This window comes from Syngnathus acus, chromosome 4, assembly GCF_901709675.1.
Source record: "Syngnathus acus chromosome 4, fSynAcu1.2, whole genome shotgun sequence".
Classification (NCBI taxonomy): Eukaryota; Metazoa; Chordata; class Actinopteri; order Syngnathiformes; family Syngnathidae; genus Syngnathus; species Syngnathus acus.
The window spans coordinates 6,757-77,687 of NC_051090.1; the positions used below are offsets into that span (position 1 = coordinate 6,757).

At 43.1% G+C, this 70,931-nt stretch overlaps 6 protein-coding genes across 15 annotated transcripts in view; 1 reads left to right on the forward strand and 5 right to left on the reverse strand.

Moving 5' to 3' along the window:
* Positions 1-18,057: 18,057 nt before the first annotated feature.
* nlgn1 (neuroligin 1) lies at positions 18,058-32,818 on the reverse strand. 4 transcript variants are annotated; one of them, XM_037248623.1, is made up of 12 exons: positions 32,280-32,818; positions 29,955-30,626; positions 26,915-26,974; positions 24,864-24,923; positions 22,266-22,418; positions 21,866-22,078; positions 21,503-21,769; positions 21,055-21,416; positions 20,633-20,793; positions 20,400-20,556; positions 20,244-20,321; positions 18,058-19,595 (listed from the first exon to the last, which is right to left on the reverse strand). In XM_037248623.1, exons 2-12 carry the CDS (start codon positions 30,478-30,480, stop codon positions 18,996-18,998), a joined length of 2,637 nt encoding a protein of 878 aa, XP_037104518.1. In that variant the 5' UTR covers positions 30,481-30,626; positions 32,280-32,818; the 3' UTR covers positions 18,058-18,995. The 4 variants fall into 4 exon arrangements, with proteins under 4 accessions (XP_037104518.1, XP_037104519.1, XP_037104520.1 ...); XM_037248624.1 differs by lacking the exon at positions 26,915-26,974 and having other exon boundaries at positions 32,280-32,816; XM_037248625.1 differs by lacking the exons at positions 24,864-24,923; positions 26,915-26,974 and having other exon boundaries at positions 32,280-32,816.
* An 883-nt stretch (positions 32,819-33,701) lies between these two features.
* Positions 33,702-46,613, reverse strand: ect2 (epithelial cell transforming 2). The gene is given in 25 exon segments (XM_037248622.1): positions 33,702-34,880; positions 34,882-34,916; positions 36,163-36,291; positions 36,672-36,779; positions 37,206-37,360; positions 37,537-37,675; positions 37,785-37,904; positions 38,553-38,631; positions 38,787-38,868; positions 39,098-39,194; positions 39,641-39,751; positions 40,873-40,941; positions 41,023-41,142; positions 41,681-41,790; positions 42,089-42,308; positions 42,497-42,559; positions 42,750-42,865; positions 43,239-43,369; positions 43,633-43,706; positions 44,219-44,326; positions 44,554-44,643; positions 44,784-44,966; positions 45,386-45,478; positions 45,954-46,033; positions 46,460-46,613. Coding segments are annotated over 25 exon segments (2,769 nt in total). The 5' UTR covers positions 46,587-46,613; the 3' UTR covers positions 33,702-34,750.
* A 6,304-nt stretch (positions 46,614-52,917) lies between these two features.
* On the forward strand, positions 52,918-60,210 carry prrx1b (paired related homeobox 1b). Of its 3 annotated transcripts, none has more exons than XM_037248627.1 (5): positions 52,918-53,136; positions 53,304-53,539; positions 57,055-57,230; positions 58,706-58,887; positions 59,456-60,210. In XM_037248627.1, exons 1-5 carry the CDS (start codon positions 53,093-53,095, stop codon positions 59,586-59,588), a joined length of 771 nt encoding a protein of 256 aa, XP_037104522.1. In that variant the 5' UTR covers positions 52,918-53,092; the 3' UTR covers positions 59,589-60,210. The 3 variants fall into 3 exon arrangements, with proteins under 3 accessions (XP_037104522.1, XP_037104523.1, XP_037104524.1); XM_037248628.1 differs by having other exon boundaries at positions 53,325-53,539; XM_037248629.1 differs by having other exon boundaries at positions 52,920-53,539.
* A 1,481-nt stretch (positions 60,211-61,691) lies between these two features.
* The window catches only part of tut4 (terminal uridylyl transferase 4), a 37,626-nt gene continuing 28,386 nt past the window's right edge, over positions 61,692-70,931 (reverse strand). The window contains exon 31 of the transcript XR_005097821.1: positions 61,692-61,735. The gene's annotated coding sequence lies outside the window, so the exon portion shown is untranslated. The remainder of the gene's footprint in view (positions 61,736-70,931) is intronic.
* On the reverse strand, positions 63,541-68,039 carry rfc4 (replication factor C (activator 1) 4). Its single transcript, XM_037250594.1, has 11 exons — positions 67,878-68,039; positions 67,625-67,742; positions 67,469-67,547; positions 67,146-67,225; positions 66,904-67,023; positions 66,675-66,818; positions 66,475-66,595; positions 65,949-66,074; positions 64,257-64,337; positions 64,066-64,182; positions 63,541-63,725 (listed from the first exon to the last, which is right to left on the reverse strand). The coding sequence occupies exons 2-11, from the start codon at positions 67,726-67,728 to the stop codon at positions 63,627-63,629; spliced, it is 1,071 nt and encodes a 356-aa protein (XP_037106489.1). The 5' UTR covers positions 67,729-67,742; positions 67,878-68,039; the 3' UTR covers positions 63,541-63,626.
* The window catches only part of orc1 (origin recognition complex, subunit 1), a 4,580-nt gene continuing 2,295 nt past the window's right edge, over positions 68,647-70,931 (reverse strand). For 3 of the 5 annotated variants that reach the window (XM_037250570.1, XM_037250571.1, XM_037250573.1), the window contains exons 7-12: positions 70,503-70,610; positions 70,016-70,165; positions 69,796-69,915; positions 69,348-69,517; positions 69,131-69,218; positions 68,647-69,068 (exon numbers count right to left, since the gene is read on the reverse strand). In XM_037250570.1, coding sequence (XP_037106465.1) covers positions 68,874-69,068; positions 69,131-69,218; positions 69,348-69,517; positions 69,796-69,915; positions 70,016-70,165; positions 70,503-70,610 — 831 coding nt within the window. In that variant the 3' untranslated portion in view covers positions 68,647-68,873. Of the gene's footprint in view, positions 69,274-69,347; positions 69,518-69,795; positions 69,916-70,015; positions 70,166-70,502; positions 70,611-70,931 lie in introns of all 5 variants that reach the window. The other 2 variants (XR_005097822.1, XM_037250572.1) reach the window with 2 other exon arrangements.

Below are 70,931 nucleotides of genomic sequence, written 5' to 3' on the forward strand. Positions count from 1 at the left end.
ACCCTAACCCCTAACCCCTGACCCTTACCCTAAACCTAACCTTAATCTCTAAGGAAAACAGTTGATTGAATATAAAAACAAAACATTAGGTCAAGAATAATGCAAAGTGAATAGGCATAATGTAATCCAAGGTTGGAAGGGTAGGTGAGTTTCTCTCAATTTTTTCTCTCTCAACTTTTTTTTCCATCTTGCTGGCCGAAGACCTGGGTAGCGCCTCAGCTACTCGGGGGAGGTTCTGGCAGAGGTGCAGTCACACTTCGCCGTCCTTCGTACCCAATCCAGATTTTATGTGACCTGGTACGGCGGGTTTACTGCGGGGACATGCGTAGGCCCGTGCCTTCCGTTGCCTTCTATCTAACCGACAGGGTCGGCGGACCCTTTGGGGAAGGTTTAGCGAGACAAACTCAAAATACCTAACCAGCCAGTGCCCTTCGGACACCCGAGTATTACCTTAAGCCAAATTATCGGGTCGCATACTTTTCTAATTTTCCCGTTTCCCTGATATTTTCACCCTCTCGTCCCTCCTCCCCTCCTCTCAAGGGTAGAAGAGGGACGCCACCACGTGTCGGGTTTTTGGTCGAGATGCAGTCACATTTCCCAGTACCTGTCCGTGGACTCTCCTTTTCTTTATTTTTCTCTAACGCTTACTTTCTTGTTAAATAACTTCTCCCTCCCGTCCCTCCTCCCCTTCTGTCAAGGGTCGGAGAGGGAGAGGACCACGGGTTGGGTTTTGGTAGAGATGGCCTCATTTCCCATTGCCTTTCCGTGGTCTCTCTCTTTTATATTTCTCTAATTCTCACTTTCTCGCTATTGGCTAGAATAAAAAGGGCGCAGAGAGGCAACTTTTCCAACCTGGTTAGGGCCATCTTCAACCTCTACATAAGGCAGTGGAATGCTTGCAATCTACCTGAACATAGACTCTACAGGACCACTAGGAGCGAGGGGAGCAAGCCCTGAGAAGAAGGATAGGTTCCCTCACTTCGGAGGATGAATCAAGAGCACGGATTTGCAGGGCCTTTTCCATTGCGGCCTGAGAGGAGACGGGAGAGACGCCAATGGTGAGTTAAGAAGATGAAGACGAAGGTGAGGTAGAAGAAATAGCTTAGCCACCACTCATTGGAACGGGGAGAGGCCACACGGAGGAACTGAGAGAAACCCACAAAACTTACCAGCAGGTGAAGGAAGGCATTCACCCACTCAGGAAGAAAACTCGACGACGCGGGGAGTGCAAACAGCGGTAGATGTGCTGCTGGAGCTCCTTGAAGAAAGAAGAAGAAGATACCAAGAACCTGGTCCTAATTTTTCTGAAGCACGAAGAGGGAGAGAAGATCCATCACAACGGCAGGTGAAGGAATGCATTCACCTACTTAGGATGAAAGCTCGACGACGTGCGAAGGGCCAATGGTAAATGTGCTGCGGGAACTCCTTGAAGAAAGAAGAAGAAGGTACCGAGAACCTGGTCATAATTCTTCTGAAGCACCAAAAAAAAGGGGGGGAGAAGATCCACCGCAACGGCTACTAGTGGAGACAGCATCGGTCCAAGCACGGGACACTGCAACACAAACTTCAAGTCCTAAATTCAACCAGATTCTAGTCTTGAACCTGAACCAAATTCTGAAATCAATTCCTTACCCTGAGTCAAATCCTAACCCTTAACCAAATTGCAAACTAAATCCTAAACTTGACCAAATCTAGATTCCAGAATGAATTTTAAATCCAACCAAATATCTAAAAATTTACGATTTAATTTAATTAAATTACAAAACGAAAAGGCGAAACTATAATCGAATCACATTTTTTATTTTAAAGCAGGCCCTAAAAGAAAAAAGAAGAATTTTTCTTCAAACGCATAAAAGAAAACATTGGACGTGATGGGACACTGGAGGGCGCCCTTGACACATTAAATCGCGTTGGTACCAACGGACCTCAGTTAGACGTGAATATTATGGACTTAATATTATCCTTTGAATTTAGAAACGAGTAAGTTGGAAAACACTATTAAATAGTATTAAGAGGTTTTTCAATAAGTTTGATTCTAATCGAATTTTGGAACGAATGCTTTGGTTGGCATGATTGCTGGCGGAGGATTGCTCTGACGTACGGCGAAAAAAAAGGTGGGGGCTACTTCCGGTTTGGCTAATGTTTACTAGCTGCCTTGTTTACGAGACTATTGATTCCACATACGGAGTTGGATTAAGGTGAGTGAGTGTTTTTAACGGACAAAAGTGACCGGGTAGTGCAAATAAACAATACCAATCTAAATGTATTCTATTATTTTCACCGGGAGGAGTAATTTTAAGAATATTATGTGTTATCGGGGGCCGCCATGACTTTGGCAAGGGCTTATGGGTATTTCTTAGTTGCTAATGCTCGCTAGCTGCGGTACGCGTAGGACGATATCGCTCCAAATAGGTGACTAGTTCGGTGATATATGTTGAATTTACGGCCGAATGGGACCGGGTGTCAATACAGGAACGGGCTCAGGAGGTTAAAACAAAAATTATTTGTTCGTTATTGATTTACGAAAGGACTTAGGTATGATTAGTGTCTATGGGCGGCGCCATTGTTTTGGGGCTGGGGCTTATGGGTGCTTCCGCATTGCTAATGCTCATAACATTAGCTACGATACGCCTACAGCTATTTCGTTACAAATATACGATCTTATTAATGTTATAAATTAATTTTACGGATGAATGGAATCGGGTAAAATACTTTAATAATACCAGGGGATTTGTGGACATTTTATTCCATTTTGATCGTTGTTTGGGAGAGATGATGTTGTGGAAGATAGGGGGATTACAGAAGCTGCCGGAGTAACTGACAGGAGTTTACGAGTACTTCTGGGGGGTTGGTACCTAGGAGTATCGCGATTTACGTTGATTTGTATTTCTAAATGTACGATATGATTTAATAAAAAATATGAATTGAATTTTTAATAAAAAACTATGAATTGAATTTACATCTGAATGTTTTACGACTAACACAATTAAAGAGTGCCAATGGGTTATAGCCGAATTTTTTAGTGCTTATCAGTTGAATGGGGGGGCGTGATTGGAGGACGAGAGCCGCCACGATGATTCGCCAAGGCTCTTGAGGGGGACGTTCAACGGTGGCGCTGTGACGCAGGAGAGTGGCACTGGGGAAGACCTTCTTTCCAGGTAATATGTAAGGTTACTCCGATTCTTTGAGAGAAACTTCTTTGATGACATAAAATGTATTAAGAGTGGAAATAATACCTTAAAGGTCATTAGCACAGGTAGGCCACATAGAGTCCAATTTGCATTTATAATAATAAAGGTGGTCCCCCAATAAAACTGAAATGAAGCAAAACAACATTAAGAGGAAAACAACATTAAATGGAATACAAAGGTGGTTCATGTACAGTTAATAGTTGAACAAATCGGTACAACAAAAGGACTAGAAGACTGACCAATTGATCTACTCTGTCTGCGTTAAAGCTGGAGAGTTGACTGGACAAGCTACTGGAATTTCAATTGACGAAGTAGACACGCTCCGGGGCTTGATCGACCCCGGCGGGGCCTCCCTTGGGCGAGGGTGTCTGGTGATAATGGCCGAAACACTCTAAGACCCCAAGGTCCACTACTGATGAGGTGTCTACAAAATTTTGACATCCAAATTACCTACAACAATGACCCTTTCTAAACAAAACAGTTTTTTTAACAAAAATAGATTTATGGAAAAAAAATATATTAGTTCAAACACAACTAAGGGTTAATGGACACAATTAATACAAGGGTGGTCGAAAAAAGAAGAGAAAGAGAATGACCTCTAACCCTAACCCCTGACCTCTAACCCTAGCCTTGACCCATAACCCCTAATCCTTAGCCCTAGCCCTACTAACCATACTAACCCTAACCCCTGACCCCTAACCTTAACCCCTAATTCTAACCCCTAACCCTAACCCCTAAATCCTAACCCTTGACCCCTAGCCCTGATCCTACTAACCCTAACCCCTGACCCTAACCCCTAACCCCTGACCCTTACCCTAAACCTAACCTTAATCTCTAAGGAAAACAGTTGATTGAATATAAAAACAAAACATTAGGTCAAGAATAATGCAAAGTGAATAGGCATAATGTAATCCAAGGTTGGAAGGGTAGGTGAGTTTCTCTCAATTTTTTCTCTCTCAACTTTTTTTTCCATCTTGCTGGCCGAAGACCTGGGTAGCGCCTCAGCTACTCGGGGGAGGTTCTGGCAGAGGTGCAGTCACACTTCGCCGTCCTTCGTACCCAATCCAGATTTTATGTGACCTGGTACGGCGGGTTTACTGCGGGGACATGCGTAGGCCCGTGCCTTCCGTTGCCTTCTATCTAACCGACAGGGTCGGCGGACCCTTTGGGGAAGGTTTAGCGAGACAAACTCAAAATACCTAACCAGCCAGTGCCCTTCGGACACCCGAGTATTACCTTAAGCCAAATTATCGGGTCGCATACTTTTCTAATTTTCCCGTTTCCCTGATATTTTCACCCTCTCGTCCCTCCTCCCCTCCTCTCAAGGGTAGAAGAGGGACGCCACCACGTGTCGGGTTTTTGGTCGAGATGCAGTCACATTTCCCAGTACCTGTCCGTGGACTCTCCTTTTCTTTATTTTTCTCTAACGCTTACTTTCTTGTTAAATAACTTCTCCCTCCCGTCCCTCCTCCCCTTCTGTCAAGGGTCGGAGAGGGAGAGGACCACGGGTTGGGTTTTGGTAGAGATGGCCTCATTTCCCATTGCCTTTCCGTGGTCTCTCTCTTTTATATTTCTCTAATTCTCACTTTCTCGCTATTGGCTAGAATAAAAAGGGCGCAGAGAGGCAACTTTTCCAACCTGGTTAGGGCCATCTTCAACCTCTACATAAGGCAGTGGAATGCTTGCAATCTACCTGAACATAGACTCTACAGGACCACTAGGAGCGAGGGGAGCAAGCCCTGAGAAGAAGGATAGGTTCCCTCACTTCGGAGGATGAATCAAGAGCACGGATTTGCAGGGCCTTTTCCATTGCGGCCTGAGAGGAGACGGGAGAGACGCCAATGGTGAGTTAAGAAGATGAAGACGAAGGTGAGGTAGAAGAAATAGCTTAGCCACCACTCATTGGAACGGGGAGAGGCCACACGGAGGAACTGAGAGAAACCCACAAAACTTACCAGCAGGTGAAGGAAGGCATTCACCCACTCAGGAAGAAAACTCGACGACGCGGGGAGTGCAAACAGCGGTAGATGTGCTGCTGGAGCTCCTTGAAGAAAGAAGAAGAAGATACCAAGAACCTGGTCCTAATTTTTCTGAAGCACGAAGAGGGAGAGAAGATCCATCACAACGGCAGGTGAAGGAATGCATTCACCTACTTAGGATGAAAGCTCGACGACGTGCGAAGGGCCAATGGTAAATGTGCTGCGGGAACTCCTTGAAGAAAGAAGAAGAAGGTACCGAGAACCTGGTCATAATTCTTCTGAAGCACCAAAAAAAAGGGGGGGAGAAGATCCACCGCAACGGCTACTAGTGGAGACAGCATCGGTCCAAGCACGGGACACTGCAACACAAACTTCAAGTCCTAAATTCAACCAGATTCTAGTCTTGAACCTGAACCAAATTCTGAAATCAATTCCTTACCCTGAGTCAAATCCTAACCCTTAACCAAATTGCAAACTAAATCCTAAACTTGACCAAATCTAGATTCCAGAATGAATTTTAAATCCAACCAAATATCTAAAAATTTACGATTTAATTTAATTAAATTACAAAACGAAAAGGCGAAACTATAATCGAATCACATTTTTTTATTTTAAAGCAGGCCCTAAAAGAAAAAAGAAGAATTTTTCTTCAAACGCATAAAAGAAAACATTGGACGTGATGGGACACTGGAGGGCGCCCTTGACACATTAAATCGCGTTGGTACCAACGGACCTCAGTTAGACGTGAATATTATGGACTTAATATTATCCTTTGAATTTAGAAACGAGTAAGTTGGAAAACACTATTAAATAGTATTAAGAGGTTTTTCAATAAGTTTGATTCTAATCGAATTTTGGAACGAATGCTTTGGTTGGCATGATTGCTGGCGGAGGATTGCTCTGACGTACGGCGAAAAAAAAGGTGGGGGCTACTTCCGGTTTGGCTAATGTTTACTAGCTGCCTTGTTTACGAGACTATTGATTCCACATACGGAGTTGGATTAAGGTGAGTGAGTGTTTTTAACGGACAAAAGTGACCGGGTAGTGCAAATAAACAATACCAATCTAAATGTATTCTATTATTTTCACCGGGAGGAGTAATTTTAAGAATATTATGTGTTATCGGGGGCCGCCATGACTTTGGCAAGGGCTTATGGGTATTTCTTAGTTGCTAATGCTCGCTAGCTGCGGTACGCGTAGGACGATATCGCTCCAAATAGGTGACTAGTTCGGTGATATATGTTGAATTTACGGCCGAATGGGACCGGGTGTCAATACAGGAACGGGCTCAGGAGGTTAAAACAAAAATTATTTGTTCGTTATTGATTTACGAAAGGACTTAGGTATGATTAGTGTCTATGGGCGGCGCCATTGTTTTGGGGCTGGGGCTTATGGGTGCTTCCGCATTGCTAATGCTCATAACATTAGCTACGATACGCCTACAGCTATTTCGTTACAAATATACGATCTTATTAATGTTATAAATTAATTTTACGGATGAATGGAATCGGGTAAAATACTTTAATAATACCAGGGGATTTGTGGACATTTTATTCCATTTTGATCGTTGTTTGGGAGAGATGATGTTGTGGAAGATAGGGGGATTACAGAAGCTGCCGGAGTAACTGACAGGAGTTTACGAGTACTTCTGGGGGGTTGGTACCTAGGAGTATCGCGATTTACGTTGATTTGTATTTCTAAATGTACGATATGATTTAATAAAAAATATGAATTGAATTTTTAATAAAAAACTATGAATTGAATTTACATCTGAATGTTTTACGACTAACACAATTAAAGAGTGCCAATGGGTTATAGCCGAATTTTTTAGTGCTTATCAGTTGAATGGGGGGGCGTGATTGGAGGACGAGAGCCGCCACGATGATTCGCCAAGGCTCTTGAGGGGGACGTTCAACGGTGGCGCTGTGACGCAGGAGAGTGGCACTGGGGAAGACCTTCTTTCCAGGTAATATGTAAGGTTACTCCGATTCTTTGAGAGAAACTTCTTTGATGACATAAAATGTATTAAGAGTGGAAATAATACCTTAAAGGTCATTAGCACAGGTAGGCCACATAGAGTCCAATTTGCATTTATAATAATAAAGGTGGTCCCCCAATAAAACTGAAATGAAGCAAAACAACATTAAGAGGAAAACAACATTAAATGGAATACAAAGGTGGTTCATGTACAGTTAATAGTTGAACAAATCGGTACAACAAAAGGACTAGAAGACTGACCAATTGATCTACTCTGTCTGCGTTAAAGCTGGAGAGTTGACTGGACAAGCTACTGGAATTTCAATTGACGAAGTAGACACGCTCCGGGGCTTGATCGACCCCGGCGGGGCCTCCCTTGGGCGAGGGTGTCTGGTGATAATGGCCGAAACACTCTAAGACCCCAAGGTCCACTACTGATGAGGTGTCTACAAAATTTTGACATCCAAATTACCTACAACAATGACCCTTTCTAAACAAAACAGTTTTTTTAACAAAAATAGATTTATGGAAAAAAAATATATTAGTTCAAACACAACTAAGGGTTAATGGACACAATTAATACAAGGGTGGTCGAAAAAAGAAGAGAAAGAGAATGACCTCTAACCCTAACCCCTGACCTCTAACCCTAGCCTTGACCCATAACCCCTAATCCTTAGCCCTAGCCCTACTAACCATACTAACCCTAACCCCTGACCCCTAACCTTAACCCCTAATTCTAACCCCTAACCCTAACCCCTAAATCCTAACCCTTGACCCCTAGCCCTGATCCTACTAACCCTAACCCCTGACCCTAACCCCTAACCCCTGACCCTTACCCTAAACCTAACCTTAATCTCTAAGGAAAACAGTTGATTGAATATAAAAACAAAACATTAGGTCAAGAATAATGCAAAGTGAATAGGCATAATGTAATCCAAGGTTGGAAGGGTAGGTGAGTTTCTCTCAATTTTTTCTCTCTCAACTTTTTTTTCCATCTTGCTGGCCGAAGACCTGGGTAGCGCCTCAGCTACTCGGGGGAGGTTCTGGCAGAGGTGCAGTCACACTTCGCCGTCCTTCGTACCCAATCCAGATTTTATGTGACCTGGTACGGCGGGTTTACTGCGGGGACATGCGTAGGCCCGTGCCTTCCGTTGCCTTCTATCTAACCGACAGGGTCGGCGGACCCTTTGGGGAAGGTTTAGCGAGACAAACTCAAAATACCTAACCCTAACCCTAACCCTAACCCTAACCCTAACCCTAACCCTAACCCTAGGAGCACATAGCCCTAAGCGAAACCCTAACCCTAACCCTAGGAGCACATAGCCCTAAGCGAAACCCTAACCCTAACCCTAGGAGCACATAGCCCTAAGCGAAACCCTAACCCTAACCCTAGGAGCACATAGCCCTAAGCGAAACCCTAACCCTAACCCTAGGAGCACATAGCCCTAAGCGAAACCCTAACCCTAACCCTAGGAGCACATAGCCCTAAGCGAAACCCTAACCCTAACCCTAGGAGCACATAGCCCTAAGCGAAACCCTAACCCTAACCCTAGGAGCACATAGCCCTAAGCGAAACCCTAACCCTAACCCTAGGAGCACATAGCCCTAAGCGAAACCCTAACCCTAACCCTAGGAGCACATAGCCCTAAGCGAAACCCTAACCCTAACCCTAGGAGCACATAGCCCTAAGCGAAACCCTAACCCTAACCCTAGGAGCACATAGCCCTAAGCGAAACCCTAACCCTAACCCTAGGAGCACATAGCCCTAAGCGAAACCCTAACCCTAACCCTAGGAGCACATAGCCCTAAGCGAAACCCTAACCCTAACCCTAGGAGCACATAGCCCTAAGCGAAACCCTAACCCTAACCCTAGGAGCACATAGCCCTAAGCGAAACCCTAACCCTAACCCTAGGAGCACATAGCCCTAAGCGAAACCCTAACCCTAACCCTAGGAGCACATAGCCCTAAGCGAAACCCTAACCCTAACCCTAGGAGCACATAGCCCTAAGCGAAACCCTAACCCTAACCCTAGGAGCACATAGCCCTAAGCGAAACCCTAACCCTAACCCTAGGAGCACATAGCCCTAAGCGAAACCCTAACCCTAACCCTAGGAGCACATAGCCCTAAGCGAAACCCTAACCCTAACCCTAGGAGCACACAGCCCTAAGCGAAACCCTAACCCTAACCCTAGGAGCACATAGCCCTAAGCGAAACCCTAACCCTAACCCTAGGAGCACATAGCCCTAAGCGAAACCCTAACCCTAACCCTAGGAGCACATAGCCCTAAGCGAAACCCTAACCCTAACCTAGGAGCACATAGCCCTAAGCGAAACCCTACCCTAACCCTAGGAGCACATAGCCCTAAGCGAAACCCTAACCCTAACCCTAGGAGCACATAGCCCTAAGCGAAACCCTAACCCTAACCCTAGGAGCACATAGCCCTAAGCGAAACCCTAACCCTAACCCTAGGAGCACATAGCCCTAAGCGAAACCCTAACCCTAACCCTAGGAGCACATAGCCCTAAGCGAAACCCTAACCCTAACCCTAGGAGCACATAGCCCTAAGCGAAACCCTAACCCTAACCCTAGGAGCACATAGCCCTAAGCGAAACCCTAACCCTAACCCTAGGAGCACATAGCCCTAAGCGAAACCCTAACCCTAACCCTAGGAGCACATAGCCCTAAGCGAAACCCTAACCCTAACCCTAGGAGCACATAGCCCTAAGCGAAACCCTAACCCTAACCCTAGGAGCACATAGCCCTAAGCGAAACCCTAACCCTAACCCTAGGAGCACATAGCCCTAAGCGAAACCCTAACCCTAACCCTAGGAGCACATAGCCCTAAGCGAAACCCTAACCCTAACCCTAGGAGCACATAGCCCTAAGCGAAACCCTAACCCTAACCCTAGGAGCACATAGCCCTAAGCGAAACCCTAACCCTAACCCTAGGAGCACATAGCCCTAAGCGAAACCCTAACCCTAACCCTAGGAGCACATAGCCCTAAGCGAAACCCTAACCCTAACCCTAGGAGCACATAGCCCTAAGCGAAACCCTAACCCTAACCCTAGGAGCACATAGCCCTAAGCGAAACCCTAACCCTAACCCTAGGAGCACATAGCCCTAAGCGAAACCCTAACCCTAACCCTAGGAGCACATAGCCCTAAGCGAAACCCTAACCCTAACCCTAGGAGCACATAGCCCTAAGCGAAACCCTAACCCTAACCCTAGGAGCACATAGCCCTAAGCGAAACCCTAACCCTAACCCTAGGAGCACATAGCCCTAAGCGAAACCCTAACCCTAACCCTAGGAGCACATAGCCCTAAGCGAAACCCTAACCCTAACCCTAGGAGCACATAGCCCTAAGCGAAACCCTAACCCTAACCCTAGGAGCACATAGCCCTAAGCGAAACCCTAACCCTAACCCTAGGAGCACATAGCCCTAAGCGAAACCCTAACCCTAACCCTAGGAGCACATAGCCCTAAGCGAAACCCTAACCCTAACCCTAGGAGCACATAGCCCTAAGCGAAACCCTAACCCTAACCCTAGGAGCACATAGCCCTAAGCGAAACCCTAACCCTAACCCTAGGAGCACATAGCCCTAAGCGAAACCCTAACCCTAACCCTAGGAGCACATAGCCCTAAGCGAAACCCTAACCCTAACCCTAGGAGCACATAGCCCTAAGCGAAACCCTAACCCTAACCCTAGGAGCACATAGCCCTAAGCGAAACCCTAACCCTAACCCTAGGAGCACATAGCCCTAAGCGAAACCCTAACCCTAACCCTAGGAGCACATAGCCCTAAGCGAAACCCTAACCCTAACCCTAGGAGCACATAGCCCTAAGCGAAACCCTAACCCTAACCCTAGGAGCACATAGCAAATGTCACCTTTAGCACATAGCAAATGTCACCTTTAGCACATAGCAAATGTCACCTTTAGCACATAGCAAATGTCACCTTTAGCACATAGCAAATGTCACCTTTAGCACATAGCAAATGTCACCTTTAGCACATAGCAAATGTCACCTTTAGCACATAGCAAATGTCACCTTTAGCACATAGCAAATGTCACCTTTAGCACATAGCAAATGTCACCTTTAGCACATAGCAAATGTCACCTTTAGCACATAGCAAATGTCACCTTTAGCACATAGCAAATGTCACCTTTAGCACATAGCAAATGTCACCTTTAGCACATAGCAAATGTCACCTTTAGCACATAGCAAATGTCACCTTTAGCACATAGCAAATGTCACCTTTAGCACATAGCAAATGTCACCTTTAGCACATAGCAAATGTCACCTTTAGCACATAGCAAATGTCACCTTTAGCACATAGCAAATGTCACCTTTAGCACATAGCAAATGTCACCTTTAGCACATAGCAAATGTCACCTTTAGCACATAGCAAATGTCACCTTTAGCACATAGCAAATGTCACCTTTAGCACATAGCAAATGTCACCTTTAGCACATTGCAAATGTCACCTTTAGCACCTAACCACATCAGACCTCAGCACCTAGCCTCTTAGCACCTAGCCTCTTAGCACAATTACAGAGTATGACATCACAAAAAACAGAGTATGACATCACAAATGCAAAACATCTCACAAAGGAAATCACATCACCCCACGTGCTCTTAAAATAACTTGGCCAATGCATTTGTCTATTTGATCTGCAGCAAATCCAAATTATACCTAAGGATGGTGACAAATCTTAATATCATACTTAATAGGACATATTAAAGACTTGAGTAAATTAATTAATTTATTTGCTAATTGTCATTTTAATTATGATTTTGTATAAATACTACCGTAATTTTCGGACTATAAGTCGCACCGGAGTATAAGTCGCACCAGCCATAAAATGCCCAAAAAAGTGAAAAAAAACATATATATGTATATAAGTCGCTCCTGAGTATAAGTCGCCCCCCCACCCAAACTATGAAAAAAACCGCGACTTATAGTCCGAAAATTACGGTAGGTATAAACAGAAAATATACTATACAAAATGGGCAGACTTTACTTGTTTGAAAAGGAGTGGGAAGTAAGACTTATTTCATTCATTTAAAGGGAAGAAGTAAGACTTATTTATCGGAAAGAATGGATTTGCTGGAATTCCAAATTTCCAAAATGACTGAATGAAGTCATTTCAATTATGATTTGGGATAAATACTAGGTGTGAACACAAAAACTACTGCACAAAATGGCCAGTTTACTTGTTTGAAAAGGACTGTGAAGAAGAGAGACTTATTTCATTTATTTAATGGGAAGAAGTCAGACTTATTTAGTTTGTTTAATCTATTTTTGTTCCCAGGCAAAATTGGATTTGCTGCAATTGCAAATTTCAACAAAGCACAGTGCCAAATCTTGATTTGAGACCTGATAGGACGTATTAAACGCCTAGTTAAATTGATAGAAGTTGGTCGTATGAGCGAGTGGAGTAACATGAGATCTATTCTCAATTACAAATAGCACACACAACTTTGGATATTTTGAATGAATGAGTGAGTGAATGAATCTTATTTGTTCATTTAAATTATGACTGTATAAATACTAGGTATAAACAGAAAATCTCCTGCACAAAATGGCCAGTTTACTTGTTTGAAAAGGTGTGGGAACAAGTCATCTATCCAATTTAAGACAAATGTAGTTTGTAACCTCTAACAATGTGTTACTTTAGCTATTGTTGTCTGTGACTTTCCCATGAATAAAAAGGAAGGAAGGACTCACCGGAGACGTCTTCGCCAACGTGCAACTGTTGTACTTTGTATTTTTATCCTTCTTACAGTGGAAAACATACAGCCAAAGAACACCGTGGAACCTAAAGGAATGAAAGAAAACTATCATTTGGCCTCAACCAATATTCGCAGATACAACACAATGTGACGTGCGGGGTTAGGGTTAAAGATTGAGGGAGGGGCCCTCGTTTTAAACTACTTTTTTTGAAAAGGAGTGGGAACAAGCAAGACTTATTTAATTTATTTAATGGGAACAAGTAAGACTTATTTAGTTTATTTAATCTATTTTTGTTCCCAGGCAAAATTGGATTTGCTGCAATTGCAAATTTCAACAAAGTACGGTGCCAAAATCTTGACTTGGGACCTGATAGGACGTATTAAACTCATTTAATATGAAGACTTATTTAGTTTATTTAATCTATTTTTGTTCCCTGGCAAAATTGGATGTATGGTGCCAAATCTTGACTTGAGACCTGATAGGATGTATTAAACGCTTAGTTAAATCGACAGAAGTTGGTAATAAGAGCGAGTGGAGTAACGGTGGTTGAATGGATGAATAAATGTTGAAAGTAATTTAAATTATGACTTTGTATAAATACTAGGTATTAACAGAACATCTACTGCGCAAAATGGGCAGAGTTTACTTGTTTGAGAAGGAGTGGCAAGAAGTAAGACTTATTTAATCTGTTTGTTCCCAGGCAAAATTGGATGTGCTGCAATTCCAAATTTCACCACATGATGGTGCCAAATTTTGACTTGAGCCATGATATGAAATATTAAACACTTAGTTGAATTGATAGAAGTTCGTAATAAGACAGAGTGGAATAACATGAATGTTCTGAATTAGACATAGTTTGAATATGCTTTTGAATATTTTTAGGTAAACAGTTTTGCTTCACTTTGAGCATCATTTGAGCAGTCTGATAATCTACCAAATCTTTGAATTGAAGAATTTGTTATTTAAGAAATAGCTTGTTATTATTTTCAAGGTAATCAGATTTGTTTATAATTCTAATGGCCTTCTTTTCAAAACTTTTGTTTGTTCCCAGGTAAAATTGGATGTGCTGCAATTCCAAATTTCACCACATGATGGTGCCAAATTTTGACTTCAGCCCTGATAGGACATATTAAACACTTAGTTGAATTGATAGAAGTTGGTAATAAGACCGAGTGGAATAACATGAATGTTCGGAATTAGACAGTTTGAATATGCTTTTGAATACCTCAAAGGGGGATGAGTCTGCCTACAGGGACGAAGTGGTCCAGCTATCGGAGTGGTGTGGAGAGAACAATCTGCTCCTAAACACAGCTAAAACCCAAGAACTGGTCATTGATCTTAGGAGGAAAAATAAAACGGACATTCCACCACTTATCATCGACGGGGTCTGTGTGAAGAGGGTGTCCTCCTTCCGCTACCTGGGAGTCCACATCGAGGAGGACTTCACCTGGGGCGTGAACACCTCTGAGCTGCTTAAAAAGGCCCAGCAGAGACTCTACTTTTTAAGGGTGCTGAGGAGGCACAGCATTACACAGAGACTGCTGGTGTCCTTCTATCGCTGCTCCATAGAAAGCACTTTAACGTACTGTATACGTGTTTGGTACTCCAGCTGCACTGCTGCTCAGAGGAAAAAGCTCCAAGAGGTCATCAACACAGCACAGAAGATCATTGGCTGCCCTCTCCCTCTTTACGGTGTTGTGCTTGATTTGGTCCCCCCGTGAGATTTTGTTCCCCCTGCCGCTGGAGCGCGCACGCCTTATTTGGAAAGCGAAAAACCGATGTCGTACGGCGTCAGCACTACGTAGTTTTCAATAAAAACATGAAGACCTCACGTTTGCGTCAGTCAATTTTAATTTTCATAAAGGATTATTCTCATTTGATGTCTTTAAATTCATCCGCGTTGTGCCATTGAAGCGGGGTGCATTCAAAGACCAGTCGTACAGTCGGAACACTCATTCCCTTCACCAAAAAGCAACAATATAATTAAGTGATCTCTTTGCATAAACCTCGATGCAAAGAAACTCCTCTTTTTGGGTACAGGCTACAAGGAGTATATATTACAAATAATTGTGATCATCATTCATCCATCCATCCATCCATTTTATTCCTCAGGTATTTTCAAAGCAAATTAATATTGTTGCATTTATTAATTTGCTTTAAAATGACAGCGCAATATAATTAAAAGCTGACACTGTAGCAATGTCAAACGTGTTCATTTAAGAAAAAGCCACACACGTTTTGTGATCAAATCTTTCAGAACGAGAATGATTTGAGTGAATTGATTTGAATGAATAATTGAGAAGAGATTTCAGTTCTGAAGGCTCCTTTTGTCCCAAGCAAAGTGACAGATGGTGGGGAGGGGGGATAAAAATTGTAAGGAACTCTATAAAAATGTCAAGCCGTAAGGATATGTCCCCCCCTTTATTTTGAGAACGGTGAGTGCTGGACTGCAGCTGTTTTTTTTTCTGTCTTCCTGGGGGTCTGTTCAGGTTGTGTGAAAATTTTGAACAGGTTCCCTCATTCCTAGGCCAAATTACAGGGCTGGAACAAATCCTCACAGCTGCCCCGTCAGGATATGTCCCCCCCCCACCCCTTATTTTGAGAACGGTGAGTGACGGTGAGTGAAAAAACGCTGGAGTCCAGCACTCACCGTTCTCAAAATAAGGGGGGGGGGGGGGGGGGCGGACATATCCTCACCGGGCAGCTGTGAGGATGTGTCCCCCCCCTGTAATTTGGCCTAGGAATGAGGGAACCTGTTCAAATTTTTCACGCAACCTGAACAGACCCCCAGGAAGACAGGAAAAAAAACATCTGGAGTCCAGCACTCACCGTTCTCAAAATAAGGGGGGGGGGGGGGGGGGGGCGACATATCCTCACGGCTTGACATTTTTATAGAATTCCTGTTACAATTTTTATCCCCCCTCCCCACCATCTGTCACTTTGCTTGGGACAAAAGGAGCCTTCAGAACTGAAATCTCTTCTCAATTATTCATTCAAATCAATTCACTCAAATCATTCTCGTTATGAAAGATTTGATCACAAAACGTGTGTGGCTTTTTCTTAAATGAACACGTTTGACATTGCTATAGTGTCAGCTTTTAATTATATTGCGCTGTCATTTTAAAGCAAATTAATAAATGCAACAATATTAATTTGCTTTGAAAATACCTGAGGAATAAAATGGATGGATGGATGAATGATGATCACAATTAAGTATAAAGTCTCCTTTGTAATATATACTCCTTGTAGCCTGTACCCAAAAAGAGGAGTTTCTTTGCATCGAGGTTTATGCAAAGAGCTCACTTAATTATATTGTTGCTTTTTGGTGAAGGGAATGAGTGTTCCGACTGTACGACTGGTCTTTGAATGCACCCCGCTTCAATGGCACAACGCGGATGAATTTAAAGACATCAAATGAGAATAATCCTTTATAAAAATTAAAATTGACTGACGCAAACGTGAGTTCTTCATGTTTTTATTGAAAACAACGTAGTGCTGACGCCGTACGACGCCGTACGACATCGGTTTTTCGCTTTCCAAATAAGGCGTTCGCGCTCCCGCGGCAGGGGGAACAAAATCTCACGGGGGAACCAAATCAAGCACAACAACGGTACACAGTAAAAAAAAATGTGGCTCTTAGTCTGACTGGTTGGCCACCCCTGAGCTAGGGTTAGCTACTCAGCTACACATTGCTATTACACAGTGAACGCTAGCTACATCGACAACTTTAGTCAAACTACACAAACGTAAATCTCTAAACGCAATGAGTTGTATTTACCTTGTACGTTCTAGACGGTCCAGTTGCAAGCAGAAAATAAAGATATTTCTGTTGATAATCGTCGTGTTTGTATCCGCTGTCGCCCTTACGGCAATCCGCGCCCACAGATTTGAATCTTGGCGGGATTTCCGCCAATTGACGTCATTCCCGCGGCACATGACTGCGACGTAATACCCGCTTATCTGAAACGGTAAAGTTAAAAGTAGAGTTAAATAAAGTTTTCTTTTTTAATCAACGCAATAATTTACAACCGTTGACCAGAAAGAATCGTCGAAATTCGGTGTCTGTGGCTGGACGCAGACGCCGAGTTCGACGTCCCCCCCCCCCCCCCCCCCAAACGCCACACTCACTCGCTTTTCAGGGCTACAAAAGTACTTCTTTTTTAAAACAATGAGTTGTATTTACCGTGTACGCTCTAGACGGTCCAGTTGCAAGCAGAAAATAAAAATATTTCTCAAGTCAGTCGTCGTGTTACTATCCGCTGTGTCTCGTTCGCCGCCATCGCCAGTTTCCTTCCTGTTGCGAGCCACGTCCACGGATTTGAATTTTGGCGGAAGTTCCGCCCATCGACGTCACGTCCGCGTCACGTGACCACTTCCGACTTTAAAGTCAGAATTCTGAGAATAAAGTGAGAATTCTGTCACCCCTCGTTTTTTTTTTTCTTCACTGGCCGAGGATTAGGGCCAGTGAAGAAAGAAAAACGAGGGGTGACAGGATTCTGACTTTTTTCTCAGAATTCTGATTCTGACTTTCCGTATGTTTGCCATCGGGCACACCATTTCTTGTTTATGTGAATCAAACAAAAACATTATAAAAAAATAAATACATAAATTGTAAATAGATAACTAAATAAAAATGGAAGAGTGGGCGGCGGTGCACTGTGGACGAAAGCAGCCACGACACCGTCAGGGGTTTTAGGACCGTGAGGGCCCCAGGAATGGGAGGTCCGTGCATCCCCCCGCTCCTTCCAGAGTAGGTTTCAATACTCACAAACTAACCGGCCAGTGCCTCCTCCCGGGTTCCCTCACAATCACAGTCCCCGACACGGCTCGTACGTCCACAGAAGCCAACAGGGACAACCTTGTCAGTCCAGTGTCGGAAAGGGCCGAAAACCAAATTGACATAGTGACTCCCAAAATGAAATGTCAGGTTGTAGCAAATAGAGTAGCAAAGAGCCGATGGTCCATCCTGTGCTGCGGAAGGTGTCTCGTCGGGTTCAGCGTGGTTGTACTCCAGGAGTCTTGACAATTAGCAATTAACAATCATTTGCGGCCTATTTCAAATGAACACGGCTCGCAATACACGTCAATACTTTTGACGCTCTGCGTTTAATGATCTGTATTGCTATTCAACGCGTACTAGTGAGGTGCAAAATATTAATTTTATGCCAAAACAGCATTGCAAAAGTGTTTATTTGGAGCCTTGCGCTGGATTTACGGTACAATTAATTTAAGGATGTGTCATCGTTGATTGCAAAGCTTGTTCACATATTTCCAGCTAGATATTAATTTCTACATTTGTACCTACTGAGTGAAGTCCCAGGCAACAGTAACCAGTAGTGTGAAAATGTTTTACCAATAATCGTTCCAGGAAATTCCACCAACTTCATTAATAGACGGTGAAAATGATCCTTTTAATTTTATCAAGAAAATAAACCATCATGCACACATCGTGTTAAAATCTACTTATTCTTCGGGTCGGCCAGATCTCTGTCGACATATCCTTGGTTTCAGTCCTGCTGCAACAGACCCCGCCCGCCACCCTTTCGATTGAATAACTATAAAGCATTGATGCTCAAAGTGCAGCAATACATTTTTTCATTGTTCTGTTAATTTATTTTCACGATTCTTGAAAATACAAGAAGAAAAGCTTCTTTAGAATTCCATTGTGCATATTGCATACGCTTCCTTAAATGTTTTTGTCTTCATCTAAAAAAACAAACAAACAAAAACAATGTATTCATACATGCCAAAATTGCTTTGAATTGGGAATCTGCCCTGTAGTAGTCTACAGTGCATTGAATATCTATTCCAATGTCACTCAGCCTCAAGCAGACTGTAACACGATTAGATTATACAGTTCAATCTTTTGCTGTGAGTAAAAATGCTGAAAAATATATTGGAATGGTACTGTCTAATTCTCCTAATCTAGGTCTCTTGTACTTCTCCATTTGGGGGATTTTTGTCTTCCAAAAACGTATCCCTCAATAATACCGTTACTATGACCAGTGGTTCGGCGTCAGACGCCGACAAGAGTATTTCGAGATTTTCAAACAGGACTGCGGCGTGAGTTAGGAGAGTCCTGCTTGTTTGAGTGGATGGATACCCTGGACTATACTCGGGTAGTGGAATGCGAGTGTGGGTGGGGAAGAGTGTTATTTTGTTGGGTGCTGGGAAAGGTGCTGAAAGATTGGAGGGAGGTAAGACGTCCAATAGTACTCGGGATCATGGTAATGGTGTTTGGTGTCATGAGAGGGATGTCATCTGGTGAGCGCCTCAAGGCCAGAGTATAGTCTGGCGGGCAGGTAGTCCTTAGCAACACGTCGCGAGGATTTAGCGGATCACCCTGCATCCGCCTGCAGTCTTGGTCCAGGTCTGTGTGTTGCTTCATCTGAAGAGACATGATCTCTTCTTCCTGTGTATGAGCAAGGTCGTTGGTTGCACTCTGTTGTGGGCTGCAGCCTTTGTGGATGTCGTGCCGGTGCTTGTCCTTCTTGTAGTAGAGCGCTGCAAAAGCCAGGATGTTGAGGAAGAGCAGAGACGCTCCCACAGCGATAGTGACTGACAACTCGGTGGAATAGTCACGCTGGTCTACTAAATGAGGTTGCTTGTGGATGTTCTGGATCTCAGTTGGGAGGGGAGTTGGGTTGGGGTTCTTTGTCACTAGAACCTTTGGCTTTGGGGTGCGATTGCTTGCGCCCGATGGGGAGATCTAAAGAAACCATACAAGAGAAATGTGTTAGTACATCATTAACAGATGAAACCAGGCTCCGATCTTTAGAAAAGTCGCATCGTTATAGGAGGGACCCCTCTGTTCTGGTATTGATAGGGAAGATGTCGAGGGAAAAAAAAACACAATTCATGAAGCAAAAATATTATAGGGCAGGACCTAAATCTGCAAAACGACTGGCGTGTAGACTCCAAAAGCAACAAAAAGAAAGATCACTTCAATGTATAAAACTTGAGCTGCGAGCAGCTATCAAGGATCCTTGCAGTCCTGCCAATGTTGGGGTCCCCCGTCCCAACAGGGGCTGCTTTGTTCAAAATTTGTGTGTGTGTGTGTGTGTGGGGGGGGGGGGGCAACCAACCTATTTTTTTAAAGGCACAGTAAATTAAAAAGTAATTATTATTTTGCTAAGTGTGATGTGTGTGCCGGGTTACACCTGTTTTCACAAACGTTCAGGCTGACAAAATAGATGTTTTTTCAAGCGGTGTGTTGCCATGGCAACCAACCGGGTTGGACAAAATAAAAAGCTTGGTTTTGATTTTTTTTTTATCATGATCATCTTAGATATATGGATAATGTTTCATTGAAAATGAGCATTAAATGAGTAACACCAAATTTGAAAAACGTTCCCACCTTGGTGGTAGTGGGAATAAGCTGAGTGGCATCATTAAGGCTGTGCAAATGAGGAACCAGCTCCAACCATAAATTAACCTGAGGAGAACAGAGAAGAAAGTTATTACCTATCCAAATCAAAGTGTCTGTGTCTGTCTGTCTGGATAAGTCACATACCTTGTTGGCACGATAGTGCTCTTTGACTCGGGGCTTGAGGCCTATGTGCAGGTACAGCTGGTCTTTCTGGTTGTAGCGTGTCCATGCTACTTCTTCAAAGCGGTTGGGCTTTGTGTGGATGAATTTGGTGTCCTGTGGTACAGGCTGGTTTGGGTCTCTGAAAAACGGTAACCACAAACAAATTGTAACTAAGAGTGAAGTAGCGCGACAATAACGCATTTGTGGGACTGTACCCGGTTTTGGCAAAGTTTGTCCAATAAGTCATCATCACGGCACTGAGCATAACATCATTCTTGGAGAAATTGCAGGGAAACAGCTCGGTCGGGCCGATCATCGGGAGGCCAAACACGTAGGGGATCTCATCTCCGTGAGATGCGTCAGCCCACGGTGGCACCTAATGAGCAACAGAGTCATTGGCTCCGTGTTTCCATCCGTCTTTATCCATTAGGACATAACAAACGCACAAAATCATGCAAAATAAAGAGAGCAACAATGACAATTACTACAATGAAGTTTGGAGGTTGTGTAAAGCGTACAAAATACAATGATTTGCAACTGCTTTTCAACCTGCCTTGCATTTAAGATAAGATATTTCATCATGAAAGGGATGAACTTTATTTGTGCAGATATTGCTCAGGAAATGCCAGAGACTCACCTGTTCTGTTTGACAATGATGATAGAATGCATAGAAGTAAGTCGGAGAGCCAAAGCTAGAGTGCAGGTCAGCTGTGGCCACAGCGGGTGCCACCCACTGGTGATCAGTGAACAGGGCCAGCAAGGTCTTCCTGCGCGTCTCCGGGTTATGCCTATCGGCCCAATCCGTGTACATGAACTTGATGGTCTCTCGGAGTATGTCTTTACCCTCTGGATAGCCATAGAGGTCATCCACAAAGCTTGACACAGCATAGTCAAAGTCATTGGCCTGAACACCATTTTCATTGTCCACCATCAGCTCCACAAATTTAAGACCCTCACCCTGGTTCACTCCCAGCATAATGTCATAGTTAAGGAATTCACCTGCAAATCAAACACAGAGAACCGCTTGCATCGCGTGCTGGCGAGAGATCGAGAGAGTCGAGCCCGCCCGAGATGTTTTCTTGTACCTTGCTCCATGAGTATCTGAGGGTCATCGGGGATTACGTCGCCATCGATAACGGGTCCGAAGGCAATGTGGTACCGTGCTGGCTGGATGTCTTGATCTACCAACTCTTTATAATGTTTTCTCTGAAGGCACGTGACCAGCTCCACCGTGTCCTCCAGATTACAGCCGACTTTCTGGCCCAGCGCTCTGGCATACTTAGCTGGCTGGAAGCTAACGGCCCAGCTTGAGAGCGCCGTGCCGCTCTGGGTGATAGCCCTTTGAAACAGACCTAAATAGGTTCCAACCAGAGAAAGGAAAGAAGGGAAGAAATTAGCATGTGACAGACAGACAGACAGACAGACAGTCTTATATGTATACATTTTACCTTTTGTCGAGTTGCTCCAGCGGTTGCCCTCCGAGTAATGAGAAAGTGTGAGAAGGTTGACGCAAGAGGCTCCAGCCCCTGACCCAAACACAGTTATACGCAATGGATCACCACCAAAGGCTGCGATATTCTCACTGGTCCAGCGAAGAGCTTGGATTTGGTCCAACAGACCATAATTCCCCTTGGCTGCCTGGTCACCAGTACTAAGGAAACCTGCAGGGGAATGAATACCAATGATCATGATCACAATCAATTGAACAATTGTTTCAGGAAGAAGAAAAATAAATACATATGCAGTATAGAAAAGGGCTTGAATGATAATACTATGTGCGTCTGATACGTTCAAGGTCCAGACTGCATTTTATTCGCAACTGACAATTTTTGTATGAGTCGTCCTTACCTAGAACACCCAAGCGGTAATTGACTGTTACGACAATCACATTCCCGTAGCTGGCCAGGACGCTGCCATCAAACAGGTTGCCAGTTCCTTCCATGTATGAGCCACCATGGATGAAAACCATCACTGGCTTGGGACTTCCGCTCTCCCGTATGTCTAAAGATAGGGCAGAAAAAGGAATAGAAACTGGCGATCTTAGATTTCAAACTGATGCTGGGACAGACCCAAAGAATCAACACCACTTCTAGGGTGCCTTATATAGCATTTGGTACAAATGAACTTTCTGTTGACTCGTGCACCATGTACAGCAAGCAAGGTTTTCATGGGCTCCCCCATCTTGTTTCAATAACAGCGTTACCAAAAATAGTTCAAAATTGAAAATGTTACTCCCTCCTAATAACGATGCGCCAAAACCCGAGAGCTATTGGAGACTTATGACTTCACTTTTAGAATTGATTGAGGTTAATTGCACTAACATTCAGGCATTGTTAAACTTTGTTTACAAGTAGATTTTGTTTCAGAAACATGCTGATGGTAGCCACGGCCAACAATTATCCTTGCCAACATCAAGACTATAATCACAACAAAATACACCAAAACACAAGCGCATCTATGCAAGTGTTTGCAGCCATCCGGCACCGTACACAATGACAAATTGGGCATGTCGGAGGTGTTTGGTTTGACATGAATCCTTGCCGGCTTCCCACTCTTCTTGTCAGAGAGCAACAGTTTGCGCCTGTGACGTCTATTTGCATTCATTTGTTTGCTCATGAGTTTGTTTGAAACTTTGGTCGGTGGCACTCTGGTTCCGTAATTGCTCCGCGTTGAAAAATAAGGTTCAAATCCCACAGCATGATCAACTTGAGCACGTGCAGCTATAAAGGGCCCTGGCAATGTTGGAGTACTGCTGCGTCAGGATACTGGCAATTTGGAATTGGGATTTTTCCTGACTTTACAAACGTGATGAATCATCAAGCTTTGTCGAAAAGTCACAACGATTGAGGTGAATCAAAGTCTGGAGGCAATGCTGACAAACGTTCAGGTGGATTGCTTGAACGGACTCGATGCTCTGGTTGCCACCAAATGCTACAATAAAAACAAAAGTTGTCGTGTAAAAGTCTTCAGGCTGTGACTATTTGCATACATTTCAAGTTTGGGATGTTTCGGAGCTTGTATAGGAGTTGCGATTCATTCCCTATTTTGCGGAAAAGGGAACTAACTATGAAACGCAAACAATGGCTCACTCCCATTACATAGTACATTGAAAAGTCGTACTTTTCTGTTCCCTGATGAGTCCCAGATGGTGCGGCCCAAGTCACGAGAGAATCGGATGAACCCGGCCCTTGCAAAAGTATGATGCCTGTGCAAAATTGGACATTGCAAATCCAAGACTGGTCATACGGCTGAAATGGACTTTTTTTGTTGTTTTTGTATATCTCATGTGCCTGCCACGCACGCCACTAAGACTCAGCAAACAGCCACGTAGCAGCCCATCTCCCTCGACTCCAATCATGTCTGATACGTTCTAGGACGTCCAGACTGCATCTTATCCGAAAGCGACAATTTTGGCAACGAAGGAATCTTCCCGTATTGCCGGGATAGTACGAGTGACAGAAAGTCAGCTAAAGAACCCAGAACCAAGTTTAGAGCTACTAACTTTGTTGGCATCCCTTGTCAACCTCTGAACTAGCAAGTGTCTTTTTCCAGAATGGTTCCTACCAGACCGAATTTAACACGCATTCCTTGTCAATCAGTCTGGTCCAAAACATGAGAAAGCGAAGCAAATGTAGTGCCTTCCTTTCAATGCGTGCTCTTTGGCAGGGAAATTATGATTTTCTTACCGAGCACAAGCGAGAATGCACAAGAAAGGAGGCGGGCTCGCTCTTTGGTTTCCTAACAACCTCCGATGCGAGACAACATTCTATGGGACTCGTCGGAATGTGGAACTCTTCGGTCCAAATTCTCCCATCAATATCAGCTTTTCCGCTGGACCCAATACGTTTTCCAAATTTGAGGCGTTATTGTGAATATTGGGTTTCAAAATGGTGAGACTTTATGGAAAACAAAAAAGAAAGAAATAGAAAAAGAAGAAATCTTCTAAAAACAATAAGGACCTCATAGCAGTCGCTGCTCGGGCTCGAGTTAGAATAAAGAATAGGAATAACGTGTGAAAGCCACAGCCTTCACACAATAATAAAGAATAACATGTGAAGGATTACAAAGAGAGCAAGAGAGAGCGAGAGATTGGGTTGATGATGTTTTAACTGAAACAGACTAATGTATGGCATGCAAAATTTGTTTTGAGTTGGGTTTTGTGAGTAATAGTTACTTTTTTTATTTAAAATGTCAGCTGCAACATCAAAAAACAAAATGACAGAAAGAACAAACCCAGACACAGCGTCAAAAGATAAAACAGTAGACATTTAAAAAAGCTGAAAAATGGAGTCAAATATATTTGGTCAAAAAACATTTCTCAAAAAAAAAAGTTGTATCAAAAAATGACAAAAAATTCAAACAAAAAAATATATTAAAACTAAGTCAAGTTTTGTTTGGTTTTCATATTCATGCAAATCAATCATTTTCTCAGTAAATGGAAAATACCTTCATCTGTTGCGTGGTCACTATCACTTAAATCATCAGAGTGTTTCTTTGTAAGGGGACCTATAAGACCAAGAACAAGGAAGGAGGAAAACAGGTTTGTCAAAAACACATACAGCATCAAAAAGACGCTCTTTGGATTAGACTGTGATTTAAATGCTTCTGTAGCCTCTATATAAAGTGTGTGTGTGTGTGTGTGTGTGTGTGTGCGTATATACACACATGTTGGATATATATATATATATATATATATATATATATATATATATATATATATATATACATATACATATACACATATACATATACATACATATATATACATATACATATGTACATATACATATGTATGTATGTATAGTATGGATTAGTCATGCACTACTATTTTGTAATGTGTAATATATACACACATATGTATACATATACACACACACACATTAGTCGTGCATGACTAATCAGTTGAATACAGCAAGAATAGAAGATTTTAAATAAAGTGTGCTTCATAAATGAAAGAAAAAAGTTGAAGCACATCAGCAAAGCAATGTGCATTCTTCAAAAATCCAATAGAAAAAGAGTGAAATAAAAGAAAAAGCTGACTCAAAAATACAGGGATCTCCTGCACGAGTTGCACCTGGTTCCTGGCTGGAGTCGAAGGTAACTGCGCCCGCCCTATTGAAAGCATTGGCCTCAAGGGCAACAGAGCCCACAGAGGCATTTGCCATGAGTTCATTGGCATATTCCAGCCGGACCCAAAAGGAGAAGGTCCCACGTGGCAGAGGTAACGAGCAGAAATCAAATGTTTTTCTAACCAAGATGCCAGCTGTGTCACCAGAAGTCATTTTCCCCATCACCACCAAGCTTTGCTTTGGGATGGACCTACGCCTCTCACAAACTACACAACTTATTGCTATCATACTCTAGTTCCATCTCGAACGTGCCAACGTCTACGTAAATTTTGACATCAACGTGCTGAAAACATGAATTGCCCCCCCCCCGGAGAACTGGGTGTCGATGAATTCGCAAATTCATGCACAGCCTGACCTGTAATAGGCCGCCGGGTAATTGTAAAAGACTACAGACTGAGAAGAGCAGGGAGTATTTTGAAGGTCATTTCTTTCCAACGAGATGAGAGGAATGGGGATTAGCACCACCAAACTCTCCCCACACTTACGGAGTTTCAATCAATTCAGTTTGAACGCAACTCTCCACTGGCTGTGAGCACGAGTCACCTTACAGTGTCGTCATCGCTGCACGTTTGGAACAAGCGTCAAAATGGCTCAAGAAATCAAGGCGCAACTTACTCTCAAGAAGAAGCGTTCAAGCTAACCCGTCCATCCGGACTATTTATGGCTCGCTCACTATTTTGCAACAATATTGTGCAAATCACCCACCCCGATTCTACGCTACCTTCCAAAACTATTTTGTAGTTACGACCAAATGGCAGCAATGTGTCTGCTTCATAGTACGGTTTCAAATCAAGGAGCACAATGATTAGGCAAGTATATATTTTGACCATTTTGCTGCAGATTCTCCAACTCCATAAGGTTGAATGCAATACAAGCATATCAAGGGATGTGTATTGATTGACATGACGAGGGATGCCACAGTGTGCGTCATTATTAGGCAGCTTGTTTTCCTCAGGCAGGCAGGCAGGCAGGCAAAAAAAGACTCTGAAAAGTCTTTCAGCAATGGCTCAGATATCGGGGCGGGGGGGCTTGATCACAGAACCGTCCGACGTTTCATCGCAAATAGTCAACAGGGTCGCAGGAAACGTGTTATGGAAAAAAAATGAACAAGCAAAGATTGGACCACTTAACCCAAAGCACGCTTCCATTTTTTTTCAAACATTGGATTTTCTCCTTGTGATGCCTTTCACTCATCTGAGTGAGCTCCTGCACAGAAGACACGGACGGGATCTGTTGACAGTGCTCTTCACAGGCCTTCTGTTCTGGCTTGACCTCAGGGTTGGCTCACTCTCTCGCCCTGTCTGTCTGTCTGTCTGTCTGTTCAATATTTCTTTATTCTTACATTGTGCATGTGCATATAATACATACCTCCTTTCCTACATATTTTCTTGCCCGGTTTTCTTGCACATTCCTTGGATATTCTTTTGACTGTAAAATGAATAGAGCACTAAAAAATAACATGTGGCCCCTGGACACATTGCAGAAGTGTTGGCATGCACACGCACGCACACGTACGCACACGCACGCACGTGCAAACAGACAGACAGACAGACAGACACAAAGGGATTTAATGAAACTAATATAAAAATAAATGGAGAGAAAAGGAATAACACCACTTATTAAATCCCGGTTCAGTTCTCATGTAACCTTGTTTGAAATACAACCATTGTTACAAGGCTGTAAGTGCCTCTAAACAGTAGAAAGATGGTAAAGAAGGGCAAATATTTTAGAAAGGCGAATGCTGGAAGACCTATTTAAGATCCATATGAGGCTTAACAATTAGACACAGCGATATATCGCTTTTTGGAATGATAGAATTTGATGCCATTCTGTTACGATATTTCAATATACAGTCGTAACAATGACTTTTCTGTCAATTCATCTGTACTAATTAAAGGTAACTCCGAATAAACAATGTCATATTTTTCACTGGATTCCATTTCAAAAGCATTACAGCTTTACTGGTTCCATCCATCCATTTTCTGAACTGCTTTTCCTCAGGAGGGGCGCAGGGCTTTACTGGTTACGAAATGGGGGGGATAAAAAATGAAACGAATGAAATTGGGGAGCGGGCATTGTTACTACACCAAGGTAGTTCTCTTACTATTCTAGCATAAACAAAGCTCAACAGAAATAACTAGCTCCCTAATAATTAGTTCTCTTTTAAAGCTTCCGTATCACGTTTATAAATTCCTCCGTTGTATGTTTTACTCATTCCGGGCCGCAAAATGGACGCCTCTCTTTCTGGTTAACACGTGTAGTTTGTTTGTTTGTTTGTTTGTTTGTTAGCCAAGGTAGAGCTTTCTTGCGCCGCAAATCTTTGGATTGATTAAAAGATGTCAACAGCAGAAGACTTGTCCATCAGCTCATACATAACACCTGACAAAATAAATCCCCTCAATATTTATGAACACGTCTTGTAAACAAGCACTGCAGTCAATTTGAGCAGTAAGCTAATGCGAGAAGCTAACGAACGCATTTAACAAATTACTGGGTTCCCCAAGAATAATACAGCACCTTCGACGCAATTCATCTGATACAACCACTCAAAATACACCCACAAGAAGTGAAAACATAGAACGCACAGCTCCAAAAAGAAAAGAAAGACTGACACTAATGCTATGAACGTCTTGGAAACAAGCACTGCAGTCAAGCTACGAAGTAAGCTAATGCTAGCGCTAGCGAGAAGCTAACGAATGCATTTAACACATTATTGTGTTCCCCAAGAATAAAACAGCACCTTCGATGCAATTCATCTGATACAACTACATCCACAAGAAGTGGAAACAGAGCGCACAGCGCTAAAATCAACAAAAAATTGACGCTAATGCTATGAAAACAAGGGAATCATGGACACGCAATAACACTAAAGAGAAATACTGTTTTTGTCATCTCAAGCTTACCGCTTTACTGTGTCAGTCGTTTCCAGAGATCTAAGGAATTGAAACTCAATGAAACTTTTGGCGAATCCTTCTCTAAATTGACAAGAGATTTCTGCAACACTCGTCCTTGAAGTGCTTCGCACAGACAAGCAGGACAAAAATCGAAACTCAACCAGGCACCTGTTTGAGGTTCTGATGCTGGGGGACGGTTGGTGCAATGATCAGGATTGTTATCCAGGTTCTGCAGACCTTGCTAATTATCTGACCATTTGAATCAGGTGTGTTGCAACAAGGTGACATAGAAAACATGCAGGACACCGGCCCTCGAGGACCGGAATTGCCCACCTCTGGATTAGATGAAATTGTTCTACAATCCCGGAGACTCCAAATGCACAATAAACTGTATTTGAAAGCTAAAAAAGTGATATGTCTTCTTTAAATATGAAACACATCATTAAAAGAGTACATTTAGGATTTACATACCTTGACATTGACCTGGCTAAATCTATGAACGCGGAGGTGGAGAGGAAGTGCGGGAGGTGTCATTGTTTGGAAGGGGAATCCCGGGGAAAAGCGGTGTTGAGGATGGATGAATGGGTGATTTTTTTTATTTATTTTTTTACTTCAAAACTGAGTATCTATTAAAAACTACATTTGACAATTCATTTAAAATTCATACTAGAAACAGGGATGCCCGATCGATCGGTGACCGCTCGCGATCAGTGGATTTTCGTGAAAAGAGCATGATGGGAATTGTTGATCACAGACCTCCATAGCCAATCAACACGGTCGATCATCGCCCTAAGCCTTAGGACCTAAGCCCTAAGGGTTCTCGTTGCACAAATATAAAACATGTCAATCATGCAGAAAGCAGATTTTTTTTTTTTTTAACGTTGAACCAATGTGTACATCGTTAATGACTTTCAGTAAGCAAGATCTAGTGAACTTCAATTCATTTTGAAGAATCAACTTGGTTGTCTCTAACACACAACTTTGAGTCACAGTTTGTTAGAAAGAAAGAAAAACTGTGATATAAATGTTAGTGTTTAAATATGACACACAACTGGCAACACAAATACACGTAGTATACAGCATGGATTAACGTCCTGAAAACTTTCTAAAGAAAATGTATTGCGCCACACACTGCATTGTGGGAATTAAGTGGTGGGGGCATATATGCGGTGTTCTATAGAATGTCAAGTTGGATACCCAAATAGCAAAGTATGCTTCAGCCCTAATTGAGACCGCAGATAGGTGGCTCAGTATTAGTCAAATAAAGCAATCAAATCAAAGATGTTGATGAAGGTGAAATAAATTTCAATGAATGTTTTGTCCACACACACACAGTTACATCCATGCTTATTGAACATGCTCAGGGTCATGCGATATAGTGGGAGACACACAGAAAGAAAACTGCACTCGCACGGTTCCGATAACACACCAAGTGTGAACTCTTAAGCAGATTGCAGACTCATTGGACTGACACCCTAACCAATTATTTTCCCTTTGCCAATCCACTAACTCACCATCTTCTGTGGGCACATAGATGTTAAGGTAGAGGCAGTCCTCACTCTGGTCCTGGACGTACGATGACACCACATCAATACTGTTGGTGAACCACACCGGCAGCATGACATCAGGAAGGCGGCCCTCCACAATGTTCTGGGGGCACACCGGGGCAAAGCGCGTTGCATTGCGGATATCCGGCCACGGCGCTAACGTCTCCGGTGGCTGAAAGCGGCGCTCGCCTGTCGGCGGAGCTGCGAACGGGACGCCCAGAAACTGTACCACCGGGCCCAAGATCTCATTGTTCAAGTCCTTCTTGATTCCACGGAGCTTGCCGTTGGTGGTGGTGACCACTGGGTCGTTTTCATACATTTTCTCAGCATTCACAGCACACATGTGCATTAGCAGGACAGCCAGCCATTGAAAGCACCATTTACGAGTACTCGTGCGACGCTTCGTGCCGACGTATCGCATTTTCTTGCTGCACATAGAAAAAGGCTGAAGTAGGAGATGTCCGGTCCGTAGATGCTCCCTCAATGTAGCCATAGCTCTGTTTCTTTCCTTTTTTTCCTTTTTTTCCCCGTGAATTTCAATATAGTCCAAATAGTAAAATGTTGTCCTTCCTTTGCTATATTTGGGCGAGATGACAGATGACAATCCAGAATACCAAAACAGATTGTTTAATCCAGCCCCTGCAAAAAAAAGGGGGATTTGCAACAATTAGTACCCACATGAAAATAAATGGTGGGGGAGAGGGGGTTCATACAGTTTTGTTTTGTTTTTTGTCAGAACCAGATTTATAATAATGCATAATGCATAATGAAAATAACAAAGGTTGAATTCCATCACAATCGTTACATGACTAATTACAAAGACATACAGATTGTATGATTGGCCACACAACGGTCATATACGTATGTAAATGTGAAGAGAATTTAAAATGATTTCTTGGAAAACAATTCGGAAAGCAACACCTGTGCAGTTTTGATGAAACGCAAACGATTATCAAGGAATAAATGAATTTGGTGAATATCTTATCGTAGAATTTGGTGAAAAGTAAACATGGGCATATCAGCGGAAAGAACATTCATGAGAAGTGGTGAGGCTAGGTGGATGGGAGGAGGGACGGAAGGCTGAAGACAGCATTGAGTAGATGTTTTCCTTGAGGGGTGAGCTATGTAGATCAGAGCCCCAGGGACTGACTGCATGAACCGATATAGCCCAGCCACTATCTCCAGAAAGAACACCAAGGCTAGGCAGTACTATACATATAATGAATAAACAAATTCAATGACAAAAGCAGATAGGGACACCAAACAACTTACTTCATTACTACCTACACAAGGTTATATTTGGATCAGAATAGAATAGTTCAGTGGGCGCTTATATTTTCAGACTTGATATGGGTCAAAAATATGAACATTTGGACTGTTGTTGGAGAACTGCCAGTCTGCTTCCTAACAAAGAATTTTGAAGGACCTTTACCAGCGTAGAGTTTTCATTACTGATTATCTTAACCAATTCAGTTCCTGTTCTAGTGAAAAGTGTCATTCATTAAATCCATTAAAAACATGATGTGCACATTTAATACGTACACACACAACCTCAAATACCCTCTTGCTAGGTCAATAATGTTTTCGAAAAAGATAGCTGCACAACTGAGCCCCCAATGACTGGAACTATCAAAAGCTTGCACACACATGAAAAATTAAAACAATTAAAATTCTTAGTCAAGAGATAGCAATCAGTTTTGGGAACGATCTGGATATCTGGATGGATGGATATATATATATATAGAGAGAGAGAGAGAGAGAGAGAGAGAGAGAGAGAGAGAGAGAGAGAGAGAGAGAGAGAGAGAGAGAGAGAGAGAGAGAACATTGAGTGTTACACAATTAACAGATTATCTATCACGTTTAAGAGAGAAATTGCAGCCACACAGTCAAAAAGGGACAAGCGTCAGAGCGGTGTTGGATGTGTGATTTTTAAAATGTCATAGGGACGAATTGGATCCCGAGCGACTTATTGAAATCAGTCTATTGTTTGCGAAACTGAGACGATGTCGATGTAAATGTGCCAGGTCTGTCAGCCGTCTGGAAGGGATTTGCCGAAGAAGCACGACGATTGTTTCTCCACATTATTCATTTCCACTCAGAAGAACGACATGACGACATGAACCATGTACACACACGTATTTGAATTTGGCCGCCCGGCCCATTCCCCCAGCATCCTATGTCGTGCCATTAACACATTCAAATCACTGCATAGGCTGGCTGTGTCAACTCATAAATCCTGACATGCCATATTACCCAATTCCTGACGAGAATTTGACAAACATGTTCATTTACCATGATGTTAAGAGTCTCCAGTCTGCTGCTTCGTCCACAACAGTCCTCGGTGCACTGCGTATCGCTGGAAAATGGAGTCTTTTTTTTTGTCGACATAGCCCGTACGAAATGCAAGGAAGAAGTACTAGAAATAAGAGACCTCAAAATAATGGATTCAAATCATGACACTAGCGAACAAAAAAGGGGGGACTCCACTTCACCCCCCCCACCCCCACCCCCAAAAAAAACAAAAAAAAACCCAGTGGGTAATCGCAGGTGTTTCCGTGATTCACGTCGATATTAAGAATTGCTTTCTACGACGAGCATGCAGTCACTACGTACTCTCACAGAGAGAGGGCTAGACGCACAAACCGTCTACTTCAGAAATGGCGGCGATGCTGGAAAGATGAACGGGATTCCACCACCGCCCGCTCCTCACGATACAGGCTGCATTTGGATGATATATATATTTTAAAAAAAAACTTCCTCTTTCTCATCTTCATACAGCTTTAATGCGCGCAGCGGTTGGGGGTGGAGGGTGACCTACCTCGCAAAAGCTATACAAAAGCTATTCTGTCCACACACGCGAGCGCGCGCGCGCACATATTAAATATAAATATATCTACGAATCTACATACGGTATATCTTTCCGCAACGACAGTTCAGTGTTCCTGTTTAAAAAAAAAAAGAACAGCATCAATTGCATTCATTATTGCATCCGTTATTATGTCATTACTTTTATTATCGTAGTTGTTAGTCATTATTATTAATTATTATTATTATTACATGCGAAAACCACCACAGTTTGGCTATCGCGCCATTTCATGACCCAGTAAAGGAGCAGGGGTCAAACCTTTATTAAAATATTGGAAACAATATAACTTTACGGCCGTGTCTATTCACACGCTGTTAATGTACACTTCATTTTAGCCTTACTAAAAGTGCTGGGTCAAAAACAACCTCATTTCTTGCGTTGTGTTGAGCAAAACAACGCAGGAAATTGGGTCAAATTGGCCCAAATTCCTGGATCGGTTCAATTTTTAAGCCAGCAATTTTAAGGGCGCAAAATTGTGTTTTGTTTCATGAATTTACTGCACGGCCAATCAGCGATGTCGTTTAGGCAGCGATTTCTGTCTTGACCAATGAGAAGAGCTGTACTATTGGGTCTTGACCATTGAGAAGATCATGAGAATAACCGTACTATCAACGTAGCGCGAGGGGGGGCGCACGCACACACGCTTATTTGTGGCATCCTTTTGTAATACATTCTCTTTTTCAATAAATGTTTTCCCAATACCTTTGCATCCAGGGGATTTTTTTGAATTCAAAATCTAAGCCATTGATTGGCCTTTTTTTGCGTCAAAGTGGGAGTGCAGGTGACTCAACTTACTTCACAACAAGCGGCCATTTGGCAGACGTGAGCAAAAACTCTACAAAAATTAAGCTTCAAGCTGTTTATTGACACTCAGCTGAAAGGTACAGTCAAACAAAACCAGAGAATTACATGTGCGTTTATAGCAAGCACATAGCCTCTGCTTGTTGAATGCTAATACATATAAAAGTGGAAACGACAGTAACAATTAGCATCTCAGTGGCAGTTTTGTTACACTTTAAGCGCAGATAGTTGAATATAAAGGGTGCGACACACATTAAAAGCATCTAACAACAGTCACACAAGTCACGTGCTCCTCAGAAGGCCAAAAGTCAATTGACTCATTTGTTTATTTTTGTGTGTATTCAGTGAGGTGATGTTCTGCAACCCAAGCTTCTTTTTCCTCTCAAACAAAGTTCCAAAATTGATGGAGGGAGACGTACTACAAAGGGAGGTGCCCATGCATCATATGATTCCATCTTTTTTTTTTTTTTCTTTTCACCCCAACATTTCAATTCCCTCTTCAGCATTACAGCGCAAGCTTGACCTCCGAGTAATGACTTTTTGGGAGTTAAACCTCTGACTCTATAGCATTTGATTACTGTATGTATATTATGTCCACAGTCTCCAGCCATTCGCATTGTCATCGAACCCCAGGCAACAAGTGAATATCACCTGCAGGTACCCCAGGGCTCAAATGATGAGTAATAAAGTTCTTCCAAATCAACAACTTCAAATCTACTTCCTTTATTGTATTACCAATACTGAAAATCAAGAGGATAAAGACACATGGTACTTGAATGAATTAAACCTGCATATTTAGGACTAAGACAAGGTTTCAAGGGCACTCAGACATCCCTTTACGCAGAGGTTCCTCTAATGATACGAGCCATAAATGAGGGAGCCTTGGGTTGAACTCTGCAACCTGAGCAGCTATTGAAATCCACAATTGTTACCAATGTGTTTGAGTTGAGGCAAGGGTTAATTTGGGCATCTGAAAAAGAAGCAAACTTGAGATCGTCTGCGTTGGGAACACTAAGGCTTGAAGAAATATGCGGAATAAGAAATGGGGTTCAAGGACGGAAGATTGAAGTATTCTTTGCTTTCCGGGCCATCCGTGTCAAAACTTGGGGAAGTCATATTTTGGACAGGGCACAAAGAAGTGAGCATACAGACAGGAAGGCTGGCTGGCGCTGGGAGGAAGGTGGTCCAAAGAATTAAAACGTTGCACCGTGGTACTGCTTTTGGCAGTCACTCAAACTGTGCGTGGAGACAGAGCGAGACATCTAGAATACCAAACAAAAAGAGACATAGTGCGGTCGGTCATTCATTAAATAGCAGACTCCAACGACAGTCGAGCAAAGGGATCAGGCAAATGGATCAAATATCGACAAGCGGTTGAGCCGATCCTCGAGTCATTTGTCCATTTCGTTACAGTAGTCCAGATCAATATCTTCTCTTCATCTTCATCTTGGATGGTGATTTATTTCCAAGTTGATGTTGTCATAACATGCAACCAAATCCTGATGGGTTCCTGCACTTGACTTACTTGCAAATGTTTGCCACGTCCCCATACAGAAGACGATCTTTCCACCACCACCACCAAACTTAACTGTCAATCTTGGATCCATACAGGCTCTGGTAAATCTCCTGCAGTATTTGCGGTGCAATTCAACTCGAGATTGATATGATGAATCTACCTTCTGCCACTTTTCCAGCGTCCGTTGGTTTAGCGGGCTGCGAGCCCAGTGGAGCTCTGCTGCAGTGGAAAAGGGGCTGGCTTTGGATTTTCTAACCAACAAACGTCTCTCTGATCTCCAGTTTTTTTTTTTTTTTTGTTTTTTTTTTAAATCTTTATACTTGACGCTGAGACACAACATTAAAGGTGCCAGCCACCTCTACAGCTTCTTAATAATCAAGGCTTTGGTCACAGGGTGGCTTCTTGGCATGTTGTTAGAGGTCAAGTTGCACTTCAAGTGAAGGTCTGAGGTGCTTGGGTTCTTTTAATACACACCCATTATTTACGTAACCCATCAATGAGTGAGCACAGGTGAGATTGCAAACTACAATCGGGTGCATTGTAAAACAGATTGACAAAAAGGTTTGTCAGTTTGGTTTTTCTGTGTTCATTAAAAGATTAATATTTCTGCAGTGAAGCTAATTTATTTTCATATATTACACCTCATTCAGCTTAAGCTTAAAGCTTAAGCTTTCATATTAAAGTCAGTATTAAAGTACATACATATATATATATATATATATATATATATATACACACATATATATATACACACATACGTACATATATACATATACATACATACATATATACATACATATATACATATATACATACATATACATATATACACATACATATATATACATACATATACATACACACACACACAGTCGCCATCAGGGACCGCAGAAAATCAACTGCTGTGACTAAATAATAACAATAATGACAATCTACATGACGAGTTTTAAAACTCAATGGATGACCAGTTCATCAAATAAACAAAGACTTACAGACAGTATTGAGCTGCTGCTGTTTTCCGAGTTCAATCGTTGTTTTTTATCATCTGGGGTAGTGTTGGAGATAAATGCCCTCTGGAGCACACGCTTCGGAGTCTTTGTGAAAGAAAATGCCCTCGTCACCTAGAACACATTTAAATGACAGTTATCAAAATGTTCTTGGAATATTCTGACATGTCATGACCATGACTACCTTCCTAACAATCATGCTGCTGATTTGTCTAGCGAATAAGCTCAACAAATTGATTCAAGTTGATAAAAATCAATATTTCAGTGTTAGCAACAAATTTCATTCTGGATTGTTGTGGCATTGTTAGCGCATCACTCCCTTGCTGCTGCGTCACAATTCACAGAGCTTATCATTTTTGAATAGTTTTCGATAATGTCATTAGGCCAGCTCTAATAGGAAATCTGATTTCATTTTCATACAAATGGAATGCATCAAAAGCTAATTTTGTCAAAATAAAAAAAATCCATTTTGAAAATAACTATTTTGCTTCGACCTTTTTGGATGTTTTCTTGATGGCTCTTGAGGCTTTGCCGAGAGTGCTGGCCATATCTTTGGTGTTGAGCTGCAGAGAGTCTGGGTCTGTAGCGTGAATTAGGTCACCCTGTTGATGGGATCCCAAAAAAAAAAAAAAATTGCGCTTCAAGAAATCATTTCTTCTTGTTATTTTCCTATGGCACATTCAAATCAACAGAATCAAATTGTTCCTTCTTGAGTTTTCTTTGGCCTCACGGGTGTCAATCATATTTGTCACCTTGCTACCTGCGAGTATGTACCGTAATTTTCGGACTATAAGTCGTGTTTTTTTTTCATAGTTTGGGTGGGGGGGCGACTTATACTCAGGAGCGACTTATATACATATATATGGGGTTTTTTCACTTTTTTGGGCATTTTATGGCTGGTGCGACTTATACTCCGGTGCGACTTATAGTCCGAAAATTACGGTATGTATGTAGCCCTTTCTGTAATTAAGGGCTGTACGTATAAATACACATACATTTGACTTGACGTGTGCGCTTTGGAGCATTACCGCATCAGTACGGCAGATGGTGTTGGCCACATGGCGACAAAGCGTTCGAAGCCAGTCGCTTTTCACCGTTTCCTCTCCGGCCAACTGGAAGCTGAACAGCATGTTCTCCTGTACGGTGGGCGGGTGGACGACTAAAGCAAATGCGTTGACGCATTCTGAAAGGAAGAGCAAAAGTACATACATCCAGGACAAAAATGTGCAACCCAGATTATTCCAGTATTTGTCATGAGAATCTACCTGTACAGCTAGTTGGATTGCTAAATGACATCTGGACAATTAGATCATGTTTCAATATCGATGAGATGCACATGCGACCGGTCGCTCATCTCACCTTCTGTGTCACGCAAGTCCAAGACTCTTCGAATTTGTGAGAGCGGCATCAAAGTGATGTGCTTCAGCGGAGGTGGCGCTTTTGTTTGCCCCAGTGGACTCTTAAAAGTGTTGGTAACTTTGTGTCGTTTCCTTGCAATCTGAATCCAAAGAAATAAGTGGTTCAAAGGTAGCCATCCATCCCTAATGGACACGACAGTCTTGTCCAACCAGTAAATGAGGCGCTTGAAAAGCCCAGAAAGAAGTTACCTCCAAACAATCAGTGAAGAGGAAGAGTGTGACATGTTCGCCGCGGTCACACGGTTGGTCACCAAGCGCAATGGTTTCCACTTTATAAACCAGACTGCGATGGGAGGACAGCAAGTTGGCCTGCCGAGAGACACAGAGAGACAGAGAGAGACAGAGAGAGACAGAGAGACAGAGGGAAAGAAAGACACAGAGACACACAGAGACACAGAGAGACACAGAGAGACACAGAGAGACACAGAGAGCGAGCGAGCGAGAGAGAGCGAGTGAGAGAGAGCAATACCATCATGACAAGGTCAAATGGAAAGACACATATCCTGATGCATAATCATAAAATCACGTGAAAACAATGGATTCAAGTTAGGCTCGCTACAGCCACAATGACACACATACAAGTACTTCCTGTACCACAAAGAGAGAGGGTTAGGGCTAGGGTAACCCTAACCTAAGTACTTCCTGTACCACAAAGAGAAAGTCACCATTTTAAAAAGCCCACCAAGGGCATATTGGGGTCTTTAAAAACCTGATGTTTGGGTTTAGCAGGGTTACTGGCTGCATGTCATCGTCACTGTGCAGGAGTGGAGTCATGTGCTCTGACTGTGTGTCATTCATAAATGGCCTGCCTTGAAAGATGCCTCGTGTGCTTAGGTCATGTTAACTCAAACAATGACTGGTGAAGGGACCGTCAACTGCTCATTCCCACACAAAAATGATGCAACGTCAAGTTTGGGTGATTTTTGAAGGAGACAAACGAGATCAAGTCAGACTTACGGGACATCCGTCAACTTCATAAACAACGTCAAAGATCTGCTTCTGACCATCCGTCTTCCTCTTGTCCTCGTTAATGTGACTGGTGGAGCACAACATTAGATCAGAATCCTCACGTGGATTCCATACTTACGTTTCTTTCTTTTTTTTTTACCACCACCGATTTGAAAAATGGTTTGGGCAGTTATGTTAGCGTGACAATAAACCCATTGATAATCCCAAATGAGATTCACTCACGTCATAACTTCTTTTAGAGACTCGATTGCTTTCTCCAGTTTCAGCTTGTCAGGGTTCTCATCTGATGTGTGCTTCTTTATGTCTGGAATGGTAAGCGGAAAAAAAAAAAAACGTATTTCAAGGGCGAGCGCGTAGGGCGAGAGGTGGGTTGAAAGTTGGAGCATAGAGAAAACAAAAGTCATCTCGACTTGAACATGCAAACCTTGCAGAAGAATGTCAAGCCAGCGAAGCTGACACGATTGGCACGTGAACCGGCACGCAACGACATCCAACATTTCTCCCAGGCATGTGCACAAACGAGCGCAAGTTACCATTTAGAAGTAGAGCCACACTAGGAAGTCTCTGTACAGGTCTGATGAGGAGCTCGACGAGTGCCTGGCGCCCACATTCTGGCTTGGCCTGGTTGATCTACATAGAAAGATTATTCAAATGGATTGATCCAGCGCTTTTCAAAGAGCCTCATCTTATAATGGGTTGTTGTGATAAAGCAATGAATAGTACTGCAATGACACAATAAGAGGCAGGTCTTTTTCGTATGGATGCCGTCGCCGCACGTTACAAATGGAGGGCGTTTCCACAAATGTACAGTTAACAAACAACGACGGTCAAAAAGTAGGCACATATACATCGCCAATGGCTCGCTTGACATACCAACTCCGCCCGGCCCGGGCATGAATCCAAATGTCTCTTTGCTGTGATACGTATATTTATTCATGACTATCCATTTCAAAAAGATGGTTAAAATAGTGTATAAAATTGTAATTTCAGGGGGGAAACAGCCCCCCCCCCCACAATGAAATCATTATTTACCCTCATCCAACAGTTATTGCATTGCTGCTTGTAGTTTGTCTTACCTTTAGAAATGCATGGAAGCGTGGCTTTTGTTTCTCACATTGAACAACAGTATCCTTACTCATTTCAAAAAAGTTTACAAAGGGAGGGTAGGCCTTCAAAAGCTCCTTTGACTGGGGAGAGAAGATGGGGAAAAAATTAGATCAGGGATGGTCGCAGGGGTGTGGTGCTGGCCATGGGAAGGAAGTACAGACACTTTTGTCACTTGTAGGACAGCACCAGAGCTCTGCACGATTTATGCCTTTTGGCCAAAAAAAAGCTATATATATATATATATATATATATACAAAAAGCTATATATATAGACATACACGCGCATATACACACACACACACACACACACACACACACACACACACACACACACACACACACACACACACACACACACACACACACACACACACACACACACACACACACACACACACACACACACACACACACACACACACACACACACACACACACACACACACACACACACACACACACACACACACACACACACACACACACACACACACACACACACACACACACACACACACACACACACACACACACACACACACACACACACACACACACACACACACACACACACACACACACACACACACACACACACACACACACACACACACACACACACACACACACACACACACACACACACACACACACACACACACACACACACACACACACACACACACACACACACACACACACACACACACACACACACACACACACACACACACACACACACACACACACACACACACACACACACACACACACACACACACACACACACACACACACACACACACACACACACACACACACACACACACACACACACACACACACACACACACACACACACACACACACACACCACACACACACACACACACACACACACACACACACACACACACACACACACACACACACACACACACACACACACACACACACACACACACACACACACACACACACACACACACACACACACACACACACACACACACACACACACACACACACACACACACACACACACACACACACACACACACACACACACACACACACACACACACACACACACACACACACACACACACACACACACACACACACACACACACACACACACACACACACACACACACACACACACACACTATGTACGTATACGTGCGACATTTGCACTTACGTATTTAAGGATAATATCTCCTACGCTCTTTTCTTCTGACCATTCTCTCAGGAGGCCCTCAAGGTCACTCTGGAGAGGAAAAAGCATTTGCTCTTCAACAATTGCATAAAAAGTGCAGCGACAAAAACTGGTAGAGAATATGTAGACAACCTTTATTCTGGTGTGAACCTCATAGATGTCAGGGATGCATCCAAATATTGTTTTAATTTCTTCTGGGGCAAGGATGGGTCCCCCCACCTGACCATCTTTTTCAAGTGGAAGCTTGAAAATCTGCAAATATGACAATATGCTTGTATTAGTTGATGATCAAAGGGATGGCAATTTATTAGCAGATCTACTGAAACGAAACACGCAATCCAATGTGCTTATTGGCCAGGACATATTCTTTGCGAGCGACGTCACTCTTTGGCGGTGGTGGTGGTGGTCCAGCCCGACAACATTCAAAATGACGTGTACGTTTTGAATGAGCAGAAACACAAAAAGTCATAAAAAGCCCAGCACTTTTTTTCCCCTTTGTCAAATACCATGTGTCCTGGCTCAATAAAGGTTGGGAAACACGGTATGCTAGGAGAAGAGTGGAGTCAGAAGAGCGGAGTCATGGAGGCTACAAAAGCGTGATCCCAAACGGCAGCCTTTGTTCAGGGCCCAGCCGCCCCCATAGAAAAGGAAGAGCAAATTTGAAAGCTTTAAATCACTACGCAGTGGCGGCGTGCTGAAAGTGACGTGGTTTGCTCGACAAATGTGGTCTCTTGACACAGCCGTGGTTTGATACCATTCCCATTCATTCAAAGGGCACAACTCAACCTACCTGGAGTACGGTGTTCAAAATGGCGACGTAGTTGCTTTCGGTTTGATAGAGCTCCTTGGTAACTTGCCACCGGGCCGATTGTTTGGGCGGGGCTGCGGTCTTTGAACTCTCTGGGATAACAAAACAAAAACACCTCCAATTTGAAAGACCCTGTGAAAACGTGAAATCCGAAAAGAATTGCTTTATGCTTCCCTCCGCCCATTTTCTACCAATTGTCAGAGGACAGTCGAAACGTCACATTGACATTAAGAATCGAAGCCGATGCCGTGACAGCAATGACCGTCATATCAATTCCAAACTCAGGTCAGGGCAGGGCAGGGCAGGGCAGGGCAGGGCAGGCTCCGTGTCCTCCGGTGTGAGTGGTCAACACATAACCTACTTTTGCTTCTACAAAAGATACCATCTTACCCACAAAAGATCTGTCAGGTGTGATTGTAACGTCGAGCAACGAGCCCAACGACAGCAAACGTTCCGCCGACGGCCTTTTCGGGGGCGGAGGGAAGGGCAAGATCTCCGTCTCCTTTGTGAGGCGAGCAAGCGTGTCCCTTAAATGCTGACGCTTTCGGTTACTGGTGGGGGTAGAGAGTGACAGGAGGGACACTGCTTTCTTCATGGCTGGGCTGACATTCTGAACAACAACAAATAACCATTATTCCATGTCCGTTGGGGAAAACAAGGTTAAAAACATTTCAGAGCTCTGGGATGGACACGGAGCAACCTGTTTGCGCTGTTCATCGATTCATAAGAAAATATTGACAGATTAATCGATGATTGAAAAAATTGTTAGCAGCCTATTAATAAATACAGCAAACTTGCCTTTTCATAGTGGTACATGGACTCTCCGGCTCGAGCATCCATTTGAATGCTTCCCCAAAACCACTATAAAAGAAGGATGTACGTGTTAATAGCGTCTGTCATGAGTGTCATCTAAAAATGATAACAGACACAAAATATGTTAAGTTCAGGCCAACGAGATCACATTTTGGGTCTAATATACTCGGGAACGCGGTGTGTATATATATTGAAATATATATGTATTTGTCATCCAAAATACAAGACGTCTGTCTACCTCTTGTTTGACCACAAAGACTTTCTTTGAAGAACAATACGGCAGCTCCTTTATCGAATCCTCATCCACCACCATGTGTGTACATCTTTCATTTCCAACATTCAGATATTTTCCACCTACATCCAGAGAAAAATGACAATAAACCACATGCACAAAAAGTTGCCTTATTCAAATAATTTCCCTTCCATAATCGACTAAATGGTCATGTAGTTCAATAGCTTGCGTTATACTGCTGCACTTCAGAGATAGCCGGCCGGCCGGCCAGCCAGCCAGCCATCTTTTGAAATTCATTTATTCATATATTAGTGGCGAATGACACTTTTGCATATCTGTTATCCTGTCTTTTATGTGCCCACTCTTGAGTATGGAGACTGCTGGACACTGAATTTCCCCCTGGGATCAATAAAGTTACTAGCTAATGAAAACCAAAATGTGTTTCTTGTTAAAAAATATTGACTACAAAATTAAAAGACACCTCAAATCACTGACCATGTTTCACAGTCCTCTCTTCCATATTTGTTCTCTCGTCATCTGAAAAGCCCCAAAAACTGAGGATGCAGTCTTGGAATGGCGGTACTTTGAATTCTGTTTGAAAATCATCCTCTCCTGCATGGAATGACCTGATATTATTGAAAAGAAAGAGGACAAGGTTAGTGGCAAAAATGCAATTCTTCCTAAAGAAGAGAATACAGTTGTCTGAACTTTACTGAAAGATGTCACTATAAATAAGTGTACGAGGCATTCTTTACTGCACTTGACTCCATGCACCAGATTGGTGTGCCAATCTTGAGGTGTCCAGTCACTAATAATCTGGCTGAGTGAGAATATTCGCTCCTATAAAAATGATAAATGATGGGAAAGCTTTGAAAAACCGCAAACTTACCCGTCATTTCTTTTCTCCCAAGCTTTGCATATCCACGACGGAGTGAGGATGGGTGTCCCCATACACACAGCCAGCTAAAACAAACGGACATACGTAGTATTAAACAGCAGCTCGGCTCACATTTCAACCGAGGGAGTAGCTCAAGGAACCGCTGCAGACGGACGTATTAGAGCGTACGACACACTATTACAGAAAAAAGCTCCACGGCTGTCCGTGTCTTTCTTGCTGCCCGAGAAGATGTCGTCTTCCGGTCCTAACTATTAGCATAGCGACAATTATGATTGCTTTTTTCAATAGGAAAAGGTTTCAATTGGCAACACAGGCCAGCAATGTTATGAATTTGACTTATTGTGTTCATTATTGTCTCATACTTTAGCCCCATCCTGAAGTGACATTATACACAACATTAACAGTAGATAAATCGATACTGAGAGCAGGAAGCGATTATACACTGTGGCTCCACAGATTTTTTTTCCTGTTCTTTAAGTATATCGTTTCAATGTGTTTAGTTTGTTTTAAGCACAGGACGCTTTCACAATTCCAATGCTCAGCTCTAATCCCCACTAGAGTCTTAGCATGTACCAACCCTGTATTTTTCTCCATGAGTTGAATGGGCAACCAGGTGTGTCACCTTGGTGCTGAAGTCCTTCCGAATGATGCCGCCCATGTGATGAACCAAGTTGACCAAGTTTTTCTACGATAAGATAGACAAATAAGGTCACGCCGAGAAGAAGGGCCTACAATATACAAACGATACGTTCAGAGCTGCAAACCGAGTGAAATTCACATTTGGCACTCAGTCATTGACCATCCCTCTCGCGTCTCTCTCTCTCTCGGTCCATTGCTCTATCCCTCTCTCCGTCTCTCTCCCTCCGTAAGAGTACAATTGAAAAAACATGAAGGACTAAATAATCATCTCACCATTTCTTCTTTATTCCTAAATCCGGTGAAACACAATGATAGATTCAGCATTGTGGTGGAGTACAGGGGGCGACATGAAAATGGTATTGGCTGGAAAACAACAAATCAAACACACTGCTATTGAAATCAGCGCTTTTTCAATATTTAAGGATGCTTAACACATTCATTTTGGTGGAGGCAAGGTTGACTTAAGAGACATTCTTCAAATGCATTCGTCAGTATGACCTCACCTCCTTCTTGAAAGCACAGTAGAACACAACAGGAGGACCTACGATCCTGTTGTCACGCTGATAAAGGCCGTGATAATCGGGAGATTTAAAGTCAGTAAGGACAAACACCGTTTCAAAATCAGTGTTCTTTTCATCACTGAACTCTTGGATGTTGTCAGTGATTATGAACGTAGTACAGATTTCCTGTGGATGGAAAAAAAAGTCAGTAATTGGAAAAAAAGTCGACTGAATAACCATGAACACCAAAATAAAATCAAACTAATTTATGAGACAAAATATCTAGTTGAATGCAGCTTTTAAATGTTCCAATAAATGCAAACTAGGACCCACAGCCACTAGATCTGTGTGCAAAAGGCATACATATGCATATATGCAAATATGCATTCAGTCAAGTTGGGATGTTGTGTTCATGTATATAAAAATCATGAAACAATGACTTGCAAATTGATTACAATATCATTATTTATAAATCCAAAATATCATATATTGAAGAAAAAGAGAAATCATAGTCATTAAATATAAATCACTTCTGACAAATGTAGTCAGGTCAATCAGTACTCGTGCAACACCTCTACAAGTTTGATGAAAACATTGGAATGTACCATATTGACAATGGACTTTTTCATCATTTTCTCTTCTGGACACGATTCACTTCCTCTTATGTTTACCACAGGTACCTCCATTACTCTTACATCCTGTGGAGGGGAAAAGCAAATGAAACTCAATGTGGGGGCACAATTATTTTGGATGCAATCAAATTCTTAGCATAGAAAATAGTTTGGTCGTAGTTTTGCTGGCTTCACTTCTAATAGGTTCCGAGTCATACGGACAAACGAGGAGATCGGAAGAGACCCAAACTGGGTCTTGAGGGTGACTCCAGGCGGTATGTATGTATGTATGTATGTATGTATGTATGTATGTATGTATGTAGATGTATGTATGTAGATGGATGGAGAGAGAAAGGGAGAGAGAAAGAGAGAGAAAAAGAGAGAGCGAGAGAGCGAGAGAAAGAGAGAGCGAGAGAAAGAGAGCGAGAGAAAGAAAGAGAAAGAGAAAGTGAAAGAGAAAGAGAGAAAGAGAAAGCGATAGAGAGCGATAGAGAGCGATAGAGAGAAAGAGAGCGATAGAGCGATAGATAGATAGAGCGATAGATAGATAGATAATTTGTACCTGCAGTGCTTTCACCAGTTCAGCGTTTTTGCACGCCTCGCCCACGAGAACAATCCTTGGCTCCACTTTTGGCAGCATATCTGTGTGCGAGAGCAAAAGAGAATGAGAGAAAGAGAAATTGAGAATGAGCGAACGAGAGAAAGAGAAATAGAGATAGAAAAACGGTTATTCATATTCACCGTTTTGGGTCCATTTTAATGACAACTTTTAGAATGTAATTAGACGTGGAGTAAACTTTACTCAATTTATGTAAGCGTATCGTAGCTTCCTATTTCAGGTACCCTTTCCCAAGATAAGGATTCTACCCAAATAAAGTGTCTTCAAATTGCTACCTCATATTTAATGGGTTGAGTACATATATTCTTGACTATATAGTGCAGCATCAAAACTAGATGTATAATGATCAACCGCGATGTGCAAGAGATGTGTACAGTGAATCTAAATCTCAATTGCAAATCACTGCATAGTAAGAATAAAATTAAATTAGGCATCCAATCCAGGCTAACCTTCTCTATCGTCAGATGCCGTGCCGAGGAATAAATAGTCCTTGGTGGGTTCTTCGATCCTTGAATCATATGCGGAGGAATCCACCAGCAGACTCCGACCAAAGGTTAAGATGCTGTTGTCAGCCATCTCAAGAGAATTGGGGAGGGGGGCAAGCTGTCACACACACACACACACACACAAAACAATGATGTAGAAGTAAGATGACAGGTGGCAAAAAGAAAAAAGACATTATCTGGAGTCAAGATTCAAATAAAACGTCGTACTCAGTGCTGAATATAACAGAAAGCCCGTTTGATATTTCCAACACACTTTTCTGGCGCAATCAGTTGCGAGCAATTGAAACACTCCTCACGTTGCATACTTGATAACTGACCACATTTACCGTGGATTTAAGGGACTGGGAATCCGAGCCGAAATGAAGATTCTATCCAAACAACGCAAACAATTCGAGTAAATAAGCACTTGAGCTTCTTTAGCTGTTTAGCCAACAGCTCCATAAAACGACCGAGAGCTTCTTTTGATCCCGGAACATTTCTCCTTAAAAGTTGAACCCCCCGTCCATCCTTTTAAACATTGTTTAATAGTCCTAGTCGCCGTGTAGTCCCTTCGTTTGTTGACCGATTGACTAGGAGTCGTGTATATGGAAGCGAACAAATATGTGCGGTTCCAGTTCAAAAAGCACGGAGAGCAATGGCGCCAGGCAGCGATTGGACAAAAATGGCAAGAAAGTCCAGTTTCCGCCTGGAAAGCCTTTTGATTGGTTCGTTCAAATCATTACGCGCGACATGAGCCGGTGCCATCTTGGATTGCAAACTACAGCAACAACACTAGATCAAAACACCAGTAGAATGGTTGCACAATGGTGCGTTTCGTATGATATTACGAGCTAGGAGACATCTGACATGATAAGCGATATATATCATCGTTTAAGGTTTTGTTTTTTGAATAAGTTTTTGATCATAAAGAAAGTAATAGTGTCACAAATGGCAGTAGTACTATTTCTAAAACAAGGGGAGGATGGCTACACGTAAACTGCGTTGAGCTGGAAAAAAAATGATTGCGCTTCCCTTACTTTATTTTAATTTCTAATTAATTGTGGCATGTTCAAGCAACCAATCAATTCAAGGTTTTTTTTTTTAAAGTACGACTTTTGTTTTTTTCAAGAACAAAACCTTTGACCCCAATCTACCTCCATATCAGGCTCCTTTTTTCTTCTTCTTCTACTTCTTCTTCTTCCGACTGGAAAGGACGGATCACGTCACTAAAAACCTCATTTAGTACGAGTTGAAGTTTTCATTTATTTTTTCTTACGCTTAACATGCCTAAAGGTCCAGCAGAGGGTGCGAGTGAGCCGCTAGAAAATGGAGGGTTGGCCTCAAATGGCCTCCGGGCCTTAGTTTGTACACAGCTGTCTTATCGTCACCACGGTCGCAAGTCAGCTTGTTTTTGTAATGTAGGAGGAACTAGAGAAAACACGGCAAAAACAACTCCAAAGGAACGACGATGCCCCGATCCGAGCCATTTACTGCAGAACTGCGAGGCGAATGTGGCGTCGTGCCTCTAAATACTGAAATATGAATATTCCATACACAAAATGGCTTTCATGCTATGGTTAACATTTGCAGGTTTAATCTGCGTTCATAAATGTCATGATTTTATTGTATTTGAATATCATTAGATCTTTTCTGTTGATGGGGGGGGGGGACAGTATTTAACACACTTGGTGGCTTTAATAAATGAGCGTGAGCTTATGATTGTAGTTTCTTCATCCTGTGATTATTGTCAAACTTTGTCAAATTCAATTCTCTGTCAAATTGGGACAGTACAGTGGCACCTTGGGTCTCAGGCTGGCTTTTTCAAGTCTTTCTCTCAGGCTTTGTTTTTATGAAGCGTTTGTGTAAAACGCTTTGCGAGTCAACTGCACTCAGGTCACATCTGGCCGTCTAATGGAGAAGTTGTAAAAGCAGCTTTTAATGAGTTGGGAGATTGAAGATGTGGACGACGGGTGAGCAAGCAAGCTCTGTTCTATCCCGAGCTGCTCGCACCAACGTCAACAAGCGTGAGTTGACTTGTTTCTTCAAAAATGCGACATACGTGGCACCGTCGTTTGAAATGTCCAAAGTAGCCTATGATGAAAGCAGAAACGCCGGAGAGGACAAACAGCGTAACCTGCAAGCGGCCCAAGTTTGTCTAAATGAAATTGCTGACAAAATATTCAGCATCTTTCTTTCTTTCTTTCTTTCTGCCAAAAAAATGAAAAAAAGGCCTGTGTTATTCTGAAAAATTATAATCATGTTTGACTATAAAAGTAGACGGTAAGTGCATTTGGGGGCTAGTGTGCCGTAAAGATGCTTTGTGATCAAATGAGACTGGTGGCCGATTTCTTCCGAATGGCCAGTGGTTTGATTTGGGTGTAACGAATGACCATTAGTACGGCTATTTTAATTACAAACACATTGCTTTGAATGTAACACAATTGTTGAGGATCAAGCAACAGCAAAACTCCTGTTAACGTTCTTGATTTGCGAATAAGAATTTCAACTGCATCATGAAACTTTATCTGTCGTCAACACTCATCTAAATGTTTTGGATCAGTTGCAAAATGATGGCTAACATGCTCCAAAATAGTTTACAACTGTTATTGTTCTGACTGATTTGCTGGTGTCAAAATTTGCTGGCAAATTTTGTATTAGCCCTCCTGTTTTAGCCAAGGTTAAGTCCAACTTTGAATCTTTTTCAATGATCAAGTGGAAATCTTATCAGTTACTCAACATAGGCTTGTTTTGGTCAGGGGGGGGGACTTAGAACACTGCTGTTAAACAAAAAACAACAACAACAAAAAAGGCGGATATTCTTCGCAGTTAAGTGAAATGTACACAACATATCATATATACGTAGTTGAGCAAGAAAGATGAAATGCTGAATAAAACAAAAGCTGTGACAACTTTCACTTCAGTAGATACGTATGTTTTTCTTGCAGCATGGCCTCGTCATTGGCTTAATCTATGAAAATAAATGAAATAATTATGCCTTCATTGCCATGCTCCAAATAACATGGTGGAAAAAAGACACAAGTGTGGAGATTAAGAGCACAAAGTGATGAATGCAGTGGGAGCATCTAACCTAGTAAGTGGGAGGAAATAGCGAAGTAAATAGTTGTTTTGCTTGCATATTTCCCTCATAACGCTGTATGTAGTGTTACGTGAAAAACAAAATCCAATGACTAAGTATGTGGAAGACGAGAGATTTTAGTAGCCAATGAAAGCGGCGGCGGCGACGACGACAACAACCAGGGCAGCGTTTGGTCGTCAAGAGGAAGAATTCCTGCTAGTCACTGCAATCAAGCACAGATCAGGGGGAGCGTGTCAGAAACATGTGGTTCCCTGCACAGGATGTCAAGAGTCAACAAAAAGGCCATTTACTCCCAATTAGGGAAATAAAAGGAGACAGGGGCCAAAGCCATACTCCAATCAGCACCAGGGGTCTCTGGACAGCGGCGGCAGAGTGGCGGCGGCAGAGAGGCGGCGGCAGAGAGGCGGCGGCGGCACCGCGCTCGTTCGTCATCGCCGTCACGTCACCCTCATCAACATCAATATGAAACAGGAGTGACGCTGAACAAGAAAATAGGAATAATCATTCCACGGTGCCAGCGAGCTAAGCGCCCGCTTGGCGTCTGAGCTTATATCCATGCCATCGTCATTCTATTCCAAACAATCACTTACTGAAGCCTCTTATGAATAAACGTGTGTTGGTGTAAGATGGCCATTGGCCTTTATCAAAGGTAGCTACTAGCATATGCTCTTCTATCTGCTGAAGAATGTCACTTGACCTGTTTGACATGTCTCAATGCCAGCGTTTGCTTTCACCACACGACAACTTCAAGTGAAAGGAATGTCCATTTTGATGAAATAGTTACTTTTGGAATGGATTTCTATTTTGCTTTGATTGGCAAGCTAAAGTTTCCTTGTAGCACACGAAAATGTTCATCATCACATGTAAACCTCCCTCCCGCTGACTTGGTCATTACATCACGCTACCAGAAGTATCAGTCGCAGTTTGTACTTGCTCAGGCTTTAATTCAGCCTTTTTGGAGGGCTCCGTGTTTGAATGAACACACGGCAAAGTATACACGGCGGTTCGGGCCTATTTGCAGGAGAAGCATTAGTTGCACTGTGATTAGTGTTTTCTCGGTGACCTACTCGCATGTCTCAATACGTACAAGACGACTGCACGTTTTCAATAGTTGTCATGTACAAGTACGCAGGCTCCGTCTGTGCGTGTGTGTGTGTTAAATGTTTGGTGTCATTCAAGTTGGAAACATTGGCGTGTAAATGTCCCTTGCTTACATTGTTGTTTCTCATCAAAAGATTTGGATGTGATCTGGGTTGACCGCAGAGCAGGCATAGCAGTCAAGAACACACACTCAATTCTTCAGATCAAGCAAAATAAAGACCAGGGGCCCCGGAGGAGAATATTTGGAGACACGGGGAGGCCCCCCCCCCTATTCTTCTTTCATAGACGTTGGCAGTGAAAGGCACTTGTAGGCAGGAAAATGGGATCTGGGAGGAAAACTAATGATGAAAAAGTCCACTGCAGCTCTGTGCCTTCATTAAAGACGTGGAAAGAGCAAGAGACACACATCTGGATTCAATCTGTTGCCTTTGATGGCATCAAGTGTTCTTTTCCCAGATCAGGCGCAGGCAGGAACCCAGGGGATGGCAGCTCCAGTCCTGGCATCCCAGCGCACCGGCCCGCCTTCTACCGTCCACTTTCCAAGCCTATCCAGGGACTTCACAGTTCAAAAGCTACACTGCCGGTTGCTGCGCTTTTCACACGAGAACGTCCTTGCACTCGCCGGCCCAGGAAGTTGGCTCCAATGGATCCAACTTTGGCTTGTTTTCAACCAAATAAAATGGCTTGTTTTGCCCCAATCAAGCCAGGAACACCCGACCCACCCGGGACTTCTGGAACTTGCTTGCTGGACCGCGGCTGTGTTAGCAGAGGGGGGACCAAAACAAAAACAAACAAAAAAGCCCTAGCCAAACATTTTCCACTAAGTGTGTGTTTCAGTGAGAACAATTGACTTTCGGATTCTTTGTGTTGTGCTGCATTGTAAAATGAATCTCTCACACTGAGCTGTAAATATTTTCATGCTGCCAGACCAACAAGGAACTGCTTGGACTCACGTTCAGTCCGAGAGCGCGTTTGAATACTCTTGAATAGTTTTGGCTTGACAAATTCACTTCTGGGAGTAATGCGTCTCATTCGTGCTCATGATCTCAAAATGGGCAGTCTGACTCGAGCCGTTTTCAGCCCTTTCTGTTTTGAATCGGGAATAATTGGGCAGCTGGGCGGGCCGGCCGTTTGTAGAAGCCAATGGCAATGCCATTGTTTCAGAGAGAGAAACTAAGATATCTCATTTTCAAAACAGACTAATTGCCACGCAGGCAGTGCAGCGCGCGTGTCAAATGTCGGGCTTGGACCCTGGCCAGAAGGCTTGGGAAACTTGAAGGGAAACAAATACTGTGCATAGTCTCGATTAAAAAGCCAAACTCCAAAGACGTCGTACGTCAGAGTCACAACAGATGCCTACATCTTCCCTTACTTTTCATTGACCTCCCTGCCTGCCCCAATCAGCAGATAAATTGTTGTTGATGTGCAACACAAGGAGCAACCTGGAATTGTAACATTCTTATTATTATTATTATTATTATTTGGTCCCATGAAATCTCTTTCTTCATTTGAAAAGCTGAGATGTGTCATAATGTGTTTTCATTTGAGTCGGCTCTATCCTGGCTGACTCGCGTACCGCCGTCACACGTACAGGCAATTGGTACGCATCATTAGCGGGATGCCGTTGTACGGATTAAGCGCCGGAACATGCAAAGCCCGCACATTAGACCTGAGCTGACAGGACTCAGAACCTCTCAGCATTGGAAGCAAGCTAGCTACGTACACACACACACACACACACACACACACACACACACACACACACACACACACACACACACACACACACACACACACACACACACACACACACACACACACACACACACACACACACACACACACACACACACACACACACACACACACACACACACACACACACACACACACACAGACATGCTATTTGAAGTGAAAAGAGGGACATTTACCTCGGCGGCTTTGTTATTGTGCCATGTTGTGACCATTAACATGTTGCCTTCACCCTCATTACGCTGTGAGCTTTGCCAGCCCAAGGAGAGTGTTGATGGCAACGATGCTTTGCTTTTCTCCAATGGGGGGGAAGTGACTTATTGAGGGGCCCCGTCCAAAGTCAGACACATGCAGTGCCACGTAATTATGGGGCTCCACTCAGTGAGCCAGCCTGAAAGAGAGAGACAGACAGAGACAGACAGAGAGAGACAGAGAGAGAAAGAGAGAGAGACAGTTAGAGAGAGGGGGGGGGGGGGGTCTTTCTTTCCTTGGTTTGCTGAAGTTGTGCAAACTTTGAAAGGACACAGCGCGTTTTGAACATCTGGTCGTCATCAGGCAGCAGCGAGCGGCCCTTCCCATGCTCACATGTGATCCAGCCGCCACACAATTCAGACCATCTCTCTTGTGAGAAAACTTCTCGCCGCTGTATGGATACGAGAGAAAGCTTTGATTACGGGCGGGAAAGCGACAGGTAGAAAACTTTGCTTGACGTTTGATTGAGCCCTCTGTGGCTCATTTGGATATGAACAAATGAACTCTCCTCTTCTTTGATTTTGTCAGCTAAGAAGGATCTATTGCTTTGCTTTGCTTTGGCGCTTCGGCCAATTCTACGTTGCCCTGTCGCGTCATGACTTCCAGTTATGCACACGTAATGGACAGGCAGGCCACGGTCGCAAACCGCCTGGAGAGCCCCATCTCGTCCAACCTGGATAACTTGCAAGCCAAAAAGAACTTCTCCGTAAGTCACCTGTTGGATCTGGAAGAAGCTGGGGAAATGGTGGGCAACCAGGCGGACGAGAGCGTCGGGGAAGCCGGGAGAAGTATGCTGGAGTCCCCGGGACTGACGAGTGGAAGCGACACCAACCAACAGGACAGTAAGTCGCTCGGCCTACTCAAATCGCCGTGTGCAAGCAAATCCCCCGGCCGGCACTAACTTTTTAAAATTATTTGATGGCAATATCTGCGCGTGCACAAAATAAACGTGCTAGCGGCGCATTTTCATCATCTCACCTAAATTGGACCGTTAATTCTCCCACCGAGCTTCGATGGCAACGGAGTGTGATGGCAAGTAAGTGAGGCCATGGCTTTGTCTGCAACGAGGATGAAAATAAAACTGCCAGCGTTTCAAGCCATTTGACCACAAAGCACTCAATAGACGACGGGAATTTGTGCAGCGCTGGCCGGGGAACGAAGAAAACATGGAGCTTTACTTTCCCCCTCTTTTATTTCATGCACGCATCCGTCTTCCAGACCGCTTATTCTCACGAGCGTCGCCGGCCTGCTGGAGCTAAGACCGAGTGAATTTTTTAATAAGCGCTGCCAGCCGAGCCAATCGAAAACAAAGATTCTAACCTCTCCGTCGGGGAAGTGAATGCTAGCTCCGCTCTTCTCTTCTCTTCTCCTCTTCTCTTCTCTTCTCTCCTCTCCTCTCCAAACCTTTTGGGCCTTAATGACTGTTATTGTTATCTTTGAAAATGAGAGGAGTGACAGAGAAAAATGCGAGTGGAAGTGGCTAGGTCATATCGTTAATTTACGATTATTTTGGGGCTGTCAAACACTCTCAGACTATTGGACGCTAATGGTTTGTCATGAGTAACGCGCCTGTCTTTACTCTCACAATTAAGAAATGAACTAACTTGTCACTCGATCACATTGGAACTTAAAACAGCAGGTGGAATTAATCACTTTCCCGACAAACCCGAGGCATGAAAAGCATATGCGTTCCGACTACATTGTTAACGTTCATCTGCTGTTCATTAAATGAACCATTTTAACGCTAGGAATTGCAAATAGCCAACAAAAATATTATGGAACAGCTTTAACTCATAAATTCTTTAGCATTGTAGTATAGCAAAAAAGACGATGCCTTTTTGAAATGATTATTGGTAATATTATTGTTATTGTAATATTATTATTACTATTGTTGTTATTATTATTTGGCAAGATTGTACGTCACGTTTGGACACGCTTTCGATCAAAAGCTGCTAATAAATGGCAAACTAATAGCAAGCATTTGTTTATTCGCTTTTATGAATAGAAAAAAAGACAAAATGTTTCTAAACATGTATAACAGTATCCTGTAACACCTTGTTGTGAGACATGCAGTTATCATTAAATTAGACTCACTTGGCATTTTGTTCAGACCCGCACGCATTAACAGCAACACACACGGTATTTGATTTATATCGAACAAAATCTTGAATATGATTCATTTTGCCATTATTATTATTATTATGATAATGATGATGATTATTATTATTCTACAATTCCATCTACCAAATTGAATACGTTTTTTCAGTCGAGTCAAGTACATGGAAAGTCTTAAATAGTATTAAATATAGTCTTAAATATGCTGCTTCTCAAGAATACAATACACAACTTATTTTTACAGGAAGCAGCGCAGCAGAAAATACCAAACGAGATGTATAATTATACAATTAGAACGAATCATCATATCATTTAAAGAAAGAAAATGAGCAACAGAAATGGAGAAAACTTACAAGAACATTACGTGACAACGCTCAGAAAATACAAAATGAGATATCTACTAAAAATACCATTATAGTGAATAATCATATCATTTAAAGGAAAAAAAAGGGCAACAGAAATGGAGAAGAGTTACGAGAACATGGCGTGACAACGCTGAGAAAATCATTTGAGTAATTGACCTGCTCTCATCAATTACTGTGTGACGGGCGACTGTTTGTTTTTAATGAAGGGTTAGAGGTCAACAAGTTTTTCAACTTCTCAACCAGTAATTGAATCTAATACGAGTATGTCACTGACAGCCGGTCAAAATGAACCTTATTTCTGAAATCACGGATGCCGTGCAAATAGTGGCTGGCTGGATGAATGCTTCTTCAGTCTTTTAAAACGACACGCTCCTGGAGTCTGAAGCATTCTATAGTTTCCGTCCAGTTGACTGTATTTACTATTGGAACTTGTAATAGCGCAAGAGGAAAAAATCCCAGTTTGATTTGATGCTTTATAGGACTCGGCTTGGGTCGCCGATAGTGAACACTCGGCTGACTTGTGGCGTGCGATCTATTCCCGCTCGGTGACAACGTGCATGTGGGTGCGGCTGTTCGTTTGTCCCTAACCCTACGACTGGCTGGTGACCAGCGCGCGCTGGAGTCTGCCTTTCGCCGCCGCCTAATGTCAGCTGGGATGGGCTCCAGCACCCCCCGTGACCCTGAACACTTGTCGATGGATGGATGGATGGATGGATGGATGGATGGATGGATGGATGGATGGATGGATGGAGCTTATAGGGAGGGCATTTTAGAATAACAAATGAAGAAAACAACGAGCTGTTCCCCTTTCAGTCCTCTGTATATTCCCGTTTCATTTGATTTGTTGAAAAATATTTGCATATGAGAGACAAGCCTGCCTCAGACGGTAAAACCAAAAGCAAATGATGGCAACAGTAGGTATAACGTCCCGATTCATATATACGTCTGCAATATAAAATACTGCCAAGTCATAGAATAACAGTTAATCATTAGTACAAGAACATTTCTAATTTATTGGACTGTTTTGGGTGATTATAATTCATTCTTCTAATATTCTTCTGGGAAGCTTAAAGTTGTACAGAAGCAATACGAATCCTGGAGTAATATAATACGTCGTAGTTGTACTAGGTTCATCTTGTTTTTTCTTTTTCAATTACTTCACTGGTTCTTCTATATCAAACAATTTTCTTAGGTTCATTTACCTGACATGTTTCGGCGGGTTCTTTCGCCTTCATGATGAAGGCGAAAGAACCCGCCGAAACATGTCAGGTAAATGAACCTAAGAAAATTGTTTGATATAGAAGAACCAGTGAAGTAATATAATACGTCATTTAATTGTAATATTTACGTATGTACTGGCTTATCTTGTAGCGTCATGATAATAAACCCGCATCTAGAGGAAGAGCGTTTAATTGTTCTTTGTGCCACTACACAGACACATTTGTCATGAATAAAAAAAACATATGGATTTGAAGAAAAGGGAAGTGAAATTGGCTCATTTGCATGGGCACCCCTGATCATCTTTTAGTGGTTGAGAATCAGTTCACCCTTCTTCCTATTTCAAAGTCCAAAATGGACATTTCTTCATATTCAACAATCTATGTTCATCCCCACCTGTAATGACGCAAGCAACCCTATTCACACCATATTACTCCTGGCTTGCGCTTTCAAGAAATGGCAAATGTAAAGCAAATAATGAAAAGCAGTTTCTGATTGGTAGCTAGCTACAGTATATATGGCATTACAATGGCTCTTTGATTTGCAGTGCTTTTGATAGGCAACTCTACCTGAAGCAAAATCCCTTTTCAGATCATTTTGCTTTCTTTGCACTCAAACGACAAGACACCTAACTGCGCCTTGATTTTCTTTGGGCAAAGATGAGCAGATGAACACGGAGGAAAAGAAGAAGCGGAAGCAGCGCAGGAACAGAACCACCTTTAACAGCAGCCAGCTCCAGGCTCTTGAGAGAGTCTTTGAAAGAACGCACTACCCCGACGCGTTTGTTCGAGAAGACCTGGCCCGCCGGGTCAACCTTACTGAGGCCAGAGTGCAGGTAACAACAGGGGCATGGCATGGCATGGCATGGCATGGCATGACACATCTAATCGAATCCATCCATCTTTGCATATTCACTTTTTTTATTTTTTTTATTTTATGGGTTGCAGTCTGGGACTTATTGGAACAAATATCACTTGCAATATTTCGATGAAATATCGTGAAATTACAAATAACAGAGTTGCTCTAACTTGCTCTGAAATAAGTTTCTTTTCTTTTTTTCCATCGGGATTTCTTGCAGGAGTGCCTCTGAAACAAAACATTTGATCAAAAATAGAGCCATAAAATGTCAAAGTCACGGGGAAGCCTAAATTGCAGTCAGTAATGCTTTGACTGAACACAGAACGCTATGACAAATTTGCTTGTTGAGGAATCTCCACGGCTCCTGAAATCTCAAGACAAAATGCACTCGATGTTTATCGCACTTCTCAAGCGTGACATTCGAAATGTTTGCCAGTCGGGATTCTTCTCGCAGTGGGGCACCTGGTATCGTCTGTTAGTTCTTGGTTTATACTAAGAGGCTAATTGCCTTTGAGGATGTTTGCACTTTGCCTTAGTAGCTCCACAGACAAGTGAGAAGACGTTTTATGCACCAGGCAATCACAATTTGCTGACAGTAGTTTGACTGTACTCCCTCCCTGCAGATACGTTTGGATGACACATGATTACAGTATTCAATAACAGCAACAATTCAGACGTTTCTCACCTGTCTGGCTTCTTAAAAGTCGTAAAACATTTGGAGAGGGCTTCTTTTAAAAGCTACGCCCAAAGCCACAGCGAGCGAGCGAGAGAGACAAAGAAAGAAAGAAAGAAAGAAAGAAAGAAAGAAAGAAAGAAAGAAAGAAAGAAAGAAAGAAAGAAAGAAAGAAAGAAAGAAAGAAAGAAAGAAAGAAAGAAAGAAAGAAAGAAAGAAAGAAAGAAAGAAAGATATATCGACGTACAGATATGCGCACACGCACACATTATGTGCGAGCGAGTTCCCTGTGCTTCAACACCAGCAAAAATGGTCTTGCAGAAAAAAAATGGGGAAAAGGAAATTGTGAGCTTGGAGCAAGAAGGAGCACATCTGTGATTAATGTGTAGCAGGCAGAAAGAAATGCAGAAATCCTTTGATAATAGAGTCTTTGAGCTCATTCCCGAGGCTATGCGTCATCATGCAGCAAGCCCCATCTAATAATGGATATGATTTCACAGTGAGCAACAACATTAGCTGCCCCGGCCGGGAGTTTTAGCATCCTGTGCTTGGAAGGTTAGAGGCTCATTACAGGCTTAGCTCATGAATCATACCTACATGCTCCATTTTTATATGATATGATATAGTATATATTTGATTGGTTAAGAGGAATAACGCTCCAATTAGATCCCATTGGCGTATGTAGGTGTGCGGAAAGGTCATCGCAGCCTTTACAATGGTACGATCCGTGTCGCTCGCTTTACAGAGTGGATTTTTAAAAATAGCGTCTCATTTTGCAGGTTTGGTTTCAAAATAGGCGAGCTAAGTTTCGTCGAAACGAGCGCGCTATGCTGGCTAGCAAGAACGCTTCGCTCCTGAAATCCTACTCCGGAGAGGTCACGGCAGTGGAGCAGCCCATCGTCCCACGCCCTGCGCCGCGGCCAAACGATTATCTTTCCTGGGGTAGCGCCGCTCCGTACAGGTTGGTCTCACATGCAAAGAAAGCTACATCATTTACTACATAAACTAGCTCAAAGTTCACTTCACAAATTTTAAATCAGCTTGTTCAGTGCATTGAATTTTCCAAGTTCGTCCTTCAAAATATTTCACGAATGTTTTGTTTTTAGTGAATGTATTATTTCTTAACTTGTTTGCCCCAAAAACACAATCACACCATAAAAGTGGGACATAAAAGTGCTTTGAGCGCATTCAGGTGCAACACTGATTGCCATGTCGTCATTTGAGAGCGTCTGTATGAAAATACCTAGTGTCAAAACACAAAGAAACATTGTTGTCGGTCAAAAATACTTTTGTGAATTAAGCGCAAAGGTCACCCAGACAATTCAGTGGTTTCCATGCAAACCAAGATAATTGGGTTTTCAAATCATCCATGAGCCTTCAAACAGTCAAAAGATTTTTTTTTTTTTTTTTTTTTATATAAAAGGTCATACCGTGACTTGACTTTTCCAATACTGCTTGCTACTTTTCTGGAATTTCAGAACTTTTCAAAGCCTTTGACATCTTTTGTTTCCTTCCCTTTGCCGCGTCAGCGCCATGGCCACCTACCCGCCGACTTGCTCCAACACTAACGCGTCCCAGGGAATGAACATGGCAAACAGCATTGCCAACCTGCGGCTCAAAGCAAAGGAGTACAGCTTGAACCAGGTTCCCACGGTGAACTGAAAGCTACTACACCGTGTGCGTGCGTGCGTGCGCCAATATCCGTTCGGGGACGGACCTTCAAAACCACTGGACCCACCCCAACAGACAACCATCTTTTTTGGAAAGGAGTTTCATCCCACATAATCCAGAGTGTTCTGCTTTTTTTTTTTTTTTTACTTTCAAAATTCGGTGAGATAGATTTTTGCACAACAAATGCAAAATGTGGTCACCGAGTGACGCAAAAAACGTTTTACTCCAAGACTTTGTTTGTCTTACAAACCACTGTTTATACTAAAGACATCTCAACTTGATGTTGTAATCAAATATCTGTGTAGTTTTGTTATCGTGACTGATACGGAAGATGTTTTTTCCCCATTCGTTTTGTGCCGTTATCGGGCACAGAAGGAGCGAGAGTCAAACGACGCCCTCTGACGACTTTTTTTTCACTGTACTTTTAAACAGTATTAGTAACAGCCATGGTTCTGACTCCATTTTTGATTTGATTCTCCACGTTATACCAATGACAACCCCAAGTTTTCAATATACACGAGAGGCTGTTGTATCTCCGAGTAGATCATTTTGATGTTCATTCATGTGTAACAGAAAAAAATATGTATATTAATAAAAACATGGATTTCAAGCAGTAAAGTACACAGTCTACAATTCAGTAGATCTCATAGCAGATCAAATGCAATTAGTAAAAAAGAAATATATATATATATGTATGTGTATATATATAAACACACATACATATATACGTACACATATATATACACACACATACACACATATATATATATATATATATATATATATATATATATATATATATACATATATATATAGAGAGAGAGAGATAGATATAGATATATAGATATATATCTATATATACAAAAAAATATATGAGTGCAGGCATCCAGCCCGATAAATTGTGCCCATTTAACTATAAGAAATAACCATAAGAAGTGGGTATGTTTATGGTTGGGAGCGTTTAGAGAGCAACATGATCTTGGACCCCTTGCGAGAGCCATTAGAGCTAGATTTACAACTTGAATTTTTCCTCAGAGAAAAACCTCAAGCTATGCTTTGTGTGTTTTATTTCGAGATGATTGCATTAGCCATACAATTTGATCTTCAAGCCCAGATATTTACGAGCGTCTTTCAATGAAGGGATTTGAACTCTTGAATTGCCATTGATGCTGTTCCTTCTCCCTGGCCCCTAATAAGCTGTACAATAAAAACATCAACATTTGTTCATGTACGCCATGTGCCAGTCGGACTTGCAAGAATTGCTGTCCAATTTGCAGTCATTGTGCAGATATGGAAAACCTGGCAGAATCGTGTACGTACTCGTTTTAAATATACTACACAGAGCAAACACCCTTTCTTTCTACACCTCGACCAAATTCATGGATAAGTATATTGAATACGCCGATGCGCTACCGTAGTATTTTCATCTCTGGATACGAGACGTTGCTGTACTCGGTTCTTTATATTAAACGACTGCTGAATCTTTTTACACTTAACAATGAGACTGTTTTGAGTGCAAAAAGAAAGCAGCTTGTTTAAAAAAAAAAAAAAAAAAAAAAGCTGATTTTGACATATAATCTAAAAGCAGCCAATTTCCTTTGCGCTAAATATTTCATCCTTATTTACGTTAGGGTAATTGACTCAAATGAATGATTGCTTGAGCTTTGTTCCCTACGGGATTTTGGGCCGATCGGCGCGTTGTCGTAATCAAACGGCGCTTCGCTGATGTGGCTTGGACGTTTTTCTCGTCTTGCATGCCACATTAAAAAAAGGATATTCCTGTTTTCTTTGGAGATGTTTTTTTTCTGCTCTTGGTTGTTTTCCTGATCACTGATCCCTGACTGTGGTATGTCCAGTGTCAGACCCTGTCCCTCTCTCCCCCTCCCCTCCCCTCTCTCCCCCTCTCCCCTGCCAGGCGCCTGGTCTCACCTTTCATGGCCAGAGTCGGGGCTGACCTGAAGTGATTCCAGATGTGGAACTCTTTTTAAGCTAAAGCCCATCACCCACCCAGAGCCCCCTAACCCTAACCCCGCACTCTTCACCCTCTCACTTCTCCTGCCTCCCTCCCTCCCCCTCTTCACCCCAGGCAGGCAGGCAGGCAGGCAGGCAGGCAGGCAGGCAGGCAGGCAGGCGGGCCGTGGCCAGCCACTCCATCAGGTATGACAGCATTCCCCGAGTCTCTTCTGACATACGATGCAAGAACCCTGCCCTCCCTCCCTCCCTCCCGCCCTCGGCACCAATCCTGCCCTCAACCACCCACCCACCCACTCGGGTCTTCAACAGCACATCTGGAGCTCATTACAGAGGAGACAGTAAGAGTGAGGGAGGGGTGGAGAGTCTGCATGCAGAATGCGCAACAGAGCGCAAAGGAACATTTCTTAAGCCTTCTTTACAGAACCTTTTCGTGTTTCCCCTTTCTATTTTCCTTTGCTTCTCGTTAACGTCACCTGCCCCCCCTTTGCGTTCAAACTTGCAAACCTGACCTTTGGTTTGCTGTCAGTGTCCCGTGATCACAAATACTTTATTAGTCTAAGCATTTGGGATTGAGTTCAGCACGAGAAATTAATTTAAAAAAAAAGGATCAGGGGGTCTGAAATACTTCACAGCTGTTAGCAGTGTGTGGTTTGCGTGAACAACCAAAAGAATTCTTGGAGTTTCCACGCAAAGTGAAGCTGGCTGAGCGCTCAGCTAGCATGATTTGTGCGGAAACCAATCCATATTAGACACTTTTTCAAAGACGTTTACTTCATGTCTTTTAAAAGTCAAATCTCATTTTGTGAACTAATAAAGAAACCGCGTGATGTTTTGCCCCATTGAAAAATGCCACTTTCTGCTCATGCGCACAATATCCAATGCAGGTGTCATATTTACCTGACTATAAAGTCAATTTGGAAAAAAGATTTTTTTTTTTTTCCCTCACCGCTTCTCTCCTCAGCGCAAAACAATCCAAATAAAATAATTGTTGCCGTGAGCTCGTTAATGTTCGATAACATGACAAAATCCGTTATTGTTTTACAGGACTATTCAAAGTAAGCTTGGCTTTTTCCTTTTTTGGCCAAAAATATTTTCTGATGCCCAGGATGTTTGTGTGATTCATACGCTTGATTTTACCATGCCCTAATGACTTGCTCAATACATAACTTATTATATAATAATGTGAAATGTGTCTGGCTTAACTTTAAATGGGTGCTCTAAGCACCCGAGTCCTCTGTGAATTTGAATTTCAAATCTCAGCAATGCAGAGGTCCAGTTCAGGCAGCAAGCAAAACAACAATTACGGTGCCGAACATGATGTGAGCTCTGAGGAATCGTCTATACATAGAATGACTGCATCCAGTTCATAGACCCATATTGGGACTTTTGGTGTTTTTGCCTTTGGCTAAGAGCAGACATCCGGACACGGCGCAGGCACTATCAGACTTTGACATGGAAGGGACACTTTCTGCTCAAGCTGCCTATTAAAAAGCATCTTCGCTGACCGAGTGGAGGTAGAGAGGAGTACCATCAGCATGCAATGACAAACGTCTTTTGTAAAACCATTCAAATGAGGGAGGGAAGGTGAAGAGTATCTTCCGTCCATAAACCAACAAAAAGCAACCGCAGCGTTGTTGGTATGTAAACTAGGCCATATTCTTACTTGCACATAATTGTGGGATTTCATTAGACAGCTCTCTCTATTTCAATAAACGGCATCCACTTTGGCCGGCTGTCTTACGGGACCCCCCTGCTGGACGTCATGCGTGTGTCGCTCTTCCAAAGGGATTTCTTTGTGGAAGATCGACTATTAGACAAAATCAACCACTTATCCTCCCTCACGAGGGTCAAACCTTAAGAGTCATTGAAACAAGATTCACAAACAAAATACTTAAAGGGCTCATCAGACTGGCCGGGATGGACCCTTTTTCACGAACAAGCTCAATTTATCATTTTCCCACTCAAGGTGTCTCATGAGCACAATTACTTTATTAGTCAAAGCATTTGGGATTGAGTTCAACACGAGAAAAGAAAAGAAAAGAAAGAAATCAAGGATCAGGGGGTCTGAACTACTTCACAGCTGAACATTACCGAACATAGACTGAGGAGCTGCATGTATTCGTCGGCACCGTCAGCCAGGCATTTGTCCACCACCTGAAATACACAAGGAAAACATTAGAGTTGATGGTTAATTGACTTCGTACAGCCAGCCTCCCTCCGTCAACACTTGACAAGGTAAACCACGCTCACTTCAAATGAACTTGCGATACACCCATGCCCTCTAGCGGCCAACAACGTACACTGCGTTGGAAATGTCAATACAATGGTGTTTACATTTCTCCATAATACATATACCGTTTGCGAATTTCGCGAGTGCTTCTGGAACGCATCTCCCCGCAATAAACGAATACGCCACTGCCATGCCGCATGCATTGAGAGCACATGTAGCGGGGATGCGTGTCATCAGGCCAAATAAAATCAAGGTGCATCCTACCGCCATTTTTTCAGCGATGACAGACTTGTGCTCGTCACTCATCGAGTCGTGCTCAACGATACGGTCGTGAAGTTGACTCAGGACCCGCGTGGCTGTGTAGCCTTCATCCACCACGCTCTGACAAAGAAAGGATTTGACGTGAGACGGACGATGGCAACTTAGCAAGTCTTAAGTGACACGGAGCAACCTACCCTGACTGTCAACTCGAGTTTCTCGAAACTTCCTTTGAAGCAGACCTGAAGCAAATTGTTGATCCTATCGGTAGGAACAACCTGCAACAACATTGGCTTTCAATTTCAATTCATTCGTTTAACAAGCCGCCACCTACAGTCACGTCAGCTCTATCCATAAGCCTTAAATGAATCCATTTTTATCAATGTTTAATACTGGTTGCGAATACTGTCCATATTGGTCCCAATTTGATCACATGCTCACATATACCAGGGCCAATTCCAGTATAAGGGAAAAAACACTAGCAGAGTAAAAACCATATATACGTTATACACTATACACAGGGGGTCCCCGGTTTACGACGTTGATCCGTTCCTATGTGGCGATGTAAAGCCAACTTCGGTGTAAGTCGGAACAGTAATAAAATCAAACAGTAAAGTCATAAAAAAAAAGAGAAAACAATTCCTTACCTTTATTCCTGTGGTTGGCTTGCACACTGGAAGGGGCGTTGCAAGAGAGAGACGACGCAACGGTCCAAAATGGCACCATAGAACATGGTGGAAGTGGTCTTCCTCGGTCCACAGCCTCTCTCGCTACAGGTGTATTCTTCCGCCGCGCGCAAAAACTACTTCTCACGCACGTTATGAATCGTACGACGGCTTTACGAGGCAAAACCGTCAAAAAAAGGCTTTAAATATAGGAGACGTGTGTGGTAAATACGAAACAGCGTAACTCCAGACCGCCGTAAACTGAGGACCCCGTCTGTGTGTGTGTGTGTGTGTGTGTGTGTGTGTGTGTGTATACCGTATTTATTCTAATTATCGCCCAGGGAGATAATTAGAGAAGGTTTATGTCCAACAGGGGGGGGGGGCGATTAATAGAGAACACTTTTTGTCCAATTGCCTAGGGGCACTGAAATGGGCGATATGTATATTTTCCTTATGTAGTGTGCAATACCTGCATCTCACTGGTGTTCTTAACACTAGAACAGCGGCTGTTTTGATCTACCTCTAATAGCGGGGTGCGTCAATTGACGCTCCATCGACGCGACACGTTACCGTCGCACATCACATGTTGCGCATGTCGTGTTATCGCAATCGTCTTGTTCGAGCGCACGCCCCGATAACGCAATTGTGTGAGGATATTGTAGCGGAGTGACGAGTGTAATTGGATCATAATATAGAGATGAAGAGAACAAAATCCAAGTCGCATCAGCCTTCAAAAGAAAGCAAGCAGGCTGAAGCGCCGGACGACCCGTGTACATCACAACTTCAACAACAAAGCACGGTTTTGAAATACCCTGCAAATATATCGTTTATGGAGAAAAACAATTTAAAAGCGACATTCGACGTGCTGTCAAATCAGTCATATTTAAACTTGCGCAATGACGTCGACATGCGGCCGCGGAGGAAAATGTAAGTTTTGGGGGGAATTTTTAGCAGCATGGGCGATAATTAGAGGTATCAATGTTTTTTATTTACGTCATCGCTAACACACACTGGGCGATTATTAGAATATGGGCGATAATTAGAATAAATACAGTACATATGTATATACATATAAACACACACACACACACACACACACACACACACACATAGTATATAAAAAGAATGATTTCCTTGACTTCCTATGGAGAATGGTGTATTCCACATGAATGAGAGAACAAATGCTAAGCCATTGAGCCAGAAGAGGTAAAAATCCCATCTTACCCCAGCTATTTCCATGACGGCAACTTCTGTAATCTCACCGTTGGCATCGAGTCGTGCAGCACTCTGAAGGAAAGTGATGGCTTTGCGCAGGTCTCCCTCTGACACCTTCGCCAGTGCTAAGATACTCTAAAGGCCAAAGGAAAAAAAATGAAATAAGTGAAACGCGAAGAAACTACAAAGGACATTTCATTCAAATACAAAGTAAATGAAATTGAATCACGTGAAAATATCCATAGACGTACATAAATACTCTACAGATACAATACTCTAGAGTTCATTTGAAGTGGAAACGGTCAAGCAGCTCGTCTTAAATAATAGCCGCCCATACCGGTAGCGCGCCGGCATCTGATTTGAAGCGGAGCGGAGCTCTGCGGCCGCTACGGATCCAAGCCGCTCTGTCAAGAGCCACTCCCATTTCATCGGTCCGTAAGATATTTGTAAAATCTCTCTCTCTCCTGATATTTCCTGAGCCAGTCTGGACGTTTCAGCGTGTTGAGTGGACTTCTGCATTGCTACTATGACCTACCTCTTTTGTGTATTTGAGGTTCTCCTTCTCACAGATCTCCAGCAGACGCTCTTCTTGTACGTGATCGGCAAGGGGGTTAAAACGAAACTTGGAACATCTGGAAGTGAGGGGATCAATGATCCTACACAAGACACAGAAAGACAAAAAAAAAAAAAATCAACTTTGTGCTTTTGCTTGGCAGCGATATGCGCTGTGCTCACCTGCTGATATAGTTACAAATGAGACAGAAACGTGTGGTGCGGGCCTCCTTTTCCATTGTCCTTCTGAGCGCGGCCTGAGCTGGTGCGGTCATGGAGTCGGCTTCATCCAGGACGATGATCTTAAAAGGAGGACACGGCTTCCCGCTACAAAGGCAGCGCACGCATGTCTCGTTGAATTTCAAAGCAGGAAAAACATGGATGTTGCGAGGACTTCTAAAATCATGCTCACTCTGGCCGAGTCCCCGCAACAGTGAGTTGAGCAAAGTTTTTGACCTTCTCTCTGATGACCTGAATGCCCCTTTCATCCGAAGCATTGAGCTCAAGCACCCTCTGCTTGTATAGTTCTGGGCTGGATAGAGGAGAGAAAAGACACATCAGGATCAAGACGCCCGGTCCAAATACTCCTCTGAAAGCAACCTTGATCATGCCACTCACTCACTCACTCACTCACTCACTCACTCACTCACTCACCCATAAAGGTCTCTCGCAGCAGCTAATATGGTAGAGGTCTTTCCTGTTCCAGGTGGACCATAGAAGAGTAGATTTGGAAGCTAAATTGGTGACACAAGTTGGAGAAGTTTTGCTGTTGAACAACTCTTCCAAGCTACAGTATACACAAATCCATATATACCAGTGGGAAGGGCTGAAGCATTTTAAGAAAAGTCCAAAATTGTTTCGGAAATACGTAGCTGCAAAAACGACCAACCAAACAAACAACCAAACAAACAAACAAAAAATCGGGAGGCTCCGGTTCGTCTCTCGTAAGGTTCTTACTTTGCCGTAAATAAACTTACATCTGCTCCTTCCAGTGACTTCTTGAGAACCGCTACAGCTTCTTCCTGAAAGGCGACTTCATCAACGCACTTTGGCCTACTATGAGAAAATGGAGAAGCATCTGTCTAGGAATATAATGCTCATTGGACAAAATGAATGGCGGAGCGGATACATACTATTTTTCAACCCATGGAGTCAGCTTCGCTTTCTTCTCAATGCTGGAAACGGAAGCACACTTGTCTTTCTGGGGTCTCGTTGTTGATTTCAAAAATGCTTGCATGATTCCGTGCTGCTCTATATAACGGGAAAGAAAAAGATGCCCTGGTCACTGCAGCCCCTCACCCTTCTCTGAAATCGGACTGCTGGCTCATGTGTACAAAGCTACACGCTTAGCGTTTCAGACGCACGCACGCACGCGAATTCTCTTACCTGTTAACGACGTGGCGCAAACTCGTCTCCAGACCGGCTTGGCTTGCTTTTTTAAATCTAAAGTGTGTCCTGAATAAAATGAAACAAAATTGCTGGGCTTCACACTGGACAGTGATATTTTACATGCGGAAGACAAGGATATTTTCCCGCCCTGGGTGACACACTTCCGGTGACGTTTTCAAGTTATCAGCCAATACATTTTTTCGAATTGCGGATGTGACGATGATGACGACGATGAATTTCGGCAAGGACATAAACAACACACTTATTACAGTTTCATTTCACATTATGTTTGAGATGACTTGTCGAAAAGGGAAGCGGGTGTAAGCAATTCTGTTTATCTAGTCCCGTCCGGATTACAACCAAGGCTTTCACTGCCAAACAGACAGACGCACACACGCACGCACGAGTCCATCTCCCATCTGTGGTCCCTTCTCAAGAGTTCTCATTTTTCCCCAGTTTGGGTTTTGTGCGTTTTGCCTTGCCCTCCCGTGAGTTATCAGTGATTGGGGGATGTTGAGAAGAATTGTCAACTTTGAGACTTGTCTGTGACTAGGGGCTAGTTACGTCAATAAACTTGACAACATCGGCCTCGGTGGTCCAAGCGAAGCCAGGGCAGAGTGGAACCAGGGCCGTTCTGGAGCCTGTCATGGAAAAGTACTTTTCATCTCATCTGAGCTAAGTTGGTAACATTGAGTGAGAATGCTTCATGGGTTGATCAGACAATGAAAGAAAGACAAATGTCAGTTAATATACGAATAAACATGTCTACTAGACTACAGTAGCCCTATGCAAAAGTTTATTGACATGAGCAAACAAACAAACACTGAGTACGGATAGATCACATTTTGCCAAACAGGACAAAAATACAACTATAGTAAAATCATATCTGGACAAAACATATCAATTTGTGTATTTGTAATTTCGCAAGTATACATGCCTGCTTGTTACTTGTCATTTAAAAGCTCAATTCCGTCATGAAAGAGGATCCCTTTTTCAGTCCGACTTGAGGGCATAGAGAACGTCGTCTTGGCTAACGTTAAGGCGAATACGCTGCAGGATCCCCAAGCGGCTGGTTTCCAGCAGTAACAATCTGCAGGCTCCCAGGCGCTGACAGACTGCCAGAACCTCCGATACGCCCGTCGACTGCAGACCCTCCACCCGACACAAAGCCTGGTGCTGTATCAACACCTACGCACGAGGGTGGCAACGGTTCCGATGCGTGCTTTTTAATTGTGATTTGCTTCCTTTACCTGTTGGAAAGTGGCCTCCTCCAAACCCAAGCGCCGAAACTCTGCAATGACAGCGCGAAGGAAGAGCTGTTCCTGCACTGACGCAAACCTGAAAAGCACGCACCGTTACATCATGGCATCAAATGGATGAATTGGAGCTCTTCCTGCACTGACACAAAAAGCACGCACCATTACTTCATGGCATCAAATGGATGAATGATTACGCTCAGGGTCTTACTTGATGCTTGCGATGTAGGAGGAAGAAAACATTTCGTTGAGCGCATCCATCACGTGATCCATCCCTACCAATCTTGCGACCGAAGTACGAGCGACGGCGTGCTCGCAGAGTTCCGCGGCTCGGCGACAGATATCCAAGCATCGACGCGCGTCGCCCGACAGAGCGGCCACCTGAGGAAAAGGGTACCCAACCTGAGGACAAGGGTACCCACCCCGAGGACAAGGGTACCCACCCCGAGGACAAGGGTACCCACCCCGAGGACAAGGGTACCCACCCCGAGGACAAGGGAACCCACCCCGAGGACAAGGGAACCCACCCCGAGGACAAGGGAACCCACCCCGAGGACAAGGGAACCCACCCCGAGGACAAGGGAACCCACCCCGAGGACAAGGGAACCCACCCCTGGAGTAGCGAAGCAACTCATCTGCTAATGAGTGCTGGTCAGTACCTTCCTGGACACCAGCTGCAAAGCATCTTCTTCAAAGGCCTTGATTTTGTTCAAACGAGACATGATGATCTGCTGCAATTGCTTGTATCCATAGGGCTGGAATGACATTCGAGTTAAACCCTGCAAAAACAAGGACATCACCAATGCGTAAGAATAAAACAAAACACGGCCAATCCTGACACGGACGGACGGACGGCAGCTCCCTCCCAATTTTGCTCACCAGTCTGCTGGCCACTCTGTTGATCATGATCCTCTCCGGCAGGTCCATAGTGTTTGCGATGGTCAAAACCACCAGGCGGGAATGGCGCCGCGTGGGCCAGTCAAACAGGTTATACATCACATTTTGCTTTCTGGTCCACAAGAGGTCCAACTACAGATGGAAGGTACATAGGACGTAAAAGTTGATTGAGGCTGAACAACACTTCATGGCTTCTAGAGATGTGGGCAAAAGTTGACATTCATGAATGCTTTCCTACAACTCAAGCTAGACATCGTCATTAGCTTGAACGCGTAAACAGGCCAACCAAAGTGTCTGGGAAGGGATTCAACGGGCCTAAAATCATTTGGACTGCGCTGAAATGTTGCGGACTAGAGAAATTCCCAAACAAATTCAGTCTTGTACAAGCACGTGTTGTTTTCACAAATGAGATGGGAACTTGTATTCCATTCCATGATTAGTACAAGTAGAACTAAAAAATGCTTCTTACTTCATCCACCAAGAGCACAGTGGTTTGCTTTCTGGGAGCAGGGTTGCTGAATCGCTTCTCCAAGAGTGAAGCTGCGTGGTCAGCTGTAGCCTTCTGACTCGTTAGTTTCTGGACAAAATGTTTGCAATGAGACTGTTGAAAATGAACACACGCGCCCGTAACGCTACGGACTGACGGCTCAGCATAGAGAAGGCATGACCAGAGTACTACGTATTGACGTGACGCTCCTGGTCTGCTGAAGGCCTGCGCACATCTTCAACCCGAGTCTGGAAAAGGCTGAGCTTTTGTGCTGGCTGAAAACTTGCCTCCTAGCTTGCTTTCCATACATTTCAGTGGAGTGAAGGCAACATTAGTCAAAGAGCCACAAAGAGCCCTACTAGCAAGGCACCTACGTATATAGCATTCTGTGTGCTACGGAGTCAAGTCATT

Coding starts and splice junctions, on each gene's coding strand:
- prrx1b (XM_037248627.1), top strand. CDS start 53,093: ATGGATACGAGAGAAAGCTTTGATTACGGGCGGGAAAGCGACAG. Junction 53,137..53,303: donor TACGGGCGGGAAAGCGACAG/GTAGAAAACTTT, acceptor CATGACTTCCAG/TTATGCACACGTAATGGACA. Junction 58,888..59,455: donor GGTAGCGCCGCTCCGTACAG/GTTGGTCTCACA, acceptor TTGCCGCGTCAG/CGCCATGGCCACCTACCCGC.
- nlgn1 (XM_037248623.1), bottom strand. CDS start 30,480: ATGGCTACATTGAGGGAGCATCTACGGACCGGACATCTCCTACTTCAG. Junction 20,557..20,632: donor ACAAACTTTGCCAAAACCGG/GTACAGTCCCAC, acceptor ACCGTTTTTCAG/AGACCCAAACCAGCCTGTAC. Junction 19,596..20,243: donor TTATTCCCACTACCACCAAG/GTGGGAACGTTT, acceptor TGGTTTCTTTAG/ATCTCCCCATCGGGCGCAAG.
- rfc4 (XM_037250594.1), bottom strand. CDS start 67,728: ATGCAAGCATTTTTGAAATCAACAACGAGACCCCAGAAAGACAAGTGT. Junction 67,226..67,468: donor AGTCACTGGAAGGAGCAGAT/GTAAGTTTATTT, acceptor TCACCAATTTAG/CTTCCAAATCTACTCTTCTA. Junction 64,338..65,948: donor CCGTCATGGAAATAGCTGGG/GTAAGATGGGAT, acceptor ATGTTGTTGCAG/GTTGTTCCTACCGATAGGAT.